Below are 72,089 nucleotides of genomic sequence, written 5' to 3' on the forward strand. Positions count from 1 at the left end.
TGGGGGTGCTTGTCCCATTCCTTTTAATCCCCTAATTTATTTTGCCTTCTTAACTTCTGGGATGTCCCCACAGAGTACCGAGTGGCAGTATCACCATGAATCCAAGTTGCTTAAGCACTCAAGCAAGCACACCATCAAAACGGTTGAAGAATAACACTTTTTTGTCACCTCAACATTGTCTTTAATGTAAATTTGGAAATTATTTTCAAAAACTACATCCATCGTGCTAAAAAGTTAGTTACACCACTTGCAAATGTATCGCCATGGCTTACAAACATCGGTTGATAAGAAACGGCTTGCTTTCAAGGCATTATTGTGTGAGGCTCGACATACGCCACATGACCAGACATAACAGCGGTGAATGAAGGAGTATTCAGGCAACTAGGGAGCCCGGTGCTCCATTGGTTTTCACCGGAATGTAACATACTGTGGCGGACACAATGCCGGCGGGTAATAATTCCGCGCACCAGTGGGTGGCGGGAGCGACCGGGCGTGGAAGCGCGGCTCGGGCTACGCCCGGAGCAAAGGCGTCACGAGGCGCAGGGTGGAACTGAAATACTTGCCCCGCCTTTCGGCCGACCGGCCAAGCCCGAGGGCAAGGCGTGGCCTTGGGACATATATGCAGGCTCAAAAGTCGAGCCCGCCCAGTGCTTACGGGCGAGCCTAGAATAAAGTGTTTTGGTTTGTACAACGAGTGGTGGCCTACCTTCTTGGCAAACGAGTTGTGTGTGCACAGCACCACACTGGTGACCCCGACTGGTTCAGCCGTAGCTGACCCCTGAACACGCCATGGCTACTAACGCTGTCGCCGTTAAACTCCCGAAGTTCTGGGAAGCACAGGCCGACGTTTGGTTTGTGCAGGCCGAAGCCCAATTCCAGCTCCGGGGCATCACGGCGGACGACACCATGTACTTCCACGTGGTCGCAGCCCTCGGGCCCGGCACTGCCGCCCGCGTCGTGTCCATCCTTCGGTGCCCGCCGGGCGCCCACAAGTACGCGTCGCTCAAACGACTGCTCCTCACCACGTTTGGGCTCACGGAGGCTGACCGCGCCGATCGCCTCCTTGACCTTCCCGCCATCGGCGACACACGACCGTCCATTCGGATGGATTACATGTTGTCCCTTCTTGGCGACAAACGCACGGATTTCCTTTTCCGAGCGCTTTTCCTCCGCCAGCTACCTGTGCAGGTGCGACTCATGCTGGCCGGTTCGGCCATAATGGAGCCCCGCGCCTTGGCCAGAGACGCGGACAAATTTTTCACGGCCTGCGACACGCGGCCGACGTATGGCGCTGCCGCAGTGGATCCCGGTGCAGAGGTTTCAGCGCCGCACATGCGGCCGATGCATAGCGCTGCCGTACTAACTCCGGGTGCGGAGGCTTCAGCGCCGCGCCCCCTCGTGGCCGCCGCTACACCCCGTCCACCACTGCCGTCACGACCGCCGCGGCAGCCACCACCGGGGCAAACCTGGTGTTATTATCATACCAGGTTCGGCCGCAAGGCTAGGGCGTGCCGCCCGCCGTGCTCTTTCGACGGGTCGGGAAATGACCGGGCCGGCGCTCACTTGTGGCCATGAGCGTCGGCCATTCCGGCAGCCTCCTGTTCATCACAGACGCCTTGTCTGGTCGCCGTTTTCTGTGTGACCCTGGAGCACAGGTAAGCATCCTCCCTGCCTCCGCGTCCGACAAGCAAGCTGCGGGCCGAGGCCCCGCCTTGCTTTCCGCCAACGGAACTCCCATCCGCACATTCGGGAAGCGTTGCCTCTCGCTGCGTTTCGGGGGACAGCGCTTCCGATGGTATTTCGTCACCGCCAGCGTGCCAATGGCCCTGCTCGGTGCGGACTTCCTTTGTGCGCATGGGCTGTTGGTGGGCGTTAAGCATCGACGCCTCGTCCAGGCCGAAACCTTCAGCTCGCTCGCTTGTTCGCTGAGCGGCTCGTTGAGCAGCTCGCTGAGCGGCTCACCGAGCGGCTTACCAAGCGGCTTGCTGAGCTGTTCCGTCCCGGCGAGGTTAGACTGTACGCTTCCGGCAGCGGACGAGTTTACCCGCCTCCTCGCCAGTTTCCCGGCACTCACACGGCCCACCTTTTCAGCGGTGGCCATCAAACACGGGGTGGAACACCATATTCCCACCGTCAGACCACCGGTCTACGCCCGGGTGCGCCGCCTCGACCCCACGAAGCTCGCCATTGCGAAAGCGGAGTTCGCCACACTGGAGCGGCTGGGCATCGTACGGCGCTCCAACAGTGCATGGGCCTCTCCTCTGCGCATTGTGCCCAAGCCCAGCGGCGGATGGCGGCCGTGCGGTGACTACCGCTGGCTCAACAACGCCACCACCCCGACCGCTACCCGGTCCCGCATATTCAGGACTTTTCCGCCCGGATGGCGAACACGACCATTTTCCCCAAGGTGGACCTCATCCGGGGCTACCACCCGGTCCCCGTAAAACCGGACGATGTACCGAAGACGGCCGTCATAACACCTTTCGGACTCTTCGAGTTCTTGCGGATGCCTTTTGGGTTGAAAAATGCGGCCCAGGCGTTCCAGCGGTTCATGGACAGCGTCTTGCGCAACTTGTCCTTCATCTACGTCTACCTGGACGACATCCTAGTCGTGAGCGCGTCCCGGGAGGAGCACCTGCTCCATCTCCGCACGCTCTTCAAACGCCTGCGCCAGCATGGCCTGATAATCAACCCCGCGAAGTGCCTTTTCAGCATCACCGCCATCGACTTCTTGGGGCACCGCATCACCAGGCACGGGGCCATCCCTTTACCGGCCAAGGTGGAGGCGGTCAGGAGTTTCCCGCGCCCCCACACGATCAAGGGGCTCCAGGAATTCCTGGGCATGGTGAATTTTTATCACCGCTTCGTGCCCAGATGGCGCCCCCTGCACGAGGCCCTCCGGGGGAAGCCGTGCAAAGGTGATATCGCCTGGACGGAGCAGATGGACGCGGTGTTTGTGGGCGCAAAGCTGGCCTTGGCCAACGCCACCATGCTGGCGCACCCGGCGCCCGATGCACCAATCGCCCTCACCACCGGCGTGTCAGACTATGCGGTGGGCGTGGTGCACGAGCAGTGGGTGAGTGGTGCTTGGCAGCCGCTGGCATTTTTTAGCCGGCAGCTCCGCCCGCACGAACGCCGGTACAGCACCTTCGACCGCGAGCTGCTCGGGCTCCACCTGGCGGTCCTTCACTTCCGCCATCTTCTCGAGGGCCGCCCGTTCACGGCCTTCATCGATCACAAGACCCTTGTTTTCGCGATGGCCAAGGTCGCCGAGCCGTGGTCGGCCCGGCATCAACGTCATCTCTCTGCCGTGTCCGAGTACACGACGGACATCCGACACGTCGCAGGTAAGGACAACCCGGTGGCGGATTGCCTTTCCCGGTCCGTCGCACACGCGGTCCACCTCGGGATCGACTATGCCCGGATGGCGGCGGACCAGACCGCCGACCCCGACATCCAGGCCTTGCGGACCACCGTCACGGGCCTCCGCGTCACCGAGGTGCCGTTCGACGTCGCGAGCACTGCCCTCTTGTGCGACGTCTCCCTCGGCCGGCCTCGCCCCATCGTGCCCGCTGGCTGGCAGCGCCCGGTTTTTGACGCCATCCACGGCCTGTCCCACCCGGGCACGAAGGCCTCCCAGAAGCTTGTCGCGGCGAAGTTCGTCTGGCATGGCCTCCGGAAGAACGTCTGCGACTGGGCTAGGATGTGCCTCGCGTGCCAGCGCGAGAAAGCCCACCGCCACACGTTGGCCCCGTTTACGGTGCACGAACGTAGGTTCGACCATGTGCATGTCGACTTGGTGGGACCTCTGTCCCCCTCACGGGGTTTCACCCACCTCCTCACCATGGTGGACCACACCACCCAGTGGCCGGAAGCCGTGCCATTGGCGGCGACGGCTGCGGCTGACGTCGCGCAAGCTTTCATCGCCACTTGGGTTGCCCGGTTCGGCGCCCCCTCAGACATCTCGTCCGACCGCGGCCCCCAGTTCACCTCGGAGCTCTGGGGAGCGGTGGCACAAGGGCTCGGCCTCAAGCTGCACCGCACCACGGCCTACCACCACCAGGCCAATGGCCTGTGCGAGCGCTTCCATCGCTCAATGAAGGCCGCGCTCTGGGCCAGCCTCCGTGACGGAAGCTGGGCCGACAGGTTCCCCTGGGTCCTGCTGGGCCTCAGGACGGTGCCAAAGGACGACCTGCGCGCGTCCTCGGTGGAGCTGGTCTTCAGACAGCCACTGCGGGTACCGGGCGAATTTATCCCCGATTCCACGGCACCTTGGTCCGCGGCGCAACAGCGCTCCACCCTTCAGGAGACCGCCAGTAGGTTCGCCCCGGTGCCGACGGCACACCACGGTTGCCCGTCCTCCCACGTCGCCCCGGAGCTTCGCACGGCGGAGTACGTTTTTGTCCGGCACGACGCCCACCGGGCACCGCTGCGGCCCCCGTACGACGCGCCCTTCCGCGTGCTGGAGACCGGGGACAAGCACTTCACCGTGGACATCGGCGGTACTCCAGATCGTATCTCCGTGGACCACCTCAAGCCGGCCCACCTCGATCTGGACCACCCCCCGCAAGAAGCTCTGCCTCCGCTTCGAGGCCGCCCCCCGGCGGGCAGACCCCCGGCACCCCCCACCCCCATCGTCCCGCCACCCCCCAGCCCTGCACGCATCGCCAGAGGACGTTTCGGCCGGGTCATCCAGCTTCCCCGCAAGCTCACCCTTCAGGTGCGCGGGAATTCTGGGGGGGCGCGTGTGGCGGACACAATGCCGGCGGGTAATAATTCCACGCACCAGTGGGTGGCGCGAGCGACCGGGCGTGGAAGCGTGGCTCGGGCCACGCCCAGAGCAAAGGCGTCACGAGGCGCAGGGTGGAACTGAAATACTTGCCCCGCCTTTCGGCCGACCGGCCACGCCCGAGGGCAAGGCGTGGCCTCGGGACATATATGCGGGCTCAAAAGCCGAGCCTGCCCAGTGCTTACGGGCGAGCCTAGAATAAAGTGTTTTGGTTTGTACAACGAGTGGTGGCCTACCTTCTTGGCAAACGAGTTGTGTGTGCACAGCACCACAATACCTGCCTGTTGGACTACAGGGTATTTTGGATCGTCGAGGACATTTGGATCTTCAGTATCTTTTGTGTCTTCGGGGTATTTTGAGTCCTCGGGGACTTTTGGGTCCTCGGGGACCTTTAGGTCTTCTTGGTCCTTTGGGCACGATATCCGAGAGGTATGCACACTCGCTCCGCCAGTATTGATTGTTGTTTTACTGTTTTAGGATGCGACGTCATCTGACGTCGTCCTGCGCATGCACAGTCGTGCCTTGGTCGCCACATCTTCCCCTTCGCTCTCTGATTTCCAAGGACTCGATGTGCTTTGCATGAACTCCCAAGTCCCAATAAACTCAAGGTGTTCACAGAAACGACGTGCTGTGTGTGATCTGATGGACTGAGAACACGATAAGGTTTATCTCAGCTAACTGGCGCAGTGGCACCGATTTCAACCCGGCGCTCCAGCCTTTCAGCCGACGAAACGTGCCGAAGATCTCATAATTTTTTTAATCTTGACCACATGTGATGGACCACCAGGGTGCATACATCCTGAGTAGCAGCCGTCAACCTGGTTTCTGCGAGTAAAGTTTTGATCTACATCAACTACGATGGCAAACTCACATCGAGGTCCCAAACAATGGTTCCTAACTAAATGAGATGATTAATTCTTTCAAAAACTGAAAACAAAATCTCCTGTACATCTTATCCCGAGACGCGAGTTTCACTCCTTTTCTTGTGACTGGCTCACAATGGCTCAAGAAAATGAGAACACCTCCTCTCCGGGGGTTGACCGACAAGAGAGAAGATATCACTCAAGCCAATTGCCGCACAGCTCAGCTAAAAGTCAATACGTTGGAGATGATGCTCGGTCAAATAAGCAGTCATTGCCGAGTCATTGCACGCAATACAATCGTCCGTGATTCTATCTCCGTAGACCACATGTGGCAAGTCATCCGTTTACATTTCGGTTTTCAGTCGACCAGCGCACATTTCCAAGTTTTTTCTGATATCCGTTTAGAACCAGCAGAAGGCACAGAAGACCTGTACAAGTGCTTAAATCTGCTACGCCGTGATGGATGCATCTCACACCACCGTGAAATTCTTGCAGATGACGAGGAGCTGACTCCATCACTCAAAGATATTGTCGTCCTCAGCTATCTTCAACTAATCCACCTGACGCTACCAAAAATTGTCAAACATTATGGTACTGAAATACGTTCACGTAGTGTAATTGTGGAGCTTTCAAATGAGATTGGAGAGTTGAGGGGACTTTTTTTTATTATTATTTTTATACAGGATTGAGGCTCGTGAAAGAGATAACATTTATCACACACAAAATCAAAACAAACACACAAAGTATAGAATAAGGGGAGCGGTAGACAAGATGGGGAGAGAAGGGAAAGCACACAAACACAACGTTTGAGAGCAGGGACATCACGAGATCTGTGGGAGGGAGAGGGCTTGGGGGGGAGGAGGAAGGGGCTGCAGACTGCCGATCTGAGGGATGACGAATGGAGCAGCAGAGAGTGGAGTCATCAGCAAAGAGATTATAGAGGACAAGAACTTCCAGGAAAGAAGTTGATATTTCAAAAAAGTGGATCTGGGGTGAAATTAGCAGAGGTAGAAATGATCAAAGTTTTGAATGGGGGAAGATAAGAGATGGTGGTGAACAGCTGTTTTAAAGACCTGGAGGGAAGAGTGGGATTGAAGGGAGTGGGGGAGTTTGTTCCAGAGGCGGGAGAAAAGAGGAATGAAGGCGTGAAGGTGAATAGAGAGTCTTGATTTTGGCAGTTGAACCAGAAGAGGGTTGCAGGCGGATCTTGTGCGACCTGGAGGAATATTTGGGGGACAGAGCCCAGAGAGAGCAGGGGGAGCAAGGCCGGAGAAGAGTCGGTAGAAGACAGAAAGACCACCAACCTGCCTGCGGTGAGTAAGTGAGAGGCCCTCAGAGTTAGCTTCATCACAGGAGATTCCAATGATTCTGAAAGCTTTGGTTTCAACAGTGTGAAGCTGAGCTATGTGTGAGGCAGGAGCACCGGCCCAGAGGGGAGAACAGTATTCCATTGAGCTGCGGAAGAAAGCCTTGTATGTGGTGAGGAGCTCTGGTGTGCCAAGGAAGGACTTCGCGCGACGGAGGATGCCCAGTCGGCGACTGGCTTTGGAGGCCAGATTTGAAATGTGGTTTTCCCAGGAAAGATCATGGCAGATAGTGAGACCCAAAAGCTTGAGTGACAGAACTTCTTGGAGAGGATTGTTCAGAAAGTGGATGGGAGGGTTTGTCCAGTCAGTCTTTTCGGAGAGACATAGTAAGAGCGTGAGATTTGTCAGGATTGAAAGACATGTTCCACTTGTTTGACCAGTCTGTGATTTTGTCCAGGTCTGCAGAGAGTGAGGAGGCTGCAGACTGCTAATCTGAGGGATGAGGAATGGAGTGGCAGAGAGTGGAGTCATCAGCAAAGAGACAGATGATTTTCAAGAGAGTCAGAGAGATCATTGATGAAGACCAGAAAAAGCACAGGGCCCAGAACACTGCCTTGGGGAACTCCAGCCTGAACAGGAAGGGGAGATGAGAAAAAACCATTCAGGGCCACACGTTGACGACGACTAGAGAGGAAGTCCGCAAGCCATGCGTGGAGATTTCCATGGATACCATAGGAGGAGAGATTGGTGAGCAGAGCGGGGTGCCAGACCGTATCGAAGGCAGGTGATATGTCAAGGGAGACACCTCTAATTTCATGTTTGGCATTGAGGACCTCCATCCATTGCTGAGACAGCAGAAGCAGCATGTCCCGAGTAGAGTGACCTGGTCCGAAACCAAATTGATGATCAGAGATCAAGCCATTGGAGAAGAGGAAAGATTTGATATCCGAAGCAATGATGGATTCCATGACTTTGCTGATAATTGGGAGAAGGCTGATTTGGCTGTAGTTGCAAGGATCTGTCTTTGCACCTTTTTGTGTAAAGCAGTGATGTTGGCTGATTTCCAAGCTGATGGCAGATGACCTTGAGCAAAAAAGGGTGAAGAGAACAGAGGGTGAGATAAAGCAGCAGAGCAGGATTTTAGGACCCGTGGGCTGATGCCGTCAGGTCCAGTTGCAGAATCAGAGTCGAGGGTTGACAGAAACTTCTCCACCTTGTCAGGAGGAAAGGACACAGAGTTCAGGAGCAGCTGGGTACGACTGGGTACGGTGGGTACAGAGCGGGATGGGTTTGGGACAAGATTTAGAGGCAAACACAGAGTTGAGGCATTAAGCTTTTTCACATGCAGAGTCAGCTGTGTAGCCATTTGAGGTAAGGGAGGGGATGGAGGGGGAACAAACACAAGAAACAGATTTGACCAGATGCCACCAGGATTTGGAAGAGGGAGACAGGTTTGAGAGTGGAGAGATATTGTTTCCTGGCTCTCCTGAGGGTGGACCCACACTTATTTCGGACTTTGTGAAAGGAAATGAGATTTCCTTCCGTTGGATTTGCTTTCCAGGAGGCAAAGGCAAGTTGTTTCTGGGAAACTGCCTCACCACAAGATTCGGTGTACCATGGACGGAAAGGTATGACAACTGAAGACAAGATGGGATAAAACTGTGCATGAGAGAGAGAGAGCAATTTACTTTGGAAGAATTCCCAGGATGAGTTGATGTCAGAGGCGGTAGAGATGGGAGACCAATCCAGATGATTGATGGCTCCTTGAAGACCGTGCCAGTTGGGCTGAGTGAAATGCAAGACTCGTCGAAGCTGAGGAGTCTCTCTGTGAATGGTCAGAGAGATGTCCACTTTAACAAGCACATGTCCACTTCCTTACTTGGCACACCAGAGCTCCTCACCACATACAAGGCTTTCATCCGCAGCTCAATGGAATACTGTTCTCCCCTCTGGGCCGGTGCTCCTGCGTCACACCTAGCTCGGCTTCACGCTGTTGAAACCAAAGCTTTCAGAATCATTGGAATCTCCTGCGATGAAGCTAACTCCGAGGGCCTTTCACTTACTCACCGCAGGCAGGTTGGTGGTCTTTCTGTCTTCTATCGACTCCTCTCCGGCCTTGCTCCCCCAGCTCTCTCTGGGCTCTGTCCCCCAAATATTCCTACAGGTCACACAAGATCTGCAAGCAACCCTCGTTACGGATTCGTCACTTCCGTTGTTGTGGTTCTCATCCACTGTAAACATTTTTGGTTGCATGTACAATTATTGTTGTCGTTTAAGTGAAATAGAGATTACTATTTTCAAAAGGTAAAAAAAGTTAATGTTTCAAAAGAAACCGGAACCGGACGAAGACGAAGAGGAGAAAGAGGCGGAGCGAGTGAGGTGGACAAGAAACCGAGCTGCATTGAGGTTTTGAGCAAACGCTAGGGAACGGGGGGTCACTAGTGAACTTTGGGGTTTCCTGGGAAAGGGATTCCTGCGACAGAGTTGTTATCGCTGTGACAGATAAACCTGCGTGTCAGGTTTTGCAGTCGATTCTGAAGAGAATCATTTGAGTGCCGTTACGTCTCGAGTACGGGCCGTTGGCCATTTTGCCTCGCGCCTATTTCGGATCGCTCCAGGCTCTTCACCTCGCTTCAACCATTTTCACAACCATCCAGACGTTAATCTGGTGTGTGTGTGTGTAACGTGGATTTCGAGTGGGAATTTGCGGTTCGCCGTCTGAGAGCCGTTGAACATCCATACCCGAAGGTTAATTTGCGGTTCGTCGATTGGGAGCCGTTGAACGTCCATAATGGGATTTACAAAGGTGTGATTTCCCAACCGCCTCTTGAGGACACTTTTGCCTATCTTTGGCAGTGTCACTGTCAACCTAATGGGATTCTGGTCTCGATACATCGTTCTGATGATCACTGGAGTGGATCGACTTTGACTTGAAGCCAGAACCAACTTTGGTTTGAAGCTGGGATAGAGACATTGGGAATGTTCTTTTCGCTCACTTGGAGCACAGTGAGTTATATTGTACGAAACTGATGGTACCATCATAGGTATGATATATTGGTTGTACAATTGATTAATATTGTTATTGTACTGTTATTCGTGTGTGACCTTAATACAATACTTGTTTGTTGGTAACAATTGGTGTGGTTTTACCATTGATCTTTGACATACAGAATAATACATCTTTCTGCCATGACTCCTCTCGAGGCTCGGAGGTACACCGTGACCGGGGTTTGGGGAGGAGCACGTAACACCCTCTCTTCTGGTGAAATTGCCAAAATCAAGACTCTTCTCACCTTCACTCCTTCATTCTTTACTCCCGCCTCTGGAACACTCCTTCACTCTTCAATCCCACTCCTCCCGCCAGGTCTTTAAAACAGCTGTTTACCATCTCTTATCTTCCCCCATCCAAAACCTTGATCTCTTCTACCCCCGTTAATTCACCCCAGATCCACTTTTTTGAAATACTGACCTCTTTCCTGGAAGTCCTGGCAGTGTCCATGTGTTTTAAACCTCTCCCACCCCTGCCCCTTCCCATGCCTCTTCCCCCCCCCCCCCCCCCAAGCCCTCCCTCTCCCACAGAAAAAAAAAACATCAGAAAATGGAAAATGACAACCATATGAAAGCTTTTAATGACCGAAATAAAATACAAATTCTGTATTTAGTAATAAGAAAAACAACTAACACAGATAAGGCATTTAAACATAATGACATGGAAGGAACAATGAACTGTACATTTTAACAGGCATTATTTATACAAGCCTTATTTGAGATTTTCCTGAGTACAATCAATTAAAGATTGGACATGTCGAAACAAAAGTCTCTGTAGTAATGTTGCCAATATTTAACATTTAGCTCTTCCACAATTTGTGCATTTGATGGCATTACCTAGAAAATAATAAAATATAAAAATAAAGCATGTAATTTCACAGCACCGTTACGTACCAATATCTCCGTTCACCACAAATATTGTATTTCAGTAAGACTTTGGCATTGATAACACAAATCCTAATAATCTTAAATAGACGCCGAGCCTCAACAGGAATGATGGAACGCCACCAGGTGGTGGCCTAAATCTAAAATCAATTCAAGTGGTGACTGCCTTTGGAATGCCTTTCAACTACTTTAAATCAGGTATGTAATGAGTACTCAAGCATTGTCGTGCTCAACATCTTCAGATTGTGCATCAAAGTTCTTTTCCTCAAATGCCCACCGTACAATCCTTTTAACACGGTCCTCCAAAACTGATGCGTTTTTCCAAACGTCTGTTAGAATGTGGGTCATCAGATGTTGGAAACAGGTGTCCGGGGGTTCCGATTAACCTGCAAGTGGAAGAAGGTCAAGGTCAGTCAATGGGGCACATTGACAAATACGATGTACACAAGGATTCAACTTGCAGAACACGTGACCATGCATTGCCTTTGCAACACTTACTCTTCAAAAATGTGAATATTCCATCCACAACAACTATGGAACATCTATCTATATACATAAAAGAAGGTTTTTGTTTGTTTGCATGCGCTAATCTCCTGAACGGTGAAAGATAGGAGGAAACCTCCAACACAAGAAATGTCGGGACGGGCCCCGGGGAGGTTTTAGGCTCGGTGGCGAGGCCGGTCGAGGCAGCCTCGGCCGGGCTGGGCCCATTTCGCAATTAAAAGCTGAGCTGAATTATAGTAGTCAATCTTCTATGGCCGCGAGTAAAAGCTGAATTATAGTAGTAAATTCATTCAAAAAGAACTAAAAATGTCGGGACGGGCCCCAGGAAGGTTTTAGGCTGGGTGGCGAGGCCGGTCTGGGCCCATTTCGCAATTAAAAGCTGAGCTGAATTATAGTAGTCAATCTTCTATGGCCGCGAGTAAAAGCTGAATTATAGTAGTAAATTCATTCAAAAAGAACCCAGGCAACGCCAGGTGCATTCGGCTAGTATACAATAAGAAATTCAATAATACAGCAAAATTTCAATATTTATACAGTTCAGTATACAATAAGTATACAATAAGAAATTCAATAATACAGCAAAATTTCAAATTCAATCCAAATAGTTTAATTGTCGATTTAAATTATTTTTAACAACCTCTGGGTGGTGGGGTCGGCGAGTCCTCCATGGGAGAATGAGAGGCACTAATAGCTCCATTTGTCAGATTAGACTAATGCATCTGTTTACCATCTCTAACCAAGTGATAATTCAAATTGCTTTCGTGAAATTTTCCAGGCAAGTTAATTCCAAACATCCGGTGCTAATTTATCAATCGGTATGCATATCGAGTTAAAATTGGGGTGCATGTTCACCATTTTTCTAGGTCAGGTGTAATTTATTGTTTAATCTTGTACAATTTGAGGTTATTGGGAATTTAAATTTGTGCAATTGATCAAAGAAATGAAATGCCAGCCAAAACCCCGCTCGTCACATATTGGAGGAAAGCTCAAGAGGAAAACAACAGTTATCAATAATAAAACATAGGGGCAATACCCCTGGCATTCACCTGGTAGAATAAACAGTATACTGCACTGACAAGGTATTTCAAACCAATTTAAATGATTGCTAGAAGACAGGACAGCATGTAGCATCATATTAACATAATAAGACTTTAAACAAGCAAATAAAAAAAATACCTATTTTGGGGGGCAACCCCTGTCCCCCAACCCCGGTTACCTCCTCAGACCTCAATTTTTCTTCTGCCTTGAACAAACGTTGGTACATCACGGGTGATGAAGGTTGTGGTGAAGTTTCATCGAAATTGTGTGCGTAGTTTATGAGAAGAAAGCAAATACCTATTTTTGGGGGCCAATCCCCCCCGTAAACTCCGAAAGGGGCAGATTTTTTTTAATGCCATGAACAAACTTTGGTACATCGCTGGTGGTGAAGGTTGTGGTCACGTTTCATTGAAATCGTGTGTGTAGTTTCAGAGAAAGCAAATATCTATTTTGGGAGGTCAAACCTGGACCCAATTTAACCCCCAGTAGCCCCCCCCCCCCCTTAGACCTCGATGTTTTTCGAATGCCGTGAACAAACTTTAGTCACAACACAACAAATATCACTTGTGTCAAATTTGGCCGCAGTCCCATCAGTGGTTTCGGAGAAGAAGTTTCAAGTGTTTACAGACTGACGACGCGCCATCGCATAAGCTCACCTGAACTTCATTCCGGGTGAGCTAAAAAAATGATACAATGCATTCCACTCCCAAGAGAAGACATGGAGGGTTTTAATTTTGTCAAACCCATAAAGAATAAAGTATCCCTCTCTCATTGATCATTAATGAACTAAAATTCACAACTTATCTGATGAATTGGCAAATTTAATTATTTTGTAATAACTTGTGTATTCACACATACTGTTGGGTGGGGATGAAAGCACGGAGAACGTGGCGAGGTGGGAGTGGAATTGGCAGGAAATTGTTTGAAGAGGGGAAAATGTGGTAATTGCACATGTCCAACACAATAGATGAAGGGCCTGGGTGAAGAGGTGAAAATGTGGTAATTGTATATGTCCATCACAGTAGATGAAGAGCCTGGGTGAAGAGGTGAAAATGTGGTAATTGTATATGTCCATCACAGTAGATGAAGAGCCTGGGTGAAGATGTGAAAATGTGGTAATTGTATATGTCCAACACAGTAGATGAAGAGCCTGGGTGAGGAGGTGAAAATGTGGTTATTATCCATGTGAAGTACAGTAGATGGAGGGCCAGGTGAAGAGGCACTGTTGCATTTACCGTTTTGCAATCAATATTATTCTTGTTCCTCATTGGCTCACGTTTGATGCAAAAGTCGTTTCCTTTGAAAACTTGGTTATGACATTTGTCCCCATCCCTCACTTGAATCCAGGAGTTTTAATTTGGGGCTTGTGCCATTTTATACAATACAGCTACACACAAGTTTGTTTATGCACAAACATCAGCAATAGAGTGGTACATAAGCAAACTTAATTGTGCAATGTTTAAATTTCAATAATAAAACACAGCTGGTGCATCGGTGCAGAGTTTCAGCAAAAAAGCGTCATTTGAATGGCAGTCAGTGGAAAGCCTTATAAAATCCAGAACTGTCGTCTGTCCCCCACTTGAGTATTTATGTTCAATTTTATCAATTTTGTGCAAGATTCAATATTTACCTCCGCCATCAAAGGTGGACGGAGGTTATGTTTTCTCCCCTGTCTGGTTTTTGTGTCTGTATGTCTGTGAGCAGTATATCTCAAAAGGTTGTGGACGGATTCGGACGGAATTTGGTGGAGAGGTTGGATGTGACGAGGATAAACTGATTAGATTTTGGGGATAATTTTTTTAAAAGTAATTCTTAACTAATGAGTAATAGGGCCAAAAACGACTTGTAGTACCACCTTTAGAGGCCATTTTTCCCCGCAAGCGGGGGTTGGCCTTTTTCGGGAACCGTGGTTGTTGTTGTTTTTTCGGTCCCCTTTTTGAAGCAATGTTTTATGGCCGGATGCCCTTCCTGACGCCAACCCTTTTTCCGCCTTTAACGACAAGCAGGGAAATACCAGTGAACTGGTACTCAATTTGCCGACCTCGGAAGGATGACAGGCTGAGTCAACCCCCCTGGCGTTAATTCAGCGATTGACCGGGATTCGAACCCAGGATCCTAGGACCCTAAACCGGCACCCTAGCCGCTAGCATGGACGGATTTGGACAAAACAAGGTGGATGAGTTTCATATGTGACAAGAATAGATTTTGTGATCTATTCATATGACATATGTGACAAGAATAGAACACGCGCAATAGATTTTGCTTCAGGTCCGAATGCAGATCCGGCCTATCAGTGGGATACAACCCGCTCCCTTTATTATGTTTTATGTGTCAGTCTCTTTTTGTGATCAATGTTAGCTCTTACACGAGCCTCAATCTTGTATACAAAAAAATTTTAAAAAAGTAAATATGATTTTGGTAAAATCTCACCATAGTGCATCTCCACAAACTCACAATCATAGAAAAAGCAGATGTTACTGCAGTGAAATGCACTTTGTATCCGATTAGCTGCAATGTCAGTGACATCATTAGTTACATTATAACAGACAATTTGGTTAAATACGTTTTGAAATTTGAAGAACTGCACTTGGCAGACTGTGGCCACACTAATTAGGTTGTCAGAGGTAGTGAGCACACTTACCTTTCTTTGAGCCATCTTGTCTGGGTGTGACTCTCCAACCAGAATGTGCTGCGTCCCCGTCCCAGTGCTGCGTCCCCGTCCCAGTGCTGCGTCCCCGTCCCAGTGCTGCGTCCCCGTCCCAGTGCTGCGTCCCCGTCCCAGTGCTGCGTCCCCGTGCGCTATCCACCTGATGGATGTCAAGTGGGTAACTGTCTGCTGGCATTAGGCAGTGGATGTTAAACATCCAACATCATCTTCGATGATGACTACGAGAGCCATTGCCTGCACCCTGAACAAATTACAAATTATTGCCATAACTCCAAAAACAGCAATGCACCTAATATTTGTACTCGGCCTCATATAACAATTATTTGTTATATTCTATGGCCTCAGGATGAGGAAATATGTTTTACAATTTTATTGATTATTCACTGTGAAATCTGTTCACAAAAGTTGATGAACCACTAGGTTAAAAGAAGGAAAAAATTGCCATTTTTGTGTACTCTAAAAATTGTTTGGTGTGCCCTAAATTTATCTTCAAAGGTTTTTAAGTTTAAAAAAAAAAAAGCAGTTATTACGAAAGTGCAGTCTAAAATTACCTGTGCACAGAACACACTTGTTAAACAAGCAATGGCAAAGGTATTTGCGTGAATCGTACTTCAGAATAGAGAGGAGGAGGCTGCAGGAAAAACTCCTGTGGGCAAGGCAGGCAAGTAATGTTGGCATCTTCCTGCAGCTCCACTCTGTGAAGGAACAACCTTCTTTGGTCCTCAGTCACGACCTCGCTATACGACGGAGGTTCTGCGAGGAAATCGCTCATTCATTCATAATGCAGGGTCTCATAATGCTCATTCATTCATAATGCAGTGTCTCAAAGAAAGCAATAAATCATGCATCCCTGCACTTGTTACAAGTAGGTATGAAGCGTCATCAGAAAATATGAAAGAGAGAGGCGTGTGCAAATTCAGAAATGTCGCATGTGCAACATGGAAACAAGCTGCCTTGTGGAGCAAATCTCAGCTTTTCAGTGTACAGTACTGTAGTTTACAACGTACAGCACAACCAGCCCATCGCCCACACTGTGGGAGATGGGGTTTTGCAATCGCACACGTGTGTGTGTGTGTGCATGTATGTTCAGGTCAGAACTTTTTCAATTAACCATTTGAACTTTTGACCAAATTTTCAACAAACTTATTATACACCAACAACAACAACAACAGGCATTTTAAGGCCATTTTCCCTGCGAGAGCAGGGGTTAGCCTTGCAGGCCCCATGACAATCTTCTCCATTTTGTTAACCCCCTTGCCTGCATTTCTTCTTCCACCACCTTCAGCCAAGTCTTCCTCGGTCTTCCCCATCCTCTACTTCCTTCTACATTCATTTCCATCACTCTTCTCAACCAGTCACTTTCATCCTTCCTCAACACATGACCAAACCATCTCAACCTGTTTCTCTTCACAGCATCCATCACAGGCTCTATTCCCATCATCTTTTGCAATTCATCATTTGTCTTCCTCTCTCTCAACGATACTCCACACATCCACCGAACCATTGGCATTTCCACCCTTTCCAGCCTTTGTTGCTGCTCTACGTTCATTACCCATGTCTCGCTCCCATCTTCATCAGCACGCCACTGAGTTCCCGAAACTTCTTCTATGCACATCTTACTCCAGCAACCGTTGTCTAATCCACCTTCTCCATTCAGCATGTCTCCTAGGTAGCAAAATGTTTTCACACCTTCCAGCTTCATGCAGTCTCCAAGATCCAACTCAACATTTCCTCCATATGCGGCTCCCTCTGTGCACACCTTACACTTGAATGTAGCTGCCACACTGGTTAATGACCCTCTCAGACCACTACATTTTTGATGAACCCACTCAGTGCACATTGTACATTGAATGGAGTTCACTCCGACACCCTTCCTGCACACAGCACATGGCCACTTCCCAGTTCTTTCCACCTCACCACATGCTTTACCACTTGCCATCACCTTCGTCTTTCCGATATTCACCTTCAGACCTTTTGCCTCCACACATTCCTTCCACTTGTTCATCTTCTCCTTCAGTCCATCCATACTTTCCGCAATCAACACCAGATCATCTGCATACAACAACTCCCACGGCAAACCCTCCTTTACATTCCGAGCCCGCACCTCCATCACAGCTACAAATAGTAGTGGACTTAGTACCGACCCCTGATGCACTCCCACCTTCACCTCAAACTCAACACTGTTCCCGTCCTTCGTCCTTACAGCTGTGCGCGCTGTCTCGTACATTGCCATCACTGCTCTGATCAACCACTCCTCCACTCCGAAGTTCCTCAATGCCCACGTCACTACTTCGCGTGGAACCCAATCAAATGCTTTCTCCAGATCAACAAACCCAAGAAACAACTTCTTCCTCTTCTCCATGTACTTCTCCTGCAACTGCCTCACAATAAAGAGTGCGTCTGTCATTCCTCTTCCTGGCATAAATCCAAACTGCATTTCGTCGATCTTCACTTTCTTCCTATCCTTCTCTCCAACACCCTTTCCAATACCTTCATTCCATGCTCCAATAACTTTATCGCTCTATACGAGCCACAGTCCAGAGGGTCACCTTTCCCCTTGTATAGAGGGACGAGGGTACTCAGTTCCAAATCCACTGGAATGCGGCCTTCTTTCACCACCAGATTACAGATCTGTCATTATCTTCACACCCCAACTTCCTGCTGCCTTCAACACATCTCCCACAACTCCCGTCAGCCCTCCCGCTTTTTTTTTTACTCTTCATTGCTTTTATCGCTTCCTCAACTTCCTTCTCAGTTATCTTCTCTGCCGGTCCTAAAACTGGGTTACTCTCTACGTTGCCATCCCATTCATTATCTGCATTCAACAGCATTTCCATATATCTATTCCATCTTCCTTTAATTCCATTGGGGTCCACAACAATTTGTTCCACTTCATCCTTCAAGCAACTCACCCCCATCACATCACACCTCTCTTTCGCTATCTGCTTTGCAATCCTGAATACCGCTCTGTGACCCTCTTCCGAATCCAAGCGTTCTCCAAACATTTTCCTATATGCCTCCTGCGCCTTTGCTCCATCTTTCTTTGCAGCCTTCTTGACTGCCTTATAACTTTCATGTTCTACCTTTTCTGCCCCCATACCCTTCGCCTTCTGCCACTCCTTGAACTTCTTCCTCTTCTCGTCAATCCTCTTTCCAACTTCATCATCCCACCACCATGTTTGAGTGCCTCGGTGGTCCTTTTATCCATCCACATACCTCACCAACGGCTCCCAAGTCTATCTTTCATTGACATCCAACCACTTTCAAGCTCAACCACATCATCCTCGACCATACTCAGCCTCTCTTTTAATGCCTCCCTCACTGTCACCTCTTTCAACCTCCACACCTTCATTCTCGGTTGGTACTTCACCCGCCGAGCTTTCCTCGCACCTTTCACCCTTATGTCGCAGACACCCAAGTGGTGCTGTGAAACAGCCTCCTCCCCCAGGATTACCTTTGTGTCCCGGAGGTGCCCCCTATCTCGCCTACGCACCATCAGGTAGTCAACGGTTGTCATCGACCCACCTGGCGTGTATGTAACAAGCTTATTATCCGCTTTCTGGAACTGAGTATTACAAATCAACAAATCAGCTCCATCAGAAAACTCCAAAATCCTTTCACCTTCTCCATTCCTCACACCATATCCGTAACCCCCATGAACTCCCTCAAAACCGTCCATACTCCTTCCCACATGTCCATTTAGGTCTCCTCCTACCACAACAACTTCCTCATCTTTCACGTTTTCCATCAGCTTCTCTATTGCACACCAGAACTGGTCCCTCTCTTCATCGCTCCGACCGACCCGTGGAGAATATCCCGAGATGACGTTCACCAAGAGCTTTCCAATCATCATTTTCACCATCATCAACCTTTCACTCACTCTAGTCACACTCACCACACTGTCTACAAACTCCTCAGAAAACAGGACACCAACACCATGCATGCCTTCTGGGCACCCTTGCCACACAAACTTGTATTTCTGTCCCTGCCTATCCTTCACCATTCTCACACCACTTCCCTTCCATCTCGTCTCCTGCACACAACATATGTCCACTCTTCTTCTGACCAATACTTCCACCACTTCTCCTGATCTCCCTGTCATTGTCTCCACATTCCATGTCCCAAACCTCAGAAACAGATCTCCACGTCGGGCATCAGACGTTTCGTCGTCATAAATGGAATGATTTCCACCCTTGCGTCGATCGGGTTCTCCACCTTGATTTTTGATGAGAGGGGGTGAGGACCCCCACGGGGTACTTCGGGCTGTACGCTGCCCAAATGTAGTTGTAATTGTCATGGTTCCCTTGAGACAATGTTTTATGGCCGGATGCCCTTCCTGACGCCAACCGTTTTAGTCGCCTCTTCCGGCACGCAGGAATACTATGTACCTATTCTAAACCGGGGTACACACCGGTAAACAAAATCATGAGAATACCAATTGATAATTGGGTCAAAATGTCAATGAGAAAGTCACATCAAGTAGAAATAAACGTCATTAACTTGTCCGTCACGTGTTAGTGCAAGATGGCCGTGTTTTGTAATTGCTTCCAGGTTTCGTTATTTACCATTTCAGCCTCAGTGTGCATGTGCAGGCCACAACTACCTCACCACATGAGCTTTTGTCATCAAAATTTAAACAAATCTTTATTTAAGCGCCTTTGGGCTTCTGGAAAAGCGCTATACAAAATAAATGAATTATTATTATTATGGGAATATGGAGAACATTAATGAATAAAATGTACAATTTGTTTTTTAGCTGTTGTTTTCGTGAAGTTTAGTTTGAGTACAAAATGGACGCAGATGGGCTTTGCATCAAGAGATGCTTTCTAGTTTATAATGCATTCCCATAACTTTAGATAGCATACCTTCCAGTGGCTCGGGCAAAAGGCTCTGCAGGCGCAGAGCAAGGTTTAGAGTGGTCCACAAAGGCTGTAAGAGTGCTATGCGACTCTGGCTGCTGAAGCTGGAGGTGCGGCTACTGCAAGGTTGTGATGGAATGGTTCCCAGCACCAGCGGCAGCTTTACACTCAACTTTGTGGAGCCAGGGATATTCACAGACACCTGTTGAGGGTAATGCGTACCTTCACCATCAAGTATACAGCATTGGGAACGCACGTACAGCATTACACTCGCTATAAACAGGCCATCTCTATCTGAGAAACCAGAGAAACGTGAATAAAACAAGGATACGCTGCTATTTAATCACCTTTAAAAAGTACTCAACACGGATGATGTTGCAGTCAAGCACAGATGGTGTGACATTGGGGATTGGCAAGGGCTGCCCATCCCAGAACTCCCTTTTTCCTGATGGTATAGACTCTCCACGCACTGCTGCAACAGCGTGTGTGTATGTGAGCGTCCGACCATGTGCCAGGAACGTCTGTTTCTGGCACAGTGAAGTTTGAGGTATGACGAGGCGCGAGGAACAGTTCTCTACTTCTGCATGGATGTGCAACAGCTCTCCTACAAAAAAAAACAAGGCATTTCATCAGGTGAGATAGATGCACGATTATACAAATTAGACGACAGGGTGGGGGTGGGGTGGGGGGAGGAGAAGGAAAGCGCAGCTTTGTTTTTTAATTATATTATTAAAACAACGTGACAATATCAGAACACAGCGCTTACTTAAAATGCAGGAAGTCATTTCAAGTCAGTCATTTGACATTGACAAATTCAATCAAGATTATTTTCATATTTAAGTAAAATTGGGATAAGCCAAAGATGGAGTAAGATAAAGGTGACAGCATCACCTGTGATAAAATCTAGGGTACCAAATATCCCACGTACAAAATATAAAACAAAACAGCACAAAATAAAAGTATTTAGACGTTTATTCCAGTTTCTTCAAGAAATAATTTTTTTTATTCCATTTTGTGATCGAAAAACAAATTTTTCTGCATGATATTTTTCCAACTCCAAACACTTGACTCACAAAGTGATGTCATTGCGGAATGTAGCTACATGACATGAAGGCAACTGTGTTCGGTCCTGGAGGCATTTCCACCTCTTATGGGATGACGTCAGGTGGTAAATAACAGTTGGCTGAACATTGCTCCCTCACCAGCATTTTCTCTTCCATAATATTGAAGTAGGTGGACAAAGCACCAAATTATATTGGGATCGAGGCTGTCTTGCATTCTCACGAGTATACCATTTAAATGGTTGCTTTCAGCAAGGAAGGAAAATAAATAAATAAACAAGGCGAAACAGTTTATGTTTTGTATGTCATTTGATTCTTCCTTGTCACACACACAACCTCTCCACCAAGTTTTGTCCAAATACGTCCACAACTTTGAGATATCATGTTATATATCGTTTTTGGCTCTATCTCCAAATAGTGAAGAATCACTTGAAAAAATTATACGAGCCGGATCCGAATCCGGATCTTCACAAAAATTGAATCATTTCGTCCTTGTCACATACACCACCTCTCTGCCAAATTTCATCCGAATCAGTCTCCAACTTTTTGAGATAACTTGTTCAGACAGACAAACGAACAAATGAAAAATCACTCGTAGAGCGACACTTGGCAAAAACAGAAAAAAGTAGAATGGTACTCAGTAGAGCATCCCATTGACCTCAAAAATAATTAATGGTTGAATTCAGTGACCTGATATGCAAATAGTCTTCAAAGTTTAAGTTAATCGGATGAAAATTGACAACTTTAGAAATATGGCCTATGTTGACTTCAAAAATAGCTGGTGGTTGGTTTCAGTAAGCTATGAAAATCACTTTTAAGTTTCAAGTAAATCAGATGAAAATTGAGGATTTTAGAAATTCGAAAAAAGGGGTTGACACTATGTTGACCTTTTGACCTCAAAAATATATAGGATTTTGTCAGACCACAAACTCTACCATTTGGTGAAGTTTCGTGAAAATAGGTTTAAAACTGTGACCTGTAGGCAAGTATAAGTGAGCAGTCGGACACTCGGGCTCGGACGGACGGATGGACGCACGCACGCACACACAAAAATTTTGGCCAAGTAACAGACAGGAGTGAAAACATAACCTCCATCCACCTATGGTGGCGGAGATAATAAGAGGTGAAACCTACAGTGTGGAGAAGTTAACCCAATCTGAGCCTTGGCTAAAGTCATGATGCAGCATTATCATTTATTTTGATTTTCTATGAACAAAGCTCACACTGTCACAACTTTTGTGAAAACTTGCAGCATATCGATCAAATATGGTACTCCATCAATCTTATTTATCATATGTGGTACTATGTATGCTCTCCCAATCATGACATCAAGAATTGCATCTCATGCCTCAAGCTTGCCCGAGGGTTCTGGTACAAAACCAAAAATTATTTTGACCTTTATTCCACTCTCTTTAAATCTTTTTTTTTTATTCCACTGTGATGGAAAAACAAAAACATTTCTCTGTGCGATATTTTTCCAACTCAAAACACTTGACTCACAGAGTGACATCATTGCAGAATGCAGCTCTGACATGATGGCAGCTGGGTTCGGCCCTGAAGGCATTGATAAAGCCTGACAAGTTTGCCAAATAGTGCTCATATTTAGTTTAAAATCCTACCATTTCTAACAATCCTCAGGTATATACATTAATCTAATTGATCACAAAATATTTACATGAGGGGTTGAAGTGGCAGGATGTTGCGATTCCGGGAGGGGTAGACGTGAAAGCTCAAAGGAGGTCAGTACATTTGTTTTAATGGCAGTCATATTGTTGGAGAGGAATTGTTTACCTCCATTCCCTGGTGTTGACTTAGCGGTTAGGGTGCCGGCTTGGGATCCTCGGATCCTGGGTTCGAATCCCGGTCGATTGCTGAATTAACGTCAGGGGGGTTGACTCAGCCTGTCATCCTTCCGAGGTCGGCAAATTGAGTACCAGCTTGCTGGGATGAATGATCCCGGTGTGTACCCCGATTTAGAATAGGTACACCGCATCCCTGCGCATCGTAAGAGCGTGACCAAGGGTTTTTTTTTTGTTTGTTTGTTTTTTGCATACTGAATCGAGGCTCGTGAAAGAGCTAACATTTACTTCACAAACAAATCGACCAGACAAACAAAATACACAAAAAGAGGGAGCGGAAGACAAGATGGGGAGAAAAGGGGAAGCACACAAACACAACATCCGAGAGCAGGGAGATGTGTGGAAGGGAGAGGGCCCGGGGGGAGGAGGCATGGGAAGGGGGGGGGGGGGAGGGAGAAGTATAAAGCACAAGGACACCAAGGACTTCCAGGACAGAAGTTTGTATTTCAAAAAGGGGAATTGGGGTGAAATTAGCGGGGGTAGAAAAGATCAAGGTTTTGGATGGGGGAAGATAAGAGATGGTGGTGAACAGCTGTTTTAAAGACCTGGAGAGAGGAGTGGGATTGAAGAGAGTGAGGGAGTTTGTTCCAGAGGCGGGAGAAAAGAGGAATGAAGGAGTGAAGGTGAGCAGAGAGTCTTGATTTTGGCAGTTTAACCAAAAGAGGGTTGCAGGCAGATCTTGTGCGACCTGGAGGAATATTTGCGGGACAGAGCCCAGAGAGAGCTGGGGGGGGCAAGGCCAGAGAGGAGTCGGTAGAAGACGGAAAGACCACCAACCTGCCTGCGGTGAGTGAGTGAGAGGCCCTTGGAGTTAGCTTCATCGCGGGAGATTCCAATGATTCTGAATGCTTTGGTTTCAACAGCGCGAAGGCGAGCTAGGTGTGAGGCAGGAGCACCAGCCCAGAGGGGAGAGCAGTATTCCATTGAGCTGCGGATGAAAGCCTTGTATGTGGTGAGGAGCTCAGGTGTGCCAAGGAAGGACTTCGCACGATGGAGGATGCCCAGTCGGCGACTGGCTTTGGAGGCCAGATTTGAAATGTGGTTTTTCCAGGAAAGATCATGGCAGATAGTGAGACCCAAAAGCTTGAGTGACAGAACTTCTTGGAGAGGATTATTCAGAAAGTGGATGGGGAGGGTTGTCCAGTCGGTCTTTTCGGAGAGACATCATAAGAGTGTGAGATTTGTCAGGATTGGCAGGCATCCGGCATCTGTCAGGGTTGGCGTCAGGAAGGGCATCCGGCCATAAAAACATTGCCTCAAACAGGGAACCATGACTGTCATGGGGCCCGCAAGGCTAACCCCCGCTCTAGCGGGGAAAATGGCCTTAAAACGATCATTCATTCATTCATTCATTACCGGAGGTGGAAGGAGGTTGCTTTCACAGCTGTTTGTCTGTGAGAGCAGCATACCCCAAAGTTATGGACGGATTCGAACAAAACTTGGTGGGTGTGTGACAAGGACTAATTGAATCCATTCTGGTGATGATCTCCATCCAGATAAGATGATTTAAAAAAAAAAAATCAGGTGATTCTTCACCATCGAGAGATTGGACCAAAAATGATACATAACACGATATCTCAAACAGTTGTGGATGGATTATGACTAAACTTGGCGTACGAGTTGTGTAGGTGACAAGAACAAGCCAATTAGATTTTGATTCAGGTCTGGATCCAGATCCGGCCTATCAGTGCGGATACAAAATGTAAGCTGTTCAGCTCAGCCTATGAAGTATATTTGCTGCTCCCATCCTTTATTTCATAGCATTTTCACGTGGAAAATACATGATCCGTACATCGGTACAGCATTAGGTACCTATCCAAAATTACTGCGCAGCACAAGGATGTGGCCATTTCAATAACACACACAAACATCTTAACATGTCCATTGCCAGTAGACATTCCAACCGCATCTTAACTGGTCTACAATTAAAATTTGTTTACCTATGGTTGAAAATAAATCAATAAAGGATGAAAAGGAAAATTATATTCTTTACGAGTACAGCCACAAACTTCACATACCAGGACAATATCCTCCTCGGTTTATCTTCGCACTTAGAGAAACAGGTCCAGACATTTTCCAGATGCCGACAGTCTTCTCACCAGCAGCTGCCACTGATGACTGAAAAATAAATAAATCAGAATCCATTAATAATGACAAAATAACAAATAATCATGAACATCAAATTCGGGCGAAGGTCCAATTATCAAACCACATGATGATCAAAAGAAAGATTCCACATAAAAGGCAAATAACCCAATTCTGAAACTGCCTTCATTTTAAATTACGAAAGCTAAAGAAGCTAACAAGGTTGTCTCTCCCAATGGACTTTAAGCAACCCGAGTTGAATCATATGCGAGTGCTCCACAACAACAAAACAACAACATGCATTTTAAAGGCCATTTTCCCTGCTAGACCGGGGGTTAGCCTTGCGGTCCCCATGACAATCTTCTCCATTTTGCCCTATTTTCTGCATCTCTCCTTGTTAACCCCCTTGCCCGCATTTCTTCTTCCACCATCTTTAGCCAAGTCTTTCTCGGTCTTCCCCGTCTTCTACTTCCTTCTACATTCATTTCCATCACTCTTCTCAACCAGTCACTTTCATCCTTCCTCAACACATGACCAAACCATCTCAACCTGTTCCTCTTCACAGCATCAATCACAGGCAATATTCCCATCATCTTTCGCAATTCATCATTTGTCTTCCTCTCTCTCTCAACGATACTCCGCACATCCGTCGAACCATTCGCATTTCCACCCTTTCCAACCTTCGTTGCTGCTCTACGTTCATTAGCCATGTCTCGCTCCCATAAATCATAACACTTCTCACACATGCAGCATACACCTTTCCCTTCAGCTTCAACGACACTCCCCTCATCATCAGCACGCCACTGCTCCACACAAACCCAAAAACATCAATTGGGTCATCCATGGATTTAAACGAACATCGCAACAATTATTGTCAATTGGCACAATAACTTTCAAGCAATGAGTATTCTACTCGACAATCGTAACTTGGTTTGGTGTGCAAGCTACCACGAGTGCCGAGCAAGGTTCGTTCAGGTCGAATACACAGTTGGTTTCGTGAAAGGCCGTACGTAATCATGGATTCCAGTCTTCAAAGGTACGCACATGGAAATGCGGGAATGCGACCGGTGGGTATACAGATTACCTCTGCGCTCATGCACAACATCACGAGCAACAAACACATTACAGTTAACTTTTATTATTGATGCAGGAGGTAGTTTCGTACATCACAGGGTCAATGTGAACGTTCAAAGGCAAATTAATGAGGTTGCCCGACCCAGGAAACCAAACGCAAAATCTTGGTTGCCCGACGCCAAATCTTGGTTGCCCTAGGAAACTGTTAGTGTCAAGCCTTGCACAAGACATCCCCTCATCGGCCTGCTTCTGCTCAACTATGCTGTATTCACCTTTATTTCAGATCTCAATCAATGATCAGCTCAGTCTCAATGACCTTCTTTCCAAATTAGGAAATGTACTTGGAAAAACAACTCCGCCAGGTGCGGCACACCTCCGCAAAGATTTAGTTGGATTTGCATCGATTTTGAGAGCCCAATTTTGAGATAAAATTATTTTAAAATTGGCATAATTTTTGCATACCATATGAGTATCAATACCTTGCCCATATTTATACCCAGGTCCTCCAACACTCAAACACCCCAGAATTATTTCACTTATCACAATGAAATACTAACCTGTAGTACAGGTGTGCTCAAATCCACATGCTGCACAACAAAAAATTGCCGTTGAACACTGCACGTGCGACGTCCTTGGCACTGCAGCTCAACATGCACATAGTAACTGATATCGCCATAGCGACCTCTAAAAGATGAAGCAAGAATCCTGCAAGTGGGATGGAAACAATGAAAATTAGCAAGTACATATAATATAAACGGTTTTTTTTTTTTTTTGTATACTGAATCGAGGCTCGTGAAAGAGCTAACATTTACTTCACAAACAAATCAACCAGACAAACAAAATATATAAAAAGAGGGAGCGGAAGACAAGATGGGGAGCGAAGGGGAAGCACACAAACACAACATTTGAGAGCAGGGAGATGTGTGGGAGGGAGAGGGCTTGGGGGAAGGAGGCGTGGGAAGGGAGGGGGGGGGGGGGTGGGAGAAGTATAAAACACAAGGACACCAAGGACTTCCAGGACAGAAGTTGGTACTTCAAAAAAGTGGAAGTGGATCAAAAGTTTTTATTTGCTTTTGTAAAGCACCGCTTCCTTCATTTATCTACACACCAAATTCAGTCCGTCTTCAAAGTGAAAAAAAAAAACGACCAATCTCCGATTCAAATTTTTACACAAAACACACACACAAACAAAAACACACACACACACACACACACAAACGAACACGGCTTGTGGAAGAACTAGGACACAGAAGAGACGAAGAACACAACATTAAAGGAACAGCAGGAGAAAAGGGAAACGCCAATAGTAGGGCAGAGGGAGAAAGTAGACAGAGCCAGACACAAGGAAAACGGATGATGAGGGGTAGGGGAGAACGCAGGAGGTGCTCAATATGGGGTTGGGGGAGTTAAAGGGTGTAGAAAAGATGATGGTTTTGGATGGAGGATGATCTGAGATGGTGGTGAATAGCCATCTTGAAGATGTAGAGGGGAGAATAGGATTGAAGAGAGTGTGGAAGTTGGTTGCACAACAACAAACAACATGCATTTTAAAGGCCATTTTCCCTACTAGAGCGGGGGTTAGCCTTGCGGTCCCCATGACAATCTTATCCATTTTGCCCTATTTTCTGCATCTCTCCTTGTTAACCCCCTTGCCCGCATTTCTTCTTCGACCATCTTCAGCCAAGTCTTTCTCTGTCTTCCCCGTCCTCTACTTCCTTCTACATTCATTTCCATCACTCTTCTCAAACAGTCACTTTCATCCTTCCTCAACACATGACCAAACCATCTCAACCTGTTCCTCTTCACAGCATCAATCACAGGCTCTATTCCCATCATCTTTCGCAATTTATCATTTGTCTTCCTCTCTCTCAACGATACTCTGCACATCCGTCGAACCATTCGCATTTCCACCCTTTCCAACCTTCGTTGCTGCTCTACGTTCATTAGCCATGTCTCGCTCCCATAAATCATAACACTTCTCACACATGCAGCATACACCTTTCCCTTCAGCTTCAACGACACTCCCCTCATCATCAGCACACCACTCAGTTCCCGAAACTTCTTCCATGCACATCTCACTCTAGCAACCGTTGCCGAGTCTGATTCACCTTCTCCATTCAGCATGTCTCCGAGGTAGCAAAATGTTTTCACACCTTCCAGCTTCATGCCGTCTCCAAGATCCAACTCAGCATTTCCTCCATCTGCAGCTCCCTCTGCGCACACCTTACATTTGAATGTAGCTGCCACACTGGTTAATGACCCTCTCAGACCACGACATTTTTGATGAACCCACTCAGCGCACATTGTACATTGAATGGAATTCACTCCGGCACCCTTCCTACACACAGCACAGGGCCACTTCTCAGTTCTTTCCACCTCACCACATGCTTTACCACTTGCCATCACCTTCGTCTTTCCGATATTCACCTCCAGACCTTTTGTCTCCATACATTCCTTCCACTTGTTCATCTTTTCCTTCAGTCCATCCATACTTTCCGCAATCAACACCAGATCATCTGCATACAACAACTCCCACGGTAAACCCTCCTTTACGTTCTGAGCCAGCACCTCCATCACAGCTACAAATAGTAGTGGACTTAGTACCGACCCCTGATGCACTCCCACCTTCACCTCAAACTCACCACTGTTCCCGTCCTTCGTCCTTACAGCTGTGCACGCTCTTTTGTACATTGCCATCACTACTCTGATCAACCATTCCTCCACTCCTAACTTCCTCAATGCCCATGTCAATACTTTGCGTGGAACCCTATCGAATGCTTTCTCCAGATCAACAAACCCAAGAAACAACTTCTTCCTCTTTTCCATGTACTTCTCCTGCAACTGCCTCGCAATGAAAAGCACGTCTGTCGTTCCTCTTCCTGGCATAAATCCAAACTGCATTTCGTCGATCTTCACTTTCTTCCTTATCCTCCTCTCTAACACCCTTTCCAATACCTTCATTCCATACTCCAATAACTTTATCGCTCGGTACGAGCCACACTCCAGAGGGTCACCTTTCCCCTTGTATAGAGGGACGAGGGTACTCAGTTCCCAATCCCCTGGAATGCGGCCTTCTTTCAACACCAGATTACAGATCTCTATCATTCTCTTCACACCCCAACTTCCTGCTGCCTTCAACATATCTCCCACAACTCCAGTCGGCCCTCCCACTTTTCCATTCTTCATTGCTTCCATTGGTTGCACAGGCGGGGGGGGGGGGGGGGGGAAGGAATAAATGAGTGGTGAGCAGTGGTTTTGGAATAGGCAGTTTCACTAGGAGGGGTTTGCTGGTGAACTGCGTGCTTCCTCGAGATACATGGGGCGGGGGATTGGGTGCAGAGCACGGAGAGAAAAGAGGGTGCAAACGACCAGAAATGGGGAGGGAGAAGACAGTGACAAGCAACCTGTCTGCAATGGTGAAGTGATAGGCCCATAGACTCAACTTCATCATGAGAGATTACATTGATCTTCAACCTTGGTTTCCATGGCATCAATCTGAGCAAGGTATGAGACAGGGGAGCCAGCACAGAAGGATAGCAGTACTACATCATGCTGCAGGTGAAAGCCTTGTAGGTGGAAAGCTCAGGTGTGCCAAGGAAGGGCTTTGTACAACGGCGGAAGCCCAGTCGGCATCTGGCTTTGGAGGCCAGCTTTGAAATGTGGCTTGCCCAAAAGAGATCATGGCTAATAGTAAGGGAAACATATGAAAATCTGTTAACTAAATTGTTACCAAAAAATTTCTTCACCAATATGTTTGGAAAGGTGTGTAATAACATGTGTTAAAATGTTGAAGGTCAACTCCCGTGGGAAACCCAGAAAAAAAGCTGTTGAATTCGGGTAGCGAAAAATTATTCGAGAATTTTTTTTTTTTTTTTAATCGGCCCTTAAGTAACTTATGAGGGGTCAAATAAGGGTTTTTCATGATTCTGAGTTGATTGTTAACATTTATATTTCACCACAGACACTCCTTTGTGGAAAAATAATTTCTAAATATATCTCATTTTCTACTTTGCAGGACATGGAGTCTAGCAATATGGATGAAGACGTTACTCCACCTGTGCTCAATTGCTTCATCTGTGCACGCTCGGATACACCAGTTGAAAGGCTCATACAGGCAACTCCAAAGGGATACTCAACTTTATTGAAACAAGCAGAAACTGTCGAAAATGTTACTGTTGTGGAACATATGAAGGAGGCTCAAAAGGAAGGAAAACTGAGGTACCACCAGAAGTGTAAAAATGATCTGTACAACAACTTTGTTGCAACCACCAATAAGTCAGCTCAAGCATCAAAGGCAGAGAAAGAGTCATCAAAGTTGAAGAGAAGACGCACTACTTGTGAGTTCAGTTCATCAACTGGCTGCAGTTCTAGAAGATCACAGTCAGTTGACCTCCTGTATAAGGATGTATGCATTCTTTGCAACCAACCAGCCCAGCTCTACAAAAATAATCCAGCACAAGCTAGAAAGAAATACAGAGTGCCAGATAATTTGACTGCAGATACACTGAAGGCAAGCTTGCTGAAGACAGCACGGAGTCGCGGGGATGACTGGGGCACTGAAGTCACTGGACGCCTGGAAGGGATCAACGACTTGGTAGCAGAAGAAACACTGTACCATTTGCGATGCAAACTTATGTTTGCGAGAGGTGACAGTTTGTCCAAGACTGATGAGGAAGGAAAAAGGAAGAGAGGACAGAGGAGTATTGATGAGGAGCGAGAGGCAGTTTTTATTGAATTCTGCGAATGGTTAGACTCAGAATTAGAGCATGGGGTAATGAACATGGACCAAGTCCATGAAAAGCTGCAGGAGTTTGATCAGTCACCAGAGAAGAGCCTTTCTTATTCAAAGCATTGGCTAAAGATAAAACTTCTAGAGAAATACGAAGACACCTTGTATTTCACAACACAGGAAAGAAGGGCAGATGTACTCTGTCTCAAAGATGGCACCGACAATATTCTGCGAGAGCATCATGCTAATCTTGACCATGGAGATGAGAAGACTCAGATCATAAAGACGGCACTCAAGTTCATATCCAATGATATTGCCTTGATTGATTTAGGTCCAAAGTCATACCCCACCACACACAGTATGACTGACATCGATAGTCAGCTGACACTTGTTCCTGCAAGCCTTCAGATGTTCTTGAGACCGATTGTCAAGACAGACGAAAGAGTTGCCGTTTGGGGGCAGAATTTTATTAAGGCCTGTCGACCTCGGTCTGGAGTATTGCCACACCAAATGGGGCTTGCCATACAACTTGATCATAGATTTGGGTCAAAATGGATGCTCAACAAGTTCCACCGGCTGGGATACACTGAGTCTTACACGGAGACACAAAACTACAAATACTGCTTCCTTAATAGTAGGAGTGGAGATGATGTTCCAGATACTTCTGGCACTCTTGACACCATTGTGGAGGAAACCGATGAACAGATCAATGATGAGGTTGCGGTTGATGCTGCGCTTGAGGATCAATCAGTGATGACAGCCAAAGTGCCAGCCAGTGAAAGTGAATTGTCAAGTAATGATCAGGTGGTCTTTATGGAGGTTGGGGAAACAAACAATGCAGTCACTCAGTTTGTTGGAGACAATATAGATTTAAACATTGTCTCTATTCACGGAAACACTCCCTTTCACTCAATGGGTTGGATCGAAGTCACCTCTCCGGCACCACCTTTGCCAGATCCACAGACAACAGCAGCTTTCCCCCGGGTGAAGTTGAAGGCACTTGACAAAGCTAAGATCCTGAGAGGAACTGAAGTAAAGATTATTCCATTTACGAACAGGAAACAGATAGGAACGAACGCGATCATGTTTCTCCCCCTCGCTGAGCTTTCCTCCTCCCTGGCTCATGATCAGCCACTCCTCACTCCAGGTGACACACTCTGGGCAGCGGGGTGGGTGATCAAAGCCAACGATCCTGAGTTCCCACACTCCAACTGGAATGGCTGGATGAAGAGAATCCATGCTAATGATGCAAAGCAGAGCACACAGATCGAGTTCCTCCCAGTTATTGAAGGAGACCCTAATGACCTCAACACCATCTTCACCACTCTGAAAGAGTGCATACGGCGCGCCGGGTGTGATCGACTGACGACGTGTCGTGACGTGTCCATTGTCCATGTCCATGTCGTGTCGTGTCGTGTCCATGTCGGTGACGATCGTGTGATCGACGTGGCGTGTGATCCAGCCACGATCACATTTTATTTTCACCACTTCAAATCGACCGAATTTCACCAAATAAGATACCACACTCGATGCTTGCCTTCAGTGTATCTGCAGTCAAATTATCTGGCACTCTGTATTTCTTTCTAGCTTGTGCTGGATTATTTTTGTAGAGCTGGGCTGGTTGGTTGCAAAGAATGCATACATCCTTATACAGGAGGTCAACTGACTGTGATCTTCTAGAACTGCAGCCAGTTGATGAACTGAACTCACAAGTAGTGCGTCTTCTCTTCAACTTTGATGACTCTTTCTCTGCCTTTGATGCTTGAGCTGACTTCTTGGTGGTTGCAACAAAGTTGTTGTACAGATCATTTTTACACTTCTGGTGGTACCTCAGTTTTCCTTCCTTTTGAGCCTCCTTCATACGTTCCACAACAGTAACATTTTCGACAGTTTCTGCTTGTTTCAATAAAGTTGAGTATCCCTTTGGAGTTGCCTGTATGAGCCTTTCAGCTGGTGTATCCGAGCGTGCACAGATGAAGCAATTGAGCACAGGTGGAGTAACGTCTTCATCCATATTGCTAGACTCCATGTCCTGCAAAGTAGAAAATGAGATATATTTAGAAATTATTTTTCCACAAAGGAGTGTCTGTGGTGAAATATAAATGTTAACAATCAACTCAGAATCATGAAAAACCCTTATTTGACCCCTCATAAGTTACTTAAGGGCCGATTTAAAAAAAAAAATTTCTCGAAAATAATTTTTCGGTGCCCGAATTCAACAGCTTTTTTTCTGGGTTTCCCACGGGAGTTGACCTTCAACATTTTAACACATGTTATTACACACCTTTACAAACATATTGGTGAAAAAAAATTTTGGTAACAATTTAGTTAACAGATTTGTGAAATATCTCATAAAATGCCCTTACTCTAAGAGTGAGTGTGAGACCCAAGAGATTGAGTGACTGAACCTCTTGAAGATTGTCGAGAAAGTAGATGGGAGGGTTTGTGGAACGGTCCTTTTGGATAGAGGGTGTGCGCGCGTGTGTGGGATTTATCATGATTGAAAAACATATTCCAGTTGTTTGACCAGTTTGTGATTTTGTCAAGATCTGAGGAGAGGGAAGAGGCTGCTGCATGTCTATGGAAAGATGAGGGACGTCACATCAGAGCGATTGATGATCTGAGAAATCTGTTGTTGGAGAAAAGGAATGATTTTATACTGACTACAATTATGGATTCCATGACCTTGCTGATGACCGGAAGTAAGCCAATTGGTCTGTTGGACGATTTCCAAGTGGATGGAAGATGACCGAGGGTAAATGACAGGATGAAAAGGGCAGAGACAGGAAGTGCAAGAGCAGCAGAGCAGGTTTTTAGGAAACGCGAGCTGATGCCGTCCGGTCCAGTTGCAGAGTCAGAGTCGAGGGTTGCCAGAAACTTTTACAACTTCTCAGGTGCAAAAGGCACAGAATTCAGGAGCAGTTATAAATGACTGGGAAGAGTGGATAAAGATAGAGAGGGGTTAGGGACACAATATTTTGAAGCAAATACAGAATTGAGGCATTCGGCTCATTTTGATGGTTTGCAAGCAATAGGTCAGCATTTGAATCTTGGGAAGGGCAAAAATTTGCCATCTTAAAATGCTAATCCCCTTCTGAAAACAATTCCATTCTCGACTATGCGGCTCACAATGCCCAACACAGCGCCAGAATGACAGTTTTGATGAATTACGCCTAATTCACACTGGAGACAATTTGTGGGTTGGAACAGTTATTCCAGCAGGTCTGGAACAGCAGGTCTGAACAAGCATTCCAATGCTTTGTTGGTCTCACGACATCTTTCCAGCCCTCCTTATTCATTCCAATTCTTGCTTTTTCTTTATTTCTCTCTTTCTTTATCTAACTGACTAAGGGGAAGTCAATTATTGCAGAAAATTTTCAGTTAGGTTCACTTGGCTGCACCTGGATGGTTTTGAGGGCAGAGGAGTAGCAGCTGAAACCCAAATCCTATCCAGGTTTTTTTAATTATTTTTTTTGTATACAAGATCGAGGCTCGTGTAAGAGCTAACATTAATCACAAAAAAAAAAAAATAACGGACACATAAAACATGTAATAAAGGGAGTGGGGGAAATATGGGCAGAGAGAGAAAGAGAAGCACACAAGTACAACAGTAGAGAACAGGAGCATCGGGAGATCTGTGAGAGGGAAAGGGCTTGGGGGGGAGGAGGCAAGGGAAAGGGTGGGAGAGGTATAAAACACATGGACACTGCTAAGACTTCAAGGAAAGAAATCGGGATTTTAAAAAAGTGGATGTGGGGTGAAATTAACGGGGGTCGAAAAGATCAAGGTTTTGGATGGGGGAAAATAGGAAATGGTGGTGAACAGCTGTTTTAAAGACCTGGAGGGAGGAGTGGGATTGAAGAGAGTGAGGGAGTTTGTTCCAGAGGCGGGAGAAAAGAGGAATGAAAGAGTGAAGATGAGCAGAGAGTCTTGATTTTGGCAGTTTCACCAGAAGAGGGTTGCTGGCAGGTCTTGTGTGACCTGCAGGAGTACTTGGGGGACAGAGCACAGACAGGGCTGGGGGAGCAAGGCCAGAGAGGAGTTGATAGAAAACAAAGTCCACCAACCTGCCTGCGGTGAGGAAGTTAAAGGCCCTCAGAGTTAGCTTCATCGCGGGAGCTTCCAATGATTCTGAAAGCTTTGGTTTCAACAGCGTGAAGCAGAGCTAGGTGTGAGGCAGGAGCACCAGCCGAAAGGGGAGAGCAGCATTCCATTGAGCTGCGGATGAAAGCCTTGTATGCGATGAGGAGCTCAGGTGTGCCAAGGAAGGATTTCACACAACGGAGGATGCCCAGTCGGCGACTGGCTTTGGAGACCAGCTTGGAAATGTGGTTTTCCCAGGAAAGATCATGGCAGATATTGAGACCCAAAAGCTTGAGTGACAGAACTTATTGGAGAGGATTGTTGAGAAAGTAGATGGGAGGGTTTAGACACAGGGCCATAGGGTGGATATCTATTTTTTTTTTTGATTTCATGACCTGAACCTAGGGATTTGGCAAGAAGGGTGTGGGATGAAGCCTTATGACCTCCAAAACATCTTGTTTTTTTTCACAAGCGATATCGTGGTACGTTACCGAGAACCGCTGCCCCAAAACACCAGTATACACCAATTGTATGTTACATTTGAAATACCCATTTACACAGTAAAAAAACAACACAAACTATATGATGTCATGTTCACATTGGTCTTGGCAGCAATATTTATTAATTCAGACCCCCAAAAGTAGTAAAAATGTTGTTTTAACGACTTGGTAAAATAACATGCTGTTGATGCATTTATCAGAAAGTCATGTTTTTGGACCTTAAAACCTGCATAATTTTAAATTTTTGTACAATATTTGTGATTGGTGTTGCTACTACGATCCATGGTGGTTTACCAATGCTATTTTGAAACTGTTAATAGGTCCAATAAGTGTGTAAGGGGTGATATTTTAACCCATCAAAGACAATTACGTGGCGTACAAGTGAACCAGTGCGCATTGACGTCATGATAAACTCGAGATGGGCTAGAGAAGCTCCACCGTCTCAATGTATGAACTCCAGAAGCGAAATGTTGGTTTGGTGTCACTTGCTTCTAAGAATTTGTCAAAGGAGGTTTTGAAGTCTTTGAACTTGTCACTGTTGAGAATGACATGGTAGTTTGGATGTGGGAAAGCTTCAGCTAAGTTTGACAAAAGTTCCTTCACTCTACCCGCTTCATGTTCTGGAATAGATTCAAAATATGCATCCAGGAGCATCTGCTGCATCGCGTCTGACATCAGCTTATGGGCTCGAACTGCCCTGTTGTAATGCTTGCCGCTGAACACTCCATTCACAGACCCCACTGCAACAATCTCTGACTCAACCAGGATGTCTTGGAGACCACCATCTCGAAATCTCTTTCCAATACAGCCAAGAAAGGACATTGCAGTGTGGAATGCCCCAAGTCGAATTACCAGTCTCTTCATGAACTGTGCATTCTTCCATCTAATGAGCTGTGCCTTGCAATAGATGGCTTGGTCAACGCCAATGACGACTGCTTCCAACTGTAACTTGTCGGCGATCTGAACACTTCTCTGCAGTATTGTTAGTACCGTATTCATTTCAGTCGGAGTGGCATCAATGACAGGGAGATACCCTATCACGCTCTTTGGTGGAACTTCAACACAAGACAGTAGTTGGTTGAATCCTGTCCAAGATGGCAGAGTCCCGTCAATGTTGTACTTGGTGATGTGGTATGCTAGGTCTATCGTCTTAGGGTGCTGGAGTAATGGGAAATACGTTGCTCGATCCAATGGAACGCTGGTTGCGAATGGAGCGGGTCCTTCGTTTTTCCCTCCATAATATGTGGCAAGGTTCACTGCAGGTGGCTGCATCGATCTCTCCCGCGTCCTCTTAACTGTAGTGACTGGTGCTGGTTGTACTACTTCATGGGATTGACTTGGTCGCTGTATTATAATCCCATTGGTATTGTGCGTTGTTCCACGCCCAGACAATGTCTCCTCCCTGAAGTCATTATTGTCCCATACGAGTGTGACATGCTTGCCCGCCTGAATGATTGATGGAAGAGCATCCTCTCCACGATGTAGTTCTTGGTTAGCCAGTGCAGTGTCATGATTTAAGACGACAGAGTTTGAGACGCAGTAACCAAACCCGTTCAGTAGGCTGATTAATTGGGCTGAACCTGAGAGATGACGTACTGTCATTGCAAGTGACAAATGTTTGGGCATCTGTTTCCTTCCCTTTGATTGGAGGTATATGATGTCCTGTGCAATTGTGAGAATTCTTCTATGTATTGTAGATTCTATCTTTACAAACTCATCAGAATCAGGTTCGTCTGACACTCCCACCATCCATGCAATAAAGTTATAGAGACAGGCAGGTACAATTGCTTCTGCGGCATTTGTTGTCAGGTGCTCAGAGGTTGGGGGCCATGGCATATTTGGCTTGATCTCATCTATTGCATTTCTCAATTGTAGCGCAGTGAAGTAGTGTTCTCTAAGGTTATTCTCAGTATACCCAGGTTGCTTTGGTGGGGTTGGTTCAGAGTCGGATGTTTGTTCTGTCTCTGTTGTGTCATCACCTGAACCATGCATGGTTTCTTGCAACACTTTCTTTTCTTCAACCAGCACTTCAGTGGAGATGTCATTAACATACACAAGGTGTCCTTGGCAGCGCATATACGGGGTTAGAAAGCATAGTTGTGGAAATGTTTTCATCAGTCTTGTCTTGAGAAAGCCACTTTTGTAGTTTGATTCTATTCCGTGTGTTGCTTTGATTTGTTTCATGAACATGTCATTAAGTCGTTTCAGTCTGTAGATTTCCTTGTTGTCTATTATAAGATCCTTGACTGTTGCACAAAATAATGTGTATGCTTCTGAGTAGTTGGAGTCTCCTTGTTGCTCTGCATTAGGTGTTGTTGCTAGCTTGCCTAAATACCGGGTATACTCCTTGTAGCAGCGACCATGGTATTTAACCTCTATCGCAACACAATCGCGGTCTTGAATTTGAAGCAGCAGGTTTGTATTGTTGTTGTCTTTAGCAGCTTGCTGCAGTCTTGGTGCCTCAATTGTTGAGCACCTTGTTAGAGGCTCTTTTCTTCGGCCCCTTTTGCCTGTATTGATTGTTCTCTCTTTCTGACAAAGGATGCATATATTAGGCAACACATATTGGGATCTGGCTGAACATTTGGGCTTGCCTAAGCTGGAGCGTAGAGCACGTTTCTTGACTGGTTGTGGGCCTTTATGCACCTTGTCAATGTTGACGTTGATGTCATTGCATGTTGAAGCTGCAATAAATACACATAAAAGAAAACAATTAAAATTATGTGAGTTTAAAATGTCTAGACCTCAAGTCATGGTTAGCCCGACTAGATTCCCTCCCCCCCCCCCCCCCCTTCCTCAGACTTCCTTTTAAAAATGTATTTGTTTCACCTCGGCCCTACCTCCTTGCATAAATATTGGACAGTTCCTTCAATTCAAAATCGTTCGACTACACACAAAATCATTTTACATATACCTCACAAAAAAAAAAATCAAACTAAGTTTTGAAGCATTGTCATGATTTATTATTGAAGTTATTCAACCTACCAGTATTGGCTGCATTTTCTTCTCTCTTTTTCATGCTGCTTTGCACCCTGCTCACTCGTTGTTTATCGGTAAATCGTGAATAACACACTTGATGAAACGCTGCATCATGCGGTATAGCTATAGCAGGTATTGTTACCATACTGTTGCCACGTTCGCCGAATTCGTCAGCGTGGTTCTTCACGAAATTTCTCGCAATTTCAGCTTGATCACCTTCTAAATTCTGCCACGTAAGAACAAATTGCAAATATCGCGGCCATGTTATATCACTAAAAGGTAATAAACTTGATCTTTTGGCCGGAGAAATGCACATATAACAGCGTTTCTCGCTCCCACCCTCGTCACCGTCGCTGCTACTGGAGGCCGCCATTTTGTTTACTCGCAGCCGGAAGCCCAGACATCGTTCGTAGCGTGAATAAGCGCGATCCTCATTGGTCAATACATCGAAATGCGTTCGAGGCTAAATGGAGATTTTGGAAATAAAATTATACATTTCAACATTATATTACAGACTAACGTACCAGAATCTGACTTGTGAAAAGTCATGAACATTATTTCTTAATTTTTTCTATATTATCATGCCAATTTGATGCCCACCCGATTTTCAGGTCACAAAATGAAATGAAAAATTGGAACACCTAGCAGTCTATTTGTCCAGTCGATCTTTTCAGAGAGACATAGTAAGAGTGTGAGATTTGTCAGGATTGAAAGACATGTTCCACTTGTTTGACCAGTCTGATTTTGTACAGGTCTGCAGAGCATGAGGAGGCTGCAGACTGCTGATCTGAGGGATGAGGTATGGAGCAGCAGAAATTGGAGTCATCAGCAAAGAGATAGAGAGGATTTTCCAGAGAGTCAGAGAGATCATTGATGAAGACCAGAAAAAGCACAGGGCCCAGAACACTGCCTTGGGAAACTCCAGCCTGAACAGGAAGGGGAGATGAGAGAAATCCATTCAGGGCCACAAGTTGACTACGACCAGAGAGGAAGTCCGCAAGCCATGCGGGGAGATGGTTGTCCCATCTGGCAGTGTTAGCTGGTGGACGTTAAAGATCCCATGGTATCCTTCACGAAGAAGAAGCTATTCACCTACAGGGGGCACTCAGCAGAACCACCACAACTCTGCAGGAACCGATGCTCGCCCGCAGCCATGTGCTGAATACGACCGACGACAATATGCGGGACCACGCAATTATTAGACTTTTTTTTTTCTTGTATACAACATCGAAGCTCGTGAAAGAGCAAACAATCACACAAAAAGTCCAACCGACACACAAAACACAAAATAAGGGAAGCAGTAGGCAAGATGGGGAGAGAGGGGGAAGGACACAAACACAACATTTGAGAGCAGGGACATCGAGAGAAATGTGGGAGGGAGAGGATTTGGGGGGAGGTTGGAGAGGTATAAACCATATGAACACTGCAAGGCCTTCCAGGAAAGAAGTTGGAATTTCAAAAAAGTGTATCTGGGGTGAATTAGCGGGGGCAGAAAAGATCAAGGTTTTGGATGGGTGAAGATAAGAGATGGTGGTGAACAGCTGTTTTAATGTGTGGTTTCTTTGTAAAGGACAATCACTGTATTTCACTGTATTTCTTTGTGAAGGACAAGAGCGTTACTCCGCAATGAACAAACACACCGAGCACGTGGAAATTGATCTCTGGGCTCCAAGCCTAACAAGCCAGGGATTCAGATAAGGGTACCAACAGGTCAACCTTAGAACGCAATACTATGGCAGTACGAACGAGATATGTCACCAAACAGGGGAGTGGAGGAGGTGGGAATGAAAGGAAAAAAAACACATGCAGCTCAGGGTTAAGAACACTACAACGTTACACCAGTCAGACAAGATACAAAGGGACAAATAGAAGAAAAACTTTGGACGAATAATATCTACCGATGCTACGTTCCTATTCTTAGATTTTAGTTCTGCATTCAATACCAATTCACCTCACAAACTCTATCTTAAACTCGATGCACTTGGTCTTCATGGTTCGATTTGTAACTGGATTTTCGATTTTCTTTTAGACAGACCACAGGTGGTAAAAATTGGTTCGAAAATTGTTCAGATGATCACCCTGAACACCCCAGGGCCGTGTTTTATCCCCGATGTTATATTCATTGTTCACTCATGATTGTGCCGCACCATCTGATAGCTCACTGGTGGTGAAACTTGCAGACAACACGACCCGATTCTCAACAGTGATGAAAGTGATTTCCGTAATAAAGTCAAAATACTTGTGGAATGGTGCTCTTTGAACAATGTCGAACTCGACGTCGTAAAGACAGGAAATTATTCTCGACTTCCGAAAAGAAATTATTCTCGACTTCCGAAAAAACAAAACTCCCATTCCACCCTTGGTTATTCATGATGCTGAAGTTAAGTTTGTCACTTCTTTCAAAATTTTAGGTATACATATTTCCAATTACCTTAAGTGGGAGTTAAACACCTATCACTCTGTAAAAAAAGGCTCAGCAACAGTTGCTCTTTCTTTGAAAAATGAAAAGTTTTGGTGTCTGCCATCCTGTGTTGATCAGGTTCTGTTGCGACATTGATACGGAGTATCCTTACACTGTCTTTCACTGGTATTGCAGCCCGACGTGGGACGACCAATCCCAACTCAACAGAATAGTAAAGAAAATCCCACGAATGTTGATGAAAATCCACGAATGTTGATGAAAATCTGCGAATGCAAAGGCAAATTCCACGAATGTTGATGAAAATCCCACGAATGTTGATGAAAATCTTCGAATGCCAAGGAAAATTCCACGAATGTTGATGAAAATTCACGAATGTTGATGAAAATCTGCGAATGCCAAGGCAAATCCCATGAATGTCGATGAAAATTCACGAATGTTGATGAAAATCTGCGAATGCCAAGGCAAATTCCACGAATGTTGATGAAAATTCACGAATGTTGATGAAAATCTATGCCAAGGCAAATTCCACGAATGTTGATGAAAATTCACGAATGTTGATGAAAATCTGCGAATGCCAAGGCAAATTCCACGAATGTTGATGAAAATCCCACGAATGTTGATGAAAATCTTCGAATGCCAAGGCAAATTCCACGAATGTTGATGAAAATTCACGAATGTTGATGAAAATCGGCGAATGCCAAGGCAAATTCCACGAATGTTGATGAAAATCCCACGAATGTTGATGAAAATCTATGCCAAGGCAAATTCCACGAATGTTGATGAAAATTCACGAATGTTGATGAAAATCGGCGAATGCCAAGGCAAATTCCACGAATGTTGATGAAAATCCCACGAATGTTGATGAAAATCTTCGAATGCCAAGGCAAATTCCACGAATGTTGATGAAAATTCACGAATGTTGATGAAAATCTGCGAATGCCAAGGCAAATTCCACGAATGTTGATGAAAATTCACGAATGTTGATGAAAATCTATGCCAAGGCAAATTCCACGAATGTTGATGAAAATCTGCGAATGCCAAGGCAATTTCCACGAATGTTGATGAAAATTCATGAATGTTGATGAAAATCTGCGAATGCCAAGGCAAATTCCACAAATTTTGATGAAAATTCACGAATGTTGATGATAATTTGCGAATGCCAAGGCAAATTCTATGAATGTTGATGAAAATCTGCGAATGCCAAGGCAAATTCCACAAATATTGATGAAAATCCCACGAATCTTGATGAAAATCTGTGAATGCCAAGGCAAATTCCGCGAATGTTGATGAAAATTCACGAAAGTTGATGAAAATCTGCGAATGTTGATGAAAATCTGCGAATGCAAAGGAAAATTCCACGAATGTTGATGAAAATTCACGAATGTTGATGAAAATCTGCGAATGCCAAGGCAAATTCCACGAATGTTGATGAAAATTCACGAATGTTGATGAAAATCTGCGAATGCCAAGGCAAATTCCACGAATGTTGATGAAAATTCACTAATGATGAAAATCTGCGAATGCCAAGGCAAATTCCGCGAATGTTGATGAAAATTCACGAATGTTGATGAAAATCTGCGAATGTTGATGAAAATCTGCGAATGCCAAGGCAAATTCCACGAATGTTGATGAAAATCTGCGAATGCAAAGGCAAATTCCACGAATGTTGATGAAAATTCACGATTGTTGATGAAAATCTGCGAATGCCAAGGCAAATTCCACGAATGTTGATGTAAGTTTGTAAAATAAAAAAACCACCTTTAGAGGCCATTTTTCCCCGCAAGCGGGGGTTGGCCTTTTTCGGGAACTGTGGTTGTTGTTGTTTTTCGGTCCCCTTTTTGAAGCAATGTTTTACGGCCGGATGCCCTTCCTGACGCCAACCCTTTTTGCCGCCTTTAACGACAAGCAGGGAATTACCAGTGAACTGGTACTCAATTTGCCGACCTCGGAAGGATGACAGGCTGAGTCAACCCCCCTGGCGTTAATTCAGCGATCGACCGTCTCCCATTGTAAAATGAAGCTTGTAAAATCATTGGGTGTGATCTGCCTTCCATCGAGAGCCTGCATTCCAGTCAAGTTGTGAAAAGAGACAAAGCTCTCATCCGAGATGAGTTCCACCCAGCACATGATATTTTTGAACCTCTCCATTCAGGTAAACGTAAGTGTTCTATCAAGACCACCTGTAATCGCTTGCACGACAGCTTTTACCCCAAATGAAATCCGCATCCTCAATTAATGTCTTAAGTTTTGTGAACATCTAAATCATGGTTATGGATATTTTCAACCATGACACGTTTAATTTCAACACCAAATGTTGGTTTAAGGCTCTTTATTCATCATTAATCGATTTCTTTTTCAATGGAATTTTTTCAGCACACACCATCAAAATACTTCCTCATTGTATGTGTATCGCATACATGACAATAAATTCATTATTATCATTATTGTGGAAGGTAAATTATGAGGGAAAGTGGCAGCATTAACAATAACTGAAGGAACTAGAAGGAACATACCAGTAGATAGCATACCTCCACCTCCACCTGGTTGGCCATATCACTCAATGGTGAAGAATCACTTAAAAATTATACTAGCTGGATCCAGATCTTCACCAAAATTGAATCGATTCTTCCTTGTCACACACACAACCTGTCTACCAAGTTTCGTCCAAATCCATCCATAACATTTTGAGATATCCTGCTATGTATCGTTTTAGCCCGATCTCCCAATGGTGAAGAATCACTTGAAAAATTAAATAATTCTCATATCCGAATCCATATTCAGATCTTCACCAAAATCGAATCTATTTGTCCTTGTCAGACACAACCGGTCCACCAAGTTTCGTCCAAATCCGTCCACAACTTTTTGAGATATCCTATGTATCGTTTTAGCCCCATCTCCCAATGGTGAAGAATCACTTTTAAAAAATTAGTAGCCGAATCCGGATCTTCACCAAAATCTAATCATTTCGTCCTCATCACAAACGCTACATCTCTGCCAAATTTCGTCCGAATCCGTCGACAACTTTTTAAGATATCTTGTTCACAAATGGACAGACAGGGGTGAAAACATAACCTCCATCCACCTTTGGTGGTGAAGGTAATTACATTAATGAACAGGATTAAATAATTAAATTGATATACATGGGAAAATTACATGCCCAGACCAGGAATGGAACCCTGGTCCTCTGGAAAACCGTACCAGTGCTGTGCCATCTGAGCTTTCCGGGCGACCCTGACCGAGCATTAAATTTTTACACATACATCAATTAAATAACTGAAGGGGTCGAGCTGGTCACCACTTACCCCTCTGGAAGCTCAAAGCAAAAAGGCAACTCATGATGACCCATGACGAGTGTCTCCAAAGGTGTTCCCTCTGAACCTGCACAAAAAATATATATACATATATATATATATATATATATGTTTTTAAATAAACAAATTATGACTTTTTGACATCATTTTCAGACCGCATCAAATAGGAATTTTCATGGAACCAGGAGATATTGAATGGCTCTGATCAATGGGTCCCAGTCGAGTTATATAGTAACTAGCAGAAGTACCTGGCGTTGCGGGGAGGGGGGGGGGGAGGGGGAAGAGGGGCTGGGGGAGAAGGGGGGGAAACGGGGGGAGGGAGGCAGGAGAGGAAGGGGGTTTATCACCTTATTGTTGTGTATCGCATATATGAAAGGGGGGGAGGGAAAGGGGAGGAAGGGGGGAGGGGAAGAAGGGGGGGAAAGGGGGAGGGGGAAAGGGGGGAGGAGGGCTGGTGGGGAGGGGGATGGGGGAGGGGGGGATGGGGGGGAGGGGGGAAGAGGAGGGGGGAAGGGGGAGGGGGCTGGAGGGGAATGTGGCTGGGGGGAGGGAAGGGGGGGGGGGAGAGGGGATGGGGGGGAGGGAGGCAGGAGAGGAAGGGGGTTTATCACCTTTGTGTCGAATATATGCTGGTGAATGTGCCGTTAATCACGTTTCTGCATTAAGTGTGATGCCGATCAGGAAGAAAAAGAAGCCGTACTACCAACTTCGTACAGTTCTGGAATTTTGATTTATTTGTGCTCAAATGTCTGGTGTTTTGTATTTATTTATGTGAATGTGTACTTGTATATAACTGTCATTAATTTAAAAAGGCTTAGGCACTAATCGAGTGATAGAGCGAAATCCAAAAAAGTACCTTTTTTTCATCCTTTTTTTTTTTGCCTAAAACACTCCCAGGACCTCACTGATGAACCTCTGAAAGTTTGACGAAGATCCGTTCAGCCAACTCGGAGAAAAATGGCGACACACACACACACACCTCTCTCTTATAGGGTCCGACGAATTACCCAAATGTAAGTGAATTTACCCAAATGAAAGCACAATGTACCCAAATGTAAGTCGTACTACATAAAGTAAGGTTATTTTATGATGTAAAACGTTACGGTGTGCTTCTTGACGTCCAGGAAAACGAATGCGAACAGAATTTTACAAATTTTACCGGCCGGATCGGCAGCCATTTTCGGCCAGGGGGACATAACTCGGTATACACCTGCAGGATTAATGAATCCGTGCTGAAGCGACCAAGGTGGCGGTAAGTTTACCCACATAGGTTGATCCTAGACATTCATGAAGGATAAATATTTGATCAAAGTTACACCCTACTTTCTTATTATTTGTATCAGAATGGTGTGGAATATTTACCCAAATGAAAATCAAAAAAATTGACGATTTACCCAAATGAAGATCATCTCACACTGAACTGGTCACACAAAGTGAAGTAAACATAAATATTTGATCAAAGTTACACCCTACTTTCTTATTATTTGCATCAAAATGATGTGGAATATTTACCCAAATGAAAATTCTTTAAAATGACGATTTACCCAAATTTACCTAACCCTAACCCTAACAACTATAATCTGGTGCAGAAAAAAATGCACATTGCCCTATGGGCCTGAGCACTTTGCCGTTCCACCTCGTCACCTGCCTTGTTCGGGAGACACGCTACGGGTTCCTGCCATCGCCTGCTACCATATTCGCGGGACGTGTCGGGACCGTGGAGAGCCGGACGGAGGCAGTCTCTGGACGACCACGTCGACGCGTTGGCTGATCTACCCATCTGCAATTCCCTGTGTGAGTGAGACGGGCCCGTTGTCTGGGTAATAAGATACGATTGTCTAAGGCTGCTCTGTGTGCACTGTCTGTGCTCTGTGTGCAAAGGACTGTGCACACCGTAACGTTTTACTGCATAAAATAACCTTCCTTTACGTAGTACGACTTACGTTTGGGTGCATTGTGCTTTCATTTGGGTAAATTCACTTACATTTGGGTACATTTGGGTAATTCGTCGGACCGCTCTTTATATCGTAGATGAGTGTACAGGACAATGTGCGTGTGTGTGTGTCGTTCTTGAATGAAGTAAAAACATCTTAACCGAAACAGAAACCGAGTCGTTATTTGTTGTTGAACCGTCTGCACTTCCTTAATTTACCTGGAAAACATCCATGTGTCACGTCCACATCTGGATGTCGGGTGGTGACTTAAAACTGTCACTTAGCTAGGTTAGCCCCCAAATCCCCCTCTCCCCATAAACAAATAATGAAAAATTTAATGAAGTGGCAAAGTATGTACGAGGCATTTGGCGGGAAGACGTCGATGTGCTGACTTCAGCGAAGGGTCGGAGTCATCGCCGGCATTCTGAGAGCAAATCAAAGGTGTGGGCCGCGGGTGCTCTGTCCCTCCAGACCGGTGTCCAGATTACATCAATGGCTCGTTATGTCCGAGGGTTGTGGTTGTTTGTGCGTTAATCGTTATAAACAAATTCTCGTTCTCACGGGCGGGTTCGGTTCCTCAGATGAAGCGCGAGTTATGAAAGAAAGATTACCTCAGATATCGTGAGGAAATCGAGGGATTCGTGGATCTCACCTCCCAGCAGGCAGGTATCGAAGTGAAGGTAGCGCTGTTGCTGGCCACCTGTGCATCGGACGCATGCCGCTCCATGAGCCGCCAGCCGCACCGCTCGCAGCTGGAGGGGTCCACTCGCTTTGAACACCACTCGCCCCGACACGAGGTCTCCGTCGCTGTACAGAGGGCGCGACCCGTTCGTCTGCGCGTCGAACACGATGTCCAGCAGGCGCAGCCGGCCATTGGACGCGAAGGGAGGCATGCCGGGACGCGACGGGATACGTGAGCAACCTGCGCGCGCCCTAACCCTCGCACGAGCTCGTTTGGCGCCCCGACGTGCGCACAGCCCCTCATGCCTCGGTGGTTACTCGGGCGAAGCCACGCCCACCGAGCTCGTATCATGCGCTTTTGGCGTGATCGGGTCGTGTTCGCGAAGTGAGTACGACGCCGTTTAGTGACGTCACGAGCTGCTATTGGTGGATCGGCGACACCATCGCACGTGTTACACTCAGGGAGTTTACCTGTAGTCCGGCTACAGCTGGCGTATTTTTTCCTGTAAACAGCTTGGTGCCTGGAGGCAGCTCAGGTGCAAAACAACCGAGCAAAGATCATTGTGAAATAAAAAGATCAGGAAACACCATTTAATAATAATATGGCCTCATTGGCGTATATTACGATGGCAGAAAACGAATGGGTCTTTCATTGATCAAGAGAGTAGTTAAAATTGGTCTCCCACCAAAGGTAGTCCTAAGTCTCCAACCTTCTCCATTACCCCCCACCCCTCAACCAACCCCCACAAAATTGTTTTTTTAATTCGAGGGTTCATAGAACACCTTACTCCGCACAGTCTTGAGAAAAAAAGACATACCATGGGTCTTTTGATTCGTTCGTCTTTTTGAAAATATTTGTAAAATAAATTGACATTTTGAAGAAAAAAAAAATTCTTTTCTTTTTGGTATACAAGGTCGAGGCTCGTGTAAGAACTAACACTGATCACAAAAAAGACAAACTTACACATAAAACATAAAACATATGATAAAAGGAGTGGGAGAACAAGATGGAGAGCAAGGACATCGGGAGATCTTTGGGAGGGAGAGGGCTTGGGGAGGGGGGGGGGAGGCAGGGGAAGGGGGGGGAGGCAGGGGAAGGGGGGGAGGCAGGGGAAGGGGGGGAGGATGGGAGAGGTATAAAAACACGTGAACACTGCTTGCACTTCCAGGAAAGAAGTCGGTATTTCAAAGAAGTGGAGAAGGGAGTTTTCTATTTACTTTTTTGTATTTAAAACGTTAGACAAAGGGTAGATGTTCGGGGGAGAAGAGATCGAGTAAAATGGCGCAATATTTTAACACTCCAAGTATACTTGGCAAAAAAAGAAACGCAAGTTGATAAGACGCATTTTTTTCATGTGCATTGTTGTGCACAAATTATCAATGACAAAGATTTGTCATACCATTTTAAGCACCTGTATTTTCAACCACATTTATTGAGCGTCATGCCTCACTGCACCACCACAATGGGGGTTGAATGGATTTTCAAACAATCACTTCCTGTGGCTTCCAAGGCTAAATTGCATAAGAATGCTGATGTTCCTGTGGTGGTCTATGGTCCATGGAGGCTTGAACCGAATTCACTCAGCAGACGACAATGCCACGAGTTGTTAGGGTAGGGTAGGGGTAGGGTAGGGTTGGGTTAGGGTAGGGTAGGGTTAGGGTAGGGTAGGGGTAGGGTAGGGTAGGGGTAGGGTAGGGTTAGGGTTGGGTTAGGGTAGGGTAGGGTAGGGGTAGGGTAGGGTAGGGGTAGGGTAGGGTTAGGGTAGGGTAGGGTTAGGGTAGGGTAGGGTTAGGGTTGGGTTAGGGTAGGGTAGGGTTAGGGTAGGGTAGGTTTAGGGTTGGGTTAGGGTAGGGTAGGGTAGGGTAGGGTAGGGTTAGGGTTGGGTTAGGGTAGGGTAGGGTTAGGGTAGGGTTGGGTTAGGGTAGGGTAAGGTTAGGGTAGGGTAGGTAGGGTAGGGTTAGGGTAGGGTAGGGTTAGGGTAGGGTAGGGTTAGGGTAGGGTAGGGTTAGGGTAGGGTTAGGGTAGGGTAGGGTTAGGGTTGGGTTAGGGTAGGGTTAGGGTAGGGTTGGGTTAGGGTAGGGTAGGGTTAGGGTAGGGTAGGGTTAGGGTTAGGGTAGGGTAGGGTAGGGTAGGTTTAGGGTTGGGTTAGGGTATGGTAGGGTAGGGTTAGGGTTGGGTTAGGGTAGGGTAGGGTAGGGTTAGGGTAGGGTAGGGTTAGGGTAGGGTAGGTTTAGGGTTGGGTTAGGGTATGGTAGGGTAGGGTTAGGGTTGGGTTAGGGTAGGGTAGGGTTGGGTTAGGGTAGGGTAGGGTAGGGTTTGACATAAAAACTTGCGTTTCTTTTTTTGCCAAGTTCTACAAAACTGAGGATTTTTGGAAGTGCCAATAATGCAATTTGTGTTCTACGGTGCTCAAGTATATAACTCAATTGAAATATGAAAATGGTACTCATACCTCTGCCAGCCTGAGCAGTTTATGTGTTGAATCCCACTGATAGACCAGATCGTGGATTCGAACCTGAACCAAAATTGAACCAATTGTTCCTTGTCAGTCACGCAACCTGTCCACAAAATTTCGTCCGAATCCCTCCATAACTTTTTGAGATGTCATGCTCTATATTGTGTATGGCTTGATCTCTCAATAGTGCAGAATCACTTATGGAGTTTTAGTATCCATATTCAGATCTTCACTAAAATCTAATCATTTCTTCTTTGTCGCATGCCCAACCGCTCCACCAAATGTCATCCGAATCCGTCTTTCAAGATATCCTTTTGAGATATCCTGCGGACAGACAGACAAACAGACACGGTTGAAAACATAACCTACAGTCCTACATCCACCTTAGAAAACGCAGGTAAAAGTAAAAGTTTGAAAGGCTGTAAAAAAAAAAAAAAAAAAAAACTTTTTACCGCCATTGATGCACCGTCTTTTACATCACCTTATTTAACACGTTAAATTAGTTTTCCGTGCCTGTAGTTTGTGTCCTTTATGACGTCCCTAAAAACAGTCGGTTTCCAGTATGGAATGATTTTTAATTGTTTTATTGCTAAACAAGCAGACAGTTAAACAATTACCTTGCTCTAACGTGCGCATGTGCGGTCAGACGAGATTCCATACAATTTGTCAAATTCAGAGCCAAAGTACTGCTAAACTGCAGATTTGTGTTCCGATTCCTGTTCCTATTTGTGTTCTATACAGTGTTCAGAATATAACATTAGATTGAAATGAAGTTCTTCCTCGATCATAGACAGACAGACAAAGTGCACCATCTGCTTCATCCCGCTTTTCACTTCACACAGGTGGGGTAATAAACAATACAAATAATTAATGTACAATGCATATACGGTACATATAGAGCAAAGTATACAAAGCCACCTCTGTCTATCTTGTATGTACTCCAAAACCGCTAGACGGAATGAGTTTAAACTCGGTGGTTGCAGTCGGGTCGGGGTGTACCCGGGAAGATGTTCAGTGATTAAGAATCATTCACAGCGCCATTTGTTTCAGCTTATAGTCCAGGAAGGAACATGAGGTGGAGTTGAACATGAAATTAAATTAAAACTAAGAGGATTTTTTTTAGCAAAGTTGCAAAAGGCCATAATGAACGACATGTCAAAAGTCCCCAGGTTTCCCATTTGTTCTTTCTTCACAATGAGGCTAATCGGGTGTGTCTGGGCGTGCGTTTGTGTTTGCTTGTGAGTTTGTGTGAGTGTGAGTTTGTGTGCGTGTGTGTCTAGGCATGTGTGTGTGTGTGTGTGTGTGTGTGTGTGTGTGTGTGTGTGTGTGTGTGTGTGTTTGTGTGCGTGTGTGTGTGTGTGTGTGTGTGGTGCGTGTGGGTGTGGTGGTGCGTGTGTGTGTGGCGGTGCGTGTGTGTGTTTGTGTGCGTGTGTGCATGCGTATCTGGGCGTGTGTGTTTGTGTGCACGTGTTTGTGTGTGTGTTTATGTGGGTGTGTGTTTGTGTGCATGAGTGTTTGTGTACTTGTGTGCCTGGGGTTGAATGTGTGTATTTGTGTGTGTGGGTGTTGGTGTGTGTGCGTGTTTGTGTGTGTGTGTGTGTGTGTGTGTGTGTTTGTGTTTGTGTGTGTGTGTGTGTGTGTGTGTGTCTGTGTGTGTGGGGGGGGGGGTGTTTGTGTGGGTGTTTGTGTGTGGGTGTGGGTGTGTGTGTGGGGGGTGTGCGGGTATGGGTGTTTGTGTGTGTGTGGGTGTGTGGGTGTTTGTGTGTGTGTGGGTGTTTGTGTGTATGTGTGGGTGTTTGTGTGTATGTGTGGGTGTTTGTGTGTGTGTGTGTGTGTGTGGGTGTTTGTGTGTGTGTGGGTGTTTGTGTGTGTGGGTGTTTGTGTGGGGGTGTGTGTGCATGTGTGTCTGGGTACACGTATGTGTCTGGGCATGCATGCGTGTTTGTGTGCATGTGTGCCTGGGCATGTGTGAGTGTGTTTGTGAGTGCATGCAAGAGCGCTGGAAGTGGGGAGCAGGCAAAGGGAGGAGTGTTGGAGGGGGTGGGGGGGTGGCTAAAAAAATTCCTAATTTTGCAAGAGAAAACAAAAAAAACCTTAAACAGGGAGAAAGGGGGAGACGGGGGAGAAGAAAGAAAGAGAACGATTAAAAAGGGAATAAAAAGCAAAACGCACAATTCTAAAATATTTAGTCAGGGTGCAGAAAGACACTCGTCATGAAAGTAAAGCTTTTTTTTTTGCTTTTTTTTTAACCTCCAACACCGAAGATGGGGACGGATGTAATGCTTGTCTGTCTCTGTTTGTGAGCAGGATATCTCAAAAAGTTGTGGACGGATTATAACAAAACTTGGTGGACAGGTTTATAACAAAACTTGGTGGACAGGTTGGGTTTGTGATAAGGACAAATTGATTTAGATTTTGTTTTAGGTCCGAATCCAGATCTGACCTATCAGTGGGATGGGATGGTTTGTGTGCAACCACCCTGCTGCTGGTTGTATCATTTTCATTGGGCGTCTACCACGGTCGCATGGAGCCTGCGTTGGTATACGATGGGCTACGATAACCCAAACCTACGATGGCCCACGATGGGTAGACAATAAAATATTATGCTATTGCAATCATACGACGACGCACGTCGTCGTACGACCAATGACGTGCGTTATCGTATGATATCGCTTCCAATATATCTCGATAAAGTCGTACGACGTCGCGCGAACATCTTGCGATAGGCCCACGATTGTCTCTCGTGGTCGTACAACGGTGTAGTACTGATACTGCCGCCCACGCGCAGAACACCTTGTGAGCGCACGTAGGTCCCGGCGGTCCCACTGGCCTAGCGCTACCATGTTTAGACAGCGAAATCCGTCCCCGGGCACCGGCGTCCGGCACCTACTCCCGGAAGTCGAGAGAATAGCGGCGCCAGGCACGGTAGGACACCCGCGGAGCCCCGGTGGACCAGGGACGCGCGAGCCTACGCGTTAGCGTGCTACGGCGGAATCAACGGCTTCGGCCACGGCCAGGTCGATACTCGGCCCGGCCGCACCGGAAATGAGCTGGTTCGACACCCGCGCTGGAGAGGTCGCGGGCGACTGAGATGTATTAACAAATTAATTAATTAATTTGAGACGTCCGATTTCTAGTGTTTGGGAATTTGGAAGAGCTTGACCCTAGCCTTTCCCTTGCGAGGGCAAGGAGGAACTTAACACTTGACACTTAAGCTTAGTTTGAAGTACACCCTGACCAGCGCTCACGGTGGGACGGCAAGACAACCAGAAGGGACGAGGTTCTCCTGACCACGTGGCCCTCGATCTGGGAAGCGAGAGGCGTTCCATTAGTGGACGCGCCCCTCACGCCCCACTTTTGGGCGGCCCCGGCAGGCCGTTTGTTTTGACGTTCCGTGACAGGCCCCTCATCACCCCCTCATTTGGGCGGCCCCAGGTCATCACAGGATGGTATAGAATTCAGTTCAATTCCACTTTCAGTTCAGTACACAACTATTTGAAGATAAAAGAAGATGGCTCCAAAAGGTGGCAAGGGCAGGACAAGGGGAGGCAGCCGGCACCTGTTGTGGAGGAAGACCCAGAAGAACAAGACCTGATTCAGCAGGGAGAGGCAGAGGCGGAGGGAGACCACCGGGGAGACCCTGACCAGAGTGACGATCACAGTGACGGTGATGACGGTGATGAGGAGATAATAATAGCGGCCGGTCCAGCCAAGAAAAGGAAGACCAAGACCAGGCCTGTGCAGACAACATCCGTGTCAGTCCTTTTGACGGAGGAACAGGAGACCGAGCTGGCAAAGTGGTTTTCGGAACACCCAGCCTTTTGGGATAAAACCAAAAAGGATTTCAAGCAGACCGAGATGAAGGAGCTACCCCCCAAAGTAGCTACGAGGACGCACGAGGCCGCAGGATGATCCTGCGTCCTCGCAGGATTGTCGTACGATGTCGTACGATATCGTACGTGTCTGGCATTTACTTGTGGACAGGTGAAAGTTATCTACGTGGTCGTACAATTGTCTCACGTGGTCGTACGATGGTCTACGACATTGACCATCATAGACCATCTTTTGAACATTTCAAAAGATGATTTTCCAACCTACGATGGCCACAAAATCGTACGTCAACGCAGGATGGGCTCCACGATCCTACCATCGTAGACCATCGTATACCAACGCAGGCTCTATGGGACCATGGTATAACCAGTTACCTGGTACTCATTTTGCCGACCTCGGAAGGATGACAGGCCGAGTCAACCCCACTGGTGTTAATTGCAACAGGGTTACGAACTTAGCATCTGCAAGCCCACCGTCCGAACCATTAGGCAAACACCCGGTGATATCAGTGGAATGCAAAACGTAAACTGTTCAGCCTGGCGAAGTTGTGCGCTCTCCCGAGTGTCGCTCTAGTTAATATAAGAGAATGGATGGATGCCCTTTTCATGGTGAAAAGTGACCATTTTTTCTGGCAGGGAATGTGCCCTTATCACAGGGAAAAGGTATCCTTTTGGGTGAAAAGGTCCCCTTTTTATCATGAAAAATGCTCTTTTCCTAGTTTATTTCCCCGCCAAAACCCCCAATCCCGAATTGCTTGCGTACGCCTGTGCGTCAGTGTGTATATCTGTGATCCTGATAACTCATAAAAATATGGATATATTTTAACGAAACGTGGTGCACTTATTCAGCAATTTAGGAGAATCCAGTGGTTAGAAATTGGGCAAATTGGTTAATATTTCGATGTCGATTTGTTGGTCTGTCCCAAAACTGATGACGTTAACTTCGATGAAACTTCCTATATATATATATATATATATACCAAAGGACCATCTGATTAATTTATTTTTTTAAATCGGACAATTCTGGATGTCCATCTGGTGTTAACAGTATTTTTAAAATTGATCCGTTGTGATGAAATTTGGTACACATACTCAACATCCTATTTTTATTTAATCAACTTCGACAATTTGCCATGGATTGTAATCCAAATAAAGAACATGATATAGATTCTCAAAAAGCGGTTGTTAACAATATACTTAAATATGGATTTGTTCACCACGAAGTCTCTAGAATATCACTTGTGGTAGTTATCAATTTCTGTAACCCCAGGCTCTCCATATCCGGGTGTGTTACAACATGAGGTGCCCATGCAATTGATGCACTTCTCCGAGCATACCAATCCTGCATACCTACATCCTCATGCCTTCCCGCACCCTGTTTTACATGCACAGGTGACAAAATCGATAAGGTTCGCAGGAGCAGCAGGTTGGTCTATGTCTGTGGTGATCGGAATTACTGTATGATCACGAGCTTACCATCCCCACTCCGTAGGAGGCAATTCGTGTCCATCCATTCCTGGATCTGCATATTATACACTCTGGATGAATGCTGATGGGAGACAGCGCTTGTAGGTGGGATGCTGGCCAATTAAAAGGTTTCATGAAGTAGTGTAATTGCGACTTCACATTTATATGCAACATTGCAGTATGTGTTTAGTCCTGAAAACCTCGCCAATTCGTGGAGTCCTTTCAGAGAGCCAATGGGTGGAGAGGGTCCACACGGATACAGAGGTGTCCCTGAGCTCGTCTCACGACACGTTTATTTCAAGAGTCACACAGCACGTCGTTATTAAATAAAGACATTTATTCCACACCACCACGACCCTTGAGTAAAGCGGATTTTGTTTTTTCGGTTGAGCAATCATGACGACAGCGAACGAGCATCTTGAGGACTCAGCGTCTCAACCCCAAGGAATCTAGAAGCAGCGCCAGATTTATGGTGGTGGAAGCCTCGTGGTACGTGTTGGGTGGTGGTGGCCCTTTCTGCCACCAACGATGAAGTAAAGTAGTGGTTGCCTTCAAGGCTCCTTGTATTGCCTTCAAGGCTCCTTTCTGCCTCCTTGTATTGTATTGTATTGACCAAAAAAATTCCTAATTTCAAATAAAAGCCAAAGTTATTGAAATACCGATTACGTCAGGTGGTGGTGCATCATTTCTGTGATAATCCCGTCATAAGTACAGTATTGTCGCGTTCCCGGGGTGTACACCCCTAGGGACGGATAGCCGAGCAAGCTTAACACTCCGAGGCATTCAGTCAACAATGGCAAACATTCTTTGTACGCGCAAGGGACGGCAGCGAAGCTCTTACCTTCACGGACCCCACTGGACGTCTTCGAACCTGGATAATCAATTCAACCGAAACGGAATTATAATGCAAAAATACCGGCTTTATTGAAAGAAATGCCGGTAACAAAAGAATGCACGGTAAAACTTTTTACCTAAATCGAGCGCCCCCATACAGACTCGCATACAACACAAGGGGATGATAAAATAACGAAAGTAAAAATGTAGTGTACTCAGCTTCGAGTGGCTTTTGAACCTCATCGGGAGTCGTCACAGCCGACTCCCGGTTGTGACGGGACTCCCGTCCTTGCGTCCTTGCGTGGGAAGGCACGCCTTGGTGTGCAGTTCGTGTGTGGGAAAACAGCCCTTAGCGCAATGTTTGTTCACTCCAGCCGCCGAGCGCAGAGCGAGCAGGCCACGCCCGTCCACTCGCTGTCTGCTCCACACAGCACCCAGGCGACACACAGCCGGCACCGACGAGCCAAGAAAAGGACAAAGCAGTCATTCGAACTGATGAAAGTCAGGGACCACAAAGACAAAATGTCGGGACATGACTGTTCGTGATGAAATCCAGATGCCGAGAGCTGTATATGTGGACATTCACAAAGATGGCCCCAACGTGAGAGAGCACTGTATATGTGTCCGCATGGCACCAATGTCCCCACGCAAGAGAGGAAAATGTCACTGTTCGCAATGAAATCCCAAAGCAGAGAGAGAGAGAGTATAACTGTGACTGTTCCCTTTCAATGTCCCTGGCACAAGAGGACAAAATGTAGGGACTCCAGTCTTTTATTCTCAAGGCTCTGATGCCATTTGACGACCCCCATGCATGCCCCTATCAGCGAGTCCCATCTCATCACTCTATGGTACCGGACCAATCACTGCTCTTCGGGGCGTGGCCTCACGGACCTGCCTGCTTGATGTTGCAATGTGGCAGGTGGCAGCACAAGCATTATTGTTCAATGTCCTGTTCCGGTCATTTTATTTAATGTTTATTTTAGGTGTAGCGTGCATGGCTGGTGTGGTGTGTGTCATAAGGAACAAGGGGAAAAGTACAGAGGCGATTACATACAGGGGATTAATTACCCTTGATCCCTAACTAATTAACATAACCCCACCCCTTGTCATGAGGACAATTATACACTTACGCAACATCCGGTCTAATGGATTCCCTACTTATGGAACATGGGGGGTTCTTCTTATTCATCACGACATACAGAGCATGGTAATCTATACACTTCTAACTGGACTAAGGTATTTAATTGCCTACCCCCCACAAACGTGAGTATGTTTTTGGTTTGTATACATTATTGGAGGATATTTGTGAGGTAGTTGGGTTCTACTGATTCTGGGATGAGGAAGGTGTTGCCTTCTATGAGCTACTCATCCATTCAATTAAAAACTGCCTCTCCGGGGTTTCATGACAGCATAATGGGAAGTCATTACACAATATAACTAGAACAGCACTCGGTAGAAAGCATGCCCCCGCCAGACTGAACAGTTTACATTTTGGATCCCAACGATGGGTCATATCTGGATTCGGACCTGAACCAAAATCTAATCAGCTTGTTCTTGTCACCTACCCAACTCATCCACCTAGTTTTGTCATAATCCGTCCACAACTTTTTGAAATATCATGCTACTAGCGAGGTACCCGTGCTATGTTATATGCAAGGGTGGGAAGACAAAAGCAAACAAACAATGCGGAAACGGTGAATGCTAAACCATGAAACCAAAAAATTCCACATTCCTGTGCCACCTTCAGTCGAATGTCAGACATGGACAGCCGGTTCGTGAATGACTTGCACAAAAAATGGCGAATGGGAAATGATGAACCAATAAATTCCACATTCCTCTGCCACCTTCAGTTGAACATCAAGCATTAACAGCAGGTTCGTAAATGACTTGGGCAAAAAACCTGTGAATGCTAAACCATGGAACCAATAAATTCCACATTCCTGTGCGATCTTCAGTTGAACGTCAGACGTGGACAACAGGTTCGTGAAGGACTTACACAAAAAAACGTACCCGTCTGTGGTTCTATCCCAGGTCAATAGCGAATCTGCATATGGCAAATCAGCAAATGTCACGGTTAGAAAGTGTAAACCCTCACGTAATTTCCTCATTCATATTTAAACTCAATATCTCGATTTTCGTTCCAAACAGCATCATTCCAATCATACATTAATACTACAACAAAATACTGTGTTAAATCATGATTGTATTGAGATATTCTCAAACCAGCCTATTGTCGTCATCTGTTCACTTCCGGATTCAGAGCAGCTCACTATCGAGTCAATTTCAAAATCATAATTTTATTGAGGATTTTTTGAAACCTCCTACCTATCTTAAAACATCCGCTGGGACCCCAAAATGTTCCACAGAAGGTTTGGCGGGGCTAGCCCCAAAACTGAGGGAGTAGTTTGGGAACGGACGGATGGACAGACACTCCTGTTTTATAATAATTAATATAGATATTGAAGGAGCTCGGGCTCCCACGTCGATCGGAAGAATGGACGCGACAAAAAGCTGGAATTCGTCCGAGTTGCTTTATTCAAACAAAACACTCAGGTACTCTGAAAAGCCCGTTTATCGGGCAGCAATATATATACACACATTATCCCGGAGCGTTTGCCCAGGAAAGGCGAGAGGGGGCGTGGCCGAGCGTCCTGGCTGCGGCCTGGCAAGTTGAGGGCGAGCCTGCCTGGGCATGCCCGGGCATGCCCGGGCGTCCCGACCGAGGCCTGGCAAGTTGAGCGCGGGCCTGCCCGGGCGTCCTGGACGAGCCCGGCATGGTGATCGCTTCGCGTCCTTGATAGGTGCAAGGCGATTGTGAAAACCCAGCGGTAGCCGCTACACACGTCCCCCCAGAATCGACTTGCACCGGCAGGGTCAATTTGAGGGGGGTCCCGATGACCCGGCCGAAGCGACCCCTGGCGGGTCGTGGGGGGGGGGTCCGGTGTGGTGGTGGGCGGTCGAGTGGGGGGCACCGTGGACGGGGGGTGGCCTCGCCGCGGCGGAAGGGCCACCCGTGGTGGTTGGTCGACGTCCACGTGCGCCGGCTTGAGGCGGTCCACCGCAATCCGGTCCGACCTGCCGCCGATGTCGATGACGAACGACTTGTCGTCCCGTCGCAGGACCCGGAAGGGCCCGTCGTACGGCGGCCGGAGTGGCCCCCGATGTGCGTCGTGACGCACAAAAACATACTCCGCTGTGCGAAGTGCTGGGGGGACGTAGGACTGGGGGTCACCGTGGTGGGATGTTGGCACGGGGGCAAACCGTCGGACGGCCTCCTGGAGGTCCGAGCGCTGGTGAGCTGCGGACCAGGGACTGGTAGCGTCGGGCACGAATTCGCCCGGGACGCGTAGCGCCTGGCCGTAGACAAGCTCGGCGGTGGATGCCTGGAGGTCCTCCTTGGGGGCCGTGCGGACTGCGGAGGCCCAAAAGGACCCACGGCAGCTGGTCGGCCCAACCGCCGTCTTGAAGTCCGGCCATGAGCGCGGCCTTCATGGAGCGGTGGAATCGCTCGCACAACCCGTTTGCTTGGGGGTGGTAGGCCGTAGTACAGTGGAGCTTGACCCCCAGGTTGCGGGCGACCACGCCCCACAGCTCGGAGGTGAACTGTGGTCCGCGGTCTGACGAGATGTCCGCCGAAACGGGCGACCCAGGTGGCGATGAAAGCCTTCGCCACGTCGGCGGTGGTGGTGGAGACGAGGGGAATGGCCTCCGGCCACCTGGTGGTCCTGTCCACCATGGTGAGCAGGTGTGTGAACCCCCGTGATGGGGGGAGGGGGCCCACCAGATCCATGTTGACGTGGTCGAAACGTCGTTCGGGCACGGTGAAAGGTGCCAGCAGGGCCTGGGTGTGTCGGTGGACCTTGGCCCATTGGCAGGCTGTGCAGGTGCTGGTCCAATCGCGGACGTCCCAACGAAGGCCGTGCCAGACGAATCGCGCCGACACCAGCTTCTGGGAAGCTTTCCGGCCCGGGTGGGAAAGGCCGTGGAGGGAGGCGAAGATGCGGCGTTGCCAGGTGACGGGCAGGATGGAGCGAGGCTGGCCTTGGGAGACGTCGCAGAGCAGGACAGTGTCCGCGAAGGGGATGTCGGCCAGGCGGAGGCCCGTGTCCGCCGCCCGGAGGGCTTGCACCGTGGTGTCGGTGGTTTGGTCCGCCGCCATAAGCACGAAGTCCACGCCCAGGTGGACCGTGTTCGCGCTGGCCCGGGAAAGACAGTCGGCCACGGCGTTGTTTTTGCCGGCAATGTGCCGGATGTCCGTGGTAAACTCCGACACGGCGGAGAGGTGGCGCTGTTGGCGGGCCGACCACGGCTCCGTGACCTTGGCCATTGCGTAAACCAACGGCTTTTGGTCGACGAACGCCGTGAAAGGTCGGCCCTCCAGGAAGGTGGCGGAAATGGTGGACGGCCAGGTGTAGACCGAGGAGCTCACGGTCAAACGTGCTGTATTTGAGCTCGTTCGGCCAGAGCTGCCGGCTGAAAAAAGCGAGTGGCTGCCAAACCCTGTTCACCCATTGCTCATGTACGGCGCCCACCGCGTAGTCGGAGGCATCCATGGTGAGGGCGATGGGAGCGTTGAGCACCGGGTGAGCGAGCAGTGTTGCGTCGGCGAGGGCCCGCTTTGAGCTTTGGAAGGCCGCGTCCATTGCTGCAGACCAGGCGATGTCGTGCTTGGCCGGCTTGCCCCGGAGGGCTTCGTAGAGGGGCCGCATGAGTTGAGCAGCGCGGGGCACGAAGCGGTGATAAAAATTCACCATTCCCAGGAATTCCTGCAGGGCCTTTATGGTGCGGGGACGCGGGAACGTGGTGATGGCCTCGACCTTGGTTGGCAGCGGCACGGCCCCGTTCTTGGTGATGTGGTGGCCCAAAAAATCAACGGCCGTCGTGCTGAAGTGGCATTTGGCCGGGTTGACGATGAGGCCGTGCTCGCTGAGGCGCCCGAACAGTGTTCGGAGGTGGAGGAGGTGCTCGGCCCGGGACGTGCTGGCGACGAGGATGTCGTCCAGGTAAACGAAAAGGAACGGCAGGTCACGCAGCACGCCGTCCATCAAGCGCTGGAATGCCTGAGCCGCGTTCTTCAGACCAAACGGCATCCGTAAGAATTCGAATAAGCCGAACGGCGTGATGACTGCCATTTTAGGGACGTCGGCCGCCCTGACAGGTACCTGGTGATATCCCCGTATGAGATCAATTTTCGAAAAAATGACCCGTCCCGCCAGACGGGCGGAGAAGTCTTGGATGTGCGGGATCAGATACCTGTCGGGGGTGGTAGCGTCGTTAAGGCGGCGGTAGTCGCCACATGGGCGCCAGCCGCCCCCTGGCTTTGGGACGATGTGTAGTGGCAAAGCCCACGCGCTATCGGAGCGCCGCACGATGCCGAGGTGTTCTAAAGCGTCGAACTCGGCTTTGGCCACGGCGAGCTTGGCTGGGTCGAGGCGGCGGGCTCTGGCGTAGACCGGCGGGCCCGTGGTTGGTATGTGGTGCTCGATCCCATGCCGTACTGCGACGGCCGAAAACGTCGGCCGCGTGAGGGCCGGGAACTCCGTGAGCAGGCGAGCAAACTCGTTCGCCGCCGGGAGGGCGAATGGCAGCTCGGTCGGCGTGGAGCTGCTCAATGTGCATACCAGGGAGCTGAAGGTTTCGGCGTTGATTAAACGACGCCGTTGGACGTCCACCAGCAGTCCGTGTGCGCAGAGGAAGTCGGCGCCTAGCAGAGCCATGGGCACGTTTGCGGTTACAAACGTCCAAGCAAAGCATTGGCCGCCGAAGCAGAGGGTGACGTTGCGCGGGCCGAAGGTGCGGATGGCTGATCCGTTGGCCGCAACCAAGGAGGGGCCGCAAACCGCGGACTGCCTGTCCTGGTCAGAGGCGGGTATGACGCTCAGTTGGGCGCCGGTGTCGCACAGGAAGTGCCGTCCGGACGCTTTATCCGTGATGAACAGTAAGTTGCCCGTGTGGCCGGCGCTCATGGCTGGTAATGAACGCCGGCCCGGCCGTTTCCCGACCTGCCGAAGGTGCACGGGGGTCGGCATGTCCGGGCCTTCTGTCCGAACCTGGCATGATAGTAACACCACGCTTGGTCAGGTGGAGGCCCCGGTCGTCGTGCTGGAGGTGGTCGGCTCGGTGTAGCGGCCGCCAATTGCGTCGGCAGTTCGGTCGTCGACCGTGCCAGGTGCTCGGGCGCCATGGGTGTTGCGTCGGACGGCGGTGGGCCCCAGGTCACTGCTGCGATGCCCTGGCCTGCAGCGGAGATTTTGTCGGGTTCCCTGGCAAGGGCACGGGGATCCGTGATCGTCGTGCTTGCCAGGGCGAGGCGTACCGGGCTAGGCAGCTGACGGAGGAACAGCTCCCGGAACAGGAATGCCGGAGAGTGCTCGCCGAGCAGCGAAAGCATGTAGTCCATTCGCTCAGAAGGGCGTGTGTCGCCGAGCTCGGGCAGGTCGAGCAGGCACCGTGCGCGTTCCGCCGATGGGAGGGCGAAAGCGTCGAGGAGGAGCTTTTTAATCGCGCCGTATTTGTCAGCGGCTGGCGGGCTCTTGAGGAGGCTCAGGGCGCGGGCCGCGGTGGCTGAACCGAGTGCTGCTACCACATGGTGGAAGCGGGTGTCGTCGGCCGTGATGCCTCGCAGGGCGAACAGGGAGTCCGCCTGTGCGAACCAAACCGCCACGTGAGCCTCCCAGAAGGTAGGCAGTTTCAGGGCAACTGCCGTGTCCATGTCGGTAGGTCACCAATGAAGGAGCTCGGGCTCCCACGTCGATCCGAAGAATGGATGCGACAAAAAGCTGGAATTCGTCCGAGTTGCTTTATTCAAACAAAACACTCAGGTACTCTGAAAAGCCCGTTTATCGGGCAGCAATATATATATACACATTATCCCGGAGCGTTTGCCCAGGAAAGGCGAGAGGGGGCGTGGCCGAGCGTCCTGGCAAGTTGAGGGCGAGCCTGCCTGGGCATGCCCGGGCATGCCCGGGCGTCCCGACCGAGGCCTGGCAAGTTGAGTGCGGGCCTGCCCGGGCGTCCTGGACGAGCCCGGCATGGTGATCGCTCCGCGTCCTTGATAGGTGCAAGGCGATTGTGAAAACCCAGCGGTAGCCGCTACAATATATCGTTTTTGGCTCTATCACTCAATGGTGAAGAATCACTTGAAAATTAAAAAATACTTTCGTATCCAGATCCGGATCCAGATCTTCACCAACATCTAATCATTTCTTCCTGTGCATACACAACCTGTGCACCAAGTTTTGTCCAAATCCGTTCACAATTTTTTGAAATATCATGCGACATATCGTTTTTTGCCCTATCACTCAATGGTGAAGAATCACTTGATATTTTAGAAACTTTCGTATCCAGATCCGGATCTTCACCAACATCTAATCAATTCTTCCTTGTTATTCAATTCTTGTTAATTCACCCAACCTGTCCACCAAATTTCGTCCAAATCTGTCCACATCTTTTTGAGACTTCCTGTTCACAAACAGACAGGAAAAAAGACAGGGGTGAAAACATAACCTCCATCCTTCTTCGGTGGCGGAGGTAACAATAACAATTCATGAAGAAATATCAAGTTCTAAATACTAATATAAATAAATCCTTGCTTATTGGCAAAATAAATATACACATTGCAGTTGGATCATGTAAAAAGTAAAAAGTGTTCTAAAAGCGATTGTAAAAGTTGGTTTTAAAAGTTGGTTTTAAAAGATGGTTTTAAAAGTTGGTTTTAAAAGATGGTTTTAAAAGTTGGTTTTAAAAGCAGGTTGTAAAAGTTGGTTTTAAAAGTTGGTTTTAAAAGTTGGTTTTAAAAGCAGGTTGTAAAAGTTGGTTTTAAAAGTTGGTTTTAAAAGTTGGTTTTAAAAGTTGATTTTAAAAGTTGGTTTTAAAAGCAGGTTGTAAAAGTTGGTTTTAAAAGATGGTTTTAAAAGTTGGTTTTAAAAGCAGGTTGTAAAAGTTGGTTTTAAAAGATGGTTTTAAAAGTTGGTTTTAAAAGTTGGTTTTAAAAGTTGGTTTTAAAAGTTGGTTTTAAAAGTTGGTTTTAAAAGCAGGTTGTAAAAGTTGGTTTCAAAAGCAGATTGTAAAAGTTGGTTTCAAAAGTAAAAGCAATTGGTTGTAAAAACGTCTATTTGCCAACGTCGGGCCAAGTTTGCAATTGATTGTAAAAGAGATGACGTCGCCATCCGACGATGGGCCGACGTTGGCCTGTCGGAAAAAAGTAACGTCAGCCTCACGTCGGGGCTGACGTTGGCCCAAAGTCGGTGTGTTAGCTGGGTATCCCAGCTTTAACACTTTCCTATATTAAAAGGGCTGCTGCTCACCATTAATGTGAGCTCTATACCCCCACCAGAGGCGAAGTGGAACACTGCCAATGAATCACTGAGAGCCGGAGACCGGACTGAGTTGAGGGAATCAGTAAAAATGAAAATGGGGGTAAGGGAGGGATGAGGATTGAGGGAACTCTCACAAGATTGGGGAAGACTAGAGAAGTGGGAGAGCGAAGTTGTTTTGTGCATGGACCTTCAGTCGTTTACCACCTTTGCCATGATAATAAGTAAAAATAGTTACCATGGGTCCTGAAGCTCACCTTGATGAGGACAAAGTCACACACACCCCCCACAGACACCCTCAGGCCCTCATATTTTAATGCCATGAACAAACTTTGGTACATCATGTGCGATTAAGGTTGTGGGCAAGTTTCATCAAAATTGTGTGTGTAGTTTCGGATGAGAGAGCAAATACCTATTTTGTGGGGTCAAAAACAGCCCCGTAGTTCCCCCTAATGAGCACAGATTTTGATGCGGTCAATACACCATCAATATGAATCAGATATGAAGCCTGTGGCCAAGTTGTATCATGATAGTGTGTCTAGTTTCGGCGAAGAGAGCAAATACCTATTTTGGGTGGTCAAAACCCTCCTCCATAGAACCCCTTAATGAGCACAGATTATGAAGCGGTCAATACTCCTTCGTTAGACATCAGATATGAATCTTGTGGCCAAGTTTCATCGAAATCGTGTGTTTGGTTCAAGCGATCATGACTGAAGTGTTTACGGACGCAATCACTCACTCACTCACTCACTTACTTACCTACGGACACTACTCGATCACATAAGCTCACCGGACCAAAGTCCAGGTGAGCTAAAAAAAAATAGGGGCAATACACCTGGGCACTCACTTGGAAGAATAAAGCAGTATACTACACCAATTAAAGGTATTTTAAAAAGTATCACGGGATTTCAAACCAATTTCAATGGTTGCTAGGAGACAGGGCAGCATGTAGACTCATACTAATGTTATAATAAGACGTTAAATAAACAAAAACTAGACGCCACCCTTTGACTTCAACCGATATGCCTCCACCCACATTATTACATCATTATACATACTTGTGCCAAGTTTGATTTAAATCCCTTCAACTGCTCTCAAGTATCACATTTTTACCTGACATGACCTCTGACCTTTGACGTCTTTAACCCAAAATCAAATCAGTTCATCTTTACATCATTATACATACCTGTACCAAGTTTGACTTCGATTTCTTCAGCCGTTCCTAAGTTATCGCGGAAACAAAATAATTGTAACTTCACATGGCCTCTGACCGATGACCCAAAGTCAAACCTATTGACCCAAAGTTTAATCAGCTCATCTTTGCATCATAATATATAATTGTACCAAGTTTGGGCAAAATCCCATCACTGGTTCAGAAGTTACCACGGTAAGAGGATTATTTTTACAGAACATGACCTTTGAGCTCAACCAAACAATGTAATCAGTTCATGTTTACATCATTATACATACTTGTACTAAGTTTTTTTTAAATCCCTTCAGCTGTTCTCAAGTTGTCACATCTTTACCTGACATAACCTCTGACCTTTGATCTGTTGATGCCATAATCCAATCAGTTCATCTTTGCATTATATATACTTATGCATTTCGTTCTATAAACGTCAACTTTCATTGGATTTTATACCCATTTTTTTTCAACCGAGTCTAAAACCATGTTAGCGACTTAAAAATGAAATGATATATCGAAGTAGAGTTGAAATAAAACTGTGAGAGAGAGCAAGACACCACGGGCCTACAAAACAGGCCTCAACGCTATGCGAGTAAATGAAATGGTGGATATTTGTTTTTGAAGCCTCTCCCAGAATGGGTGGAGCTACTCTCTCAATGGAGGAAGCCACAACCACAGACAGACGTCCAACAGACAGACAGAATCACCTCTGGAGAATATAATATAAATACCAAGTTTGTTCAAAAATCCCATCACTTGTTCACAAGTTGGTGTGGCAACGTAATTTTTACTTAACATAATATCTGACCTTTGACCTCTTGACCCCCAAGTCAAATCAGTTCACCTTTGCATCATATTATATAATAATACCAAGTTTGGTGAAAATCCCATGACTTGTTTACAAGCCATCTCTGCAACAGAATTTTTACCTGATGGGATGTCTTAACATAATATCTGACCTTTGACCTCTTGACCCCCAAGTCAAATCAGTTCACCTTTGCATCATATTATATAATAATACCAAGTTTGGTGAAAATCCCATGACTTGTTTACAAGCCATCTCTGCAACAGAATTTTTACCTGATGGGATATCTGACATTTGACCTTTGTCCTACTGACTCCCAAATCTAATCAGTTGATATTTACATCATTATATAATACCTGTACCAAGTTTGAAGAAGAAAGAGAAATCAGAGATTGCAGACCCTCGCCAGGACGTGTTTTCAGTGGTTTTTAAGGCTTTTGTGTTAAAACAAATATGGCGGCCGAACCACGTGACCAATGACGGCATCGTTTTTTTTCTCCACCAATTTATCTCTAGATGATGCTCAAGAAATTTCATCTTGATCGGATGACGTTTTGTACTTTTCGAATTATGACGTCATAATGGAAGCACCTATGACACCATCATTAACATATTTTAATCCCCATGGAGAGTTCTTTACAATGAGCCACGTCTCAATTTTTTATATGCAGTGCTTTGAGAGATAGAGGTGCAAAGTTTTTCGGTTTTTCCAAGATGGCGGCCATACCACGTGACATATGACATCATAATTATAATTTAAAAATCTACAGGTAGAGCTGCACCTATGGTGAACATTTCCTGTCAATCGGACCAACGGTTGCAGAGAAAATCATATTTATTCTGTGCGGACAAACAAACAAACAGACAAACACAAACAAACAAACAGACAGACAAACGGACTCAAATGCAATACCCTCTCCTCTGGCGAGGGTAATGAGATCCCTTCAGCCGTTCTCAAGTTATAAACCTAATACAGACTCTGACTTGTGACCTCTTGACCCCAAAATCAAATCAGTTCATCTTTGCATCATAATACATACTTCTACAAACTTTGGTCAGAATCCCATCTCTGGTTCACAAGTTATCGTGGCAACAGGATTTTTACCTTACATGACTTCTGAGCTTTGACCACGTGACCCCAAAATGTAATCAAAATCGAAATTGTGTGTGTAGTTTCAGAGGAAAAAGCAAATTCCTATTTTGGGGGGGCTCAAACCTGGATCCACTTTGACCCCGGTAGACCCCCTTAGACCCCGATCTTTTTAATGCCGTGAACAAACTTTAGTCACAACACAACAAATATCATTTGTGCCAAATTTGGTCACAACCTTCAACACCCATGATGTACCGAAGTTTGTTCACGGCACTAAGAAAATCAAAGTCTAGGGGTGTTTACGGGGGGTCAAAGTGGGCTTGACCCCCCAAAATGGGTATTTGCTTTCTTCTCAGAAACTACATACACAATTTCGATGAAACTTCACCACAACCTTCATCACCCGTGTTGTACCAAAGTTTGTTCCTGGCATTAAAAAAAATCGGGTTCTCAGGTGGTCTAGGGGGGGGGGGCGCTTGCCCCCCAAAATAGGTATTTGCTTTCTTCTCAGAAACTACATACACAATTTCGATGAAACTTCACTACAACCTTCATCACCCGTGTTGTACCAAAGTTTGTTCCTGGCATTAAAAAAAATCGGGTTCTCAGGTGGTCTAGGCGGGGGCGCTTGCCCCCCAAAATAGGTATTTGCTTTCTTCTCAGAAACTACACATGCAATTCTGATGAAACTTCACCACAACCTTAATCACCCGTGTTGTACCAATATTTGTTCAAGGCATTAAAAAAATCAGGGTCTAAGGTGGTCTATGGGGGGGGGGGGGCTTGCCCCACAAAATAGGTATTTGCTTTCTTCTCAGAAACTACACACATAATTGTTATGAAACTTCACCACAACCTTCGTCATCTGTGTTGTACCAATGTTTATTCAAAGCATTGGAAAAATTGGGGTCTGAGGAGGTACACGGGACGGACGGACATGTTCAGTTGCCCCCCAAAATAGGTATTTTTTGTTTGTTTGTTTAAAGTCTTATGATTATGTTAATATGATTCTACGTGCTGCCCTGTCTTGCAGGAACCATTCAAATTGGTTTAAAATACCTTTAGTCAGTGCAGTATACTGTTTATTCTACCAGGTGAGTGCCAAGGGTATTGCCCCGATGTTTGTTCCAAGTGAGATAATAATTATTACAACGTAGGGTGAGGAACTGCTTCACTGTTACATTTCCCGACTGGCATTGCATGCTCAGAGGCCATCCAGTTATCACGGAGACAAACATGGCTGAAATACGAAGGTGCAGTATTCCCAGAAATATCACTAGCTGAAGTTTGTTCAGGCTTGACTGCGTGCAATTTGACTGTGTGTAAACACAATGACGTGTTGTAAAGCCACCTAATAATACTTACAGCATGGCAGTTAGCTGATAAATGATGAATAAAAGTAAAAAGGTGAATAATGGTAACGTTTCAGGCCTCCCCTCCTCCCCCGAAGATGAAGGGCCCCTGGTATGTGCTCCTTGGATAAAGTTTGAGGCCCCCCGAAAATGAAGAGCCCCTGGTATGTGCTCGTTGGGTAAAGTTTGAGGCCCCCCGAAGATGAAGGGCCCCTGGTATGTGCTCCTTGGGTAAAGTTTGAGGCCCCCCGAAGATGAAGGGCCCCTGGTATGTGCTCGTTGGGTAAAGTTTGAGGCCCCCCGAAAATGCAGGGCCCCTGGTATGTGCTCCTTCGGTAAAGTTCGAGGCCCCCCGAAAATGCAGGGCCCCTGGTATGTGCTCCTTGGGTAAAGTTCGAGGCCCCCCGAAAATGCAGGGCCCCTGGTATGTGCTCCTTGGGTAAAGTTTGAGGCCCCCCGAAAATGCAGGGCCCCTGGTATGTGCTCCTTGGGTAAAGTTTGAGGCCCCCCGAAGATGAAGGGCCCCCCATTTAGAGAATTTGCGCAGTCACCTAAATATCCTAAAGCATGAGGTCAAAATAGACCCAACCCAGAAATAAATAGTACTAAGCTGAAATTTTCAGGAACGGTCCATATTATCATGAGAAACAACATACCCAAAATCTCCAATAGTGCTGTGTGTGCTTTTGCCACAGTAGGCATAAATGTATCACAAGTATCTTGTGCTTTTTCATGAAAGTGTACAAATTTGAAAAATCTGATTTCCCCACCCCCCCCCTACCCCCCGAAAAGAAAAATAAAATTTGATACATCACAGTTGAGTAGATACCATCAGCTTGCAGCATACGACATAGCTATTTGTCATGTACACACTCGTACCACAATATACTCAAGTTGTCATTAGATACATTCTGGCTTGTGCGACATGTTGTTGAGGTTACTCATCGGCCATCATGGAGCGGCTCGATGCAGGAAGCGACGAGAGTCGGTGTTTATGACAAAAGTAGCCCGATTGTGCTTCCCTTCATTAACTTAGATCCCACCAAACCCAGTACCATTTATATGCCTTGCACTCTGCCCAAAAAGGGGTACACTCACATGCCCCGTAACATTTGATCAGCATCTTTACATGAAGGCTGCAGAGATTGTTGCAGCATCAGAGGAATTTGGAAACATTTTTTTCCACTTGGTGGCTTCACTCCCTCACGTCTTGCATTCCACTGGAGTGGCCTTGGACGACTGTGGGAATCGGGAAATGCCAAGGGCTCGGGTTGGGCACATGATCAGTGGGCACGCGTACTCACTTGCTTTCCGTGCCCATCTTCTAACCCAGGCAAACAAACAAGTGAAAAGGTGCGACAAATTTTGGATTCAGTAACTATAAACAAGTATCTGTGACGCATAATGTAGGCTGAGAGAACGAGTAACTGTGGCGACTCCATATTGTCAGATGCTGCCCCCATTTGCATGCAGCAGAGCGTCTTGTTTATGCCAAGTCAGTTAATTTGCATATCCAACAAATAATGGCATGTATGGATGGCACGTCATGCATGTGGATGGCACGTCATGCATGTGGATGGCACGTATGGATGTGCAAACATATCCCCGTTTTACCCCATGTGACCGCTGGTTTATTTCCGGATCCGGGGTGCCACTGTGGTGATGATTCCTCTCAGTGTAATGCTCGATAATAATTGTGTTTAAAACGGGACAAATTAAATCTCACTCCCGTTTAAAACACAATGACGTGTTGTAAATGAAATGCACTTGATGATTAATCCTCCCGTCATCTCTCCAGGTGTTGGGGAAGAAAGATGGAGTTATTGGCGTCGAGCTGCAGCGGCCTCAAGATGGCGTCGGATGCAAAAAGAAGAAGAGGATGCTCGTTCACCGTCGTCGCGGCTGTTCAGTCAAACAAACGAAATGCACTTCCCTCAATGTAGTATGGTGGTTTCAAGGAAATGGGCGGGGCTTCAATTCGGAAGCACAAATGAAAAGGAAAAATATCAGCAAAATAAGGCAAAATAAGGCAAAATATCAGCAAAATAAGGCAAAATAAGGCAAAATAAGGCAAAATATCAGCAAAATAAGGCAAAATAAGGCAAAATATCAGCAAAATAAGGCAAAATATCAGCAAAATAAGGCAAAATAAGGCAAAATATCAGCAAAATAAGGCAAAATAAGGCAAAATATCAGCAAAATAAGGCAAAATAAGGCAAAATAAGGCAAAATATCAGCAAAATAAGGCAAAATAAGGCAAAATAAGGCAAAATAAGGCAAAATAAGGCAAAATAAGGCTAAATATCAGCAAAATAAGGCAAAATAAGGCAAAATAAGGCAAAATATCAGCAAAATAAGGCAAAATATCAGCAAAATAAGGCAAAATATCAGCAAAATAAGGCAAAATATCAGCAAAATAAGGCAAAATAAGGCTAAATATCAGCAAAATAAGGCAAAATAAGGCAAAATAAGGCAAAATATCAGCAAAATAAGGCAAAATAAGGCAAAATATCAACAAAATAAGGCAAAATATCAGCAAAATAAGGCAAAATATCAGCAAAATAAGGCAAAATAAGGCAAAATATCAGCAAAATAAGGCAAAATATCAGCAAAATAAGGCAAAATATCGGCAAAATAAGGCAAAATATCAGCAAAATAAGGCAAAATAAGGCAAAATATCAGCAAAATAAGGCAAAATATGGCAAAATAAGGCAAAATATCAGCAAAATAAGGCAAAATAAGGCAAATTATCAGCAAAATAAGGCAAAATATCAGCAAAATAAGGCAAAATAAGGCAAAATATCAGCAAAATAAGGCAAAACTAGAATCCGGGCACTCGGTAGAGCGCATACCTTCGCCGCAGCTACTGTTCTGTACTTGGCATGGGAGTGTATGCGATGTGAAACTTTATGTGAAATGCGATCGATTTTTAAAAATCAGAATTTGAGCAAATCTGTTTCATTCGTCTGTTAATATGCCTCCCCGATTGACAAATCTGCAATTTGAATTTCATTTGAGGTTGAAATGATTGCGGGAGATCGCGTTATAGTGATGACGTCTTGGATGGACATCCTCTTCTTCAGTCGCTCATAACTTTGAGTGAAATACGATCGAGTTAAAAAATAGTCAGAATTTGAGCAAATCTGTTTCATTCGTTTGTTAATATGCCTCATCTCTTGACAAATCTGCAATTATAATTTTTTTTGAGGTTGAAATGATCGCGGGAGATCGCGTTATAGTGATGACGTCCTGGATGGACATCTTCTTCTTCAGTCGCTCATAACTTTGAGTGAAATACGATCGAGTTAAAAATAGTCAGAATTTGAGCAAATCTGTTTCCCAAAATCTAATCAAATGTGTCCCGTATAATAACCAATCATCCCACCAAATTTCATGCAATTCGGTTGAATACTTTTTGAGTTATGCGATTAACATACACACACACACAGACATACAAATAAATACACAGCGATCAAAACATAACCTTCCGCTTTTGCGAAGGTAATAAGGCAAAATATCAGCAAAATAAGGCAAAATATCAGCAAAATAAGGCAAAATAAGGCAAAATAAGGCAAAATATCAGCAAAATAAGGCAAAATAAGGCAAAATATCAGCAAAATAAGGCAAAATAAGGCAAAATAAGGCTAAATATCAGCAAAATAAGGCAAAATAAGGCTAAATAAGGCACAATCTCGATCACACTTTATGTGTGTTGTACCGTCCACCAAACAGTGATGACTCCATCTACATCTCGCTGTCTGATGATATGGACCAACTTCTATCTACTCATCCCAACTCTCTCTTCCTCATATGTGGTGATTTCAACTGTCATCATGCCAGTTGGCTGGGTGTGGGTACCTCTCTCACCAGCCATGGCTCCTCAGCAAAGGACTTCTGCGACTCACTGGGACTGACACAATCTGTCAATTTCCCGACCCGGATCTCAGTCAACGGAACATCTTCTCTTCTGGACTTGGTTATGACTAACTTCCCTGAAAATGTCTGCTGCTCTTCTTCTGCTCCGATCGGATCATCTGATCATGTCCTTGTTAAAGTGGACATCTCTCTGACC

General features: G+C 46.6%; 1 protein-coding gene across 1 annotated transcript; it reads right to left on the reverse strand.

Moving 5' to 3' along the window:
- Window positions 1-10,565: 10,565 nt before the first annotated feature.
- LOC137418799 (arrestin domain-containing protein 3) lies at window positions 10,566-47,004 on the reverse strand. Its single transcript, XM_078771827.1, has 8 exons — window positions 46,651-47,004; window positions 44,056-44,131; window positions 26,598-26,745; window positions 24,900-24,999; window positions 20,309-20,565; window positions 19,968-20,163; window positions 15,713-15,855; window positions 10,566-11,278 (listed from the first exon to the last, which is right to left on the reverse strand). Exons 1-8 carry the CDS (start codon window positions 46,889-46,891, stop codon window positions 11,240-11,242), a joined length of 1,200 nt encoding a protein of 399 aa, XP_078627953.1. The 5' UTR covers window positions 46,892-47,004; the 3' UTR covers window positions 10,566-11,239.
- Between the last annotated feature and the right edge of the window lie 25,085 nt (window positions 47,005-72,089).

Source organism: Myxine glutinosa, chromosome 2 (assembly GCF_964187855.1).
Source record: "Myxine glutinosa chromosome 2, kmMyxGlut1.1, whole genome shotgun sequence".
NCBI lineage: Eukaryota > Metazoa > Chordata > Myxini > Myxiniformes > Myxinidae > Myxine > Myxine glutinosa.

What these genes read in the sequence shown, in the direction of transcription:
- LOC137418799 (XM_078771827.1), bottom strand. Translation starts at nt 46,891, where the DNA reads ATGCCTCCCTTCGCGTCCAATGGCCGGCTGCGCCTGCTGGACATCGTG. An exon ending in TGCTTTGAGCTTCCAGAGGG is followed by an intron (nt 26,746 to 44,055) that starts GTAAGTGGTGAC and finishes TCCCACTTGCAG; the next exon opens with GATTCTTGCTTCATCTTTTA. An exon ending in CCGAGGAGGATATTGTCCTG is followed by an intron (nt 20,566 to 24,899) that starts GTATGTGAAGTT and finishes TTTTTTTTGTAG; the next exon opens with GAGAGCTGTTGCACATCCAT.